At 37.7% G+C, this 72,089-nt stretch overlaps 5 protein-coding genes across 5 annotated transcripts; 2 read left to right on the top strand and 3 right to left on the bottom strand.

Moving 5' to 3' along the window:
- On the bottom strand, positions 7,469-10,269 carry LOC109720068. The gene is made up of 3 exons (XM_020246947.1): positions 9,642-10,269; positions 7,848-8,626; positions 7,469-7,740 (listed from the first exon to the last, which is right to left on the bottom strand). The coding sequence occupies exons 2-3, from the start codon at positions 8,221-8,223 to the stop codon at positions 7,706-7,708; spliced, it is 411 nt and encodes a 136-aa protein (XP_020102536.1). The 5' UTR covers positions 8,224-8,626; positions 9,642-10,269; the 3' UTR covers positions 7,469-7,705.
- LOC109719894 (probable histone acetyltransferase HAC-like 3) lies at positions 19,872-27,159 on the bottom strand. The gene is made up of 11 exons (XM_020246732.1): positions 26,980-27,159; positions 26,655-26,855; positions 25,992-26,134; positions 25,321-25,609; positions 23,931-24,070; positions 23,327-23,405; positions 23,030-23,245; positions 22,586-22,693; positions 21,979-22,080; positions 20,464-20,675; positions 19,872-20,350 (listed from the first exon to the last, which is right to left on the bottom strand). The coding sequence occupies exons 1-11, from the start codon at positions 27,142-27,144 to the stop codon at positions 20,284-20,286; spliced, it is 1,722 nt and encodes a 573-aa protein (XP_020102321.1). The 5' UTR covers positions 27,145-27,159; the 3' UTR covers positions 19,872-20,283.
- On the top strand, positions 37,156-38,667 carry LOC109720124 (putative disease resistance protein At3g14460). Its single transcript, XM_020247006.1, has 2 exons — positions 37,156-37,286; positions 37,392-38,667. Exons 1-2 carry the CDS (start codon positions 37,156-37,158, stop codon positions 38,665-38,667), a joined length of 1,407 nt encoding a protein of 468 aa, XP_020102595.1.
- Positions 38,725-39,996, top strand: LOC109720123 (putative disease resistance protein RGA4). Its single transcript, XM_020247005.1, has one exon. The coding sequence runs from the start codon at positions 38,725-38,727 to the stop codon at positions 39,994-39,996; it is 1,272 nt and encodes a 423-aa protein (XP_020102594.1).
- On the bottom strand, positions 56,073-57,630 carry LOC109720778 (remorin-like). Its single transcript, XM_020248091.1, has 2 exons — positions 56,760-57,630; positions 56,073-56,580 (listed from the first exon to the last, which is right to left on the bottom strand). The coding sequence occupies exons 1-2, from the start codon at positions 57,342-57,344 to the stop codon at positions 56,389-56,391; spliced, it is 777 nt and encodes a 258-aa protein (XP_020103680.1). The 5' UTR covers positions 57,345-57,630; the 3' UTR covers positions 56,073-56,388.

Raw genomic sequence — 72,089 nt, 5'->3', positions numbered from 1 at the left:
GGATCAGGAAGAGCTATACAATACACGGGTCAGTGGAAATACAGTAGGAACAATAATAAACAAAAGATGTATAAGGTAATGAGCAGATATACTAAATACAGTAGCACTAAACTGAAAAAAGTAAGAACTAGACTGAATAACGCGCTACCGCTACTGTAACTCTAGCCGAAGCATACATGATACCTACATATAGCAGCAAGACAACTATAAGTAAGAACTATAAGTATGCATGCAATGACTGCTGCTATAGACATAGCGTCAACCGGTCAAGAAGTCCAAAAGTACCCAATCTGAAACCAATGCTCTCTTGGTCAGTACCGCAACCTCAAGCCAATGCCCTGGAGGTCCGCACCGCAACACCTGACAGTACCATGCGCTCTAATATGCATATAACCCCTCTAGAGCTCACGGGTGTCACGATTCAACCACTTTTCCCAGATCACTCCTTTTAGAAAAAGGCCGCAGGCTTGCCTCGGCCTGGGCTCGGGCTGGGGCGGCTGCTGCTGGCTGGAGCGGCTACGGCGGTGCTCCGGGCGGCTCGGGGCGACGGTGGCTGCGTGCCTGCGGTCGAGGGAGGGTGGAGGCGGCCGAGGGAGGAGGTTTTGAGTCCTCCCCCTGCTCGGGTCAAAGACGCTGGAGAAGGAAGGTGGGAACAAGAGAGGGAGAAGGAAAGAAAAGGCTGGGGTGGTGGTGCCTGGCCGGAGATAAGTCGGCGGCGGCCGGGAGTCGTGCGGCTAGGTCAGAGGGAGGCAAGAACGTGGCTGGGGTGCGGTTAGGGTTAACTAGGATGATCTAGGGCTCGGATCTCAAGAAAAACCCTAGAAAACAATATAAGTACGGCGCAAAATTGCAAGAAAGTCCACCTAGACTTACTATTTCAAGCTAAATCCATCCCAGCCTGAGTAAAATGCGTGAATACCCCTCCACGTGCGATCTCACACAAAACGGTACATAAAATATCGCGACTTTCGCAAAAATACCAATTTGCCCTCACCGACCTCTCCTCGATCAACGTGCGATCTCCGCAGATCCGTCCGTCGGATTTGCGAACGGATTGCACCAGTACGATCAGCACCTCGGAGACAACAAAGCTACGATTTCGTTTCACCTCAAACGGTCGCGGATTTGCGACGAAATCCACTCTCTGTCCAAAAGGCCAAATATCACGCACAATTACATATAAAACACGTTTTATTGGATTTTCTCGAAATCCGTGCATCAAACTCAAAATCCGTCAGCGCCATTAGTCCCAGAACAGCTGAACCGGTCGAAATGAGCTATTGGAGTCCTATGCTCGGAGTCCGATACGCGCCGAAAGCCAACTCTACTCTGTGGCTTCTCCGGAAAACCGGAGTTACTATTCACTTTAAGTGAAAACTAATAATTGCGTAACTTCTCCGTTTTAGCTCAGTTTCTCCCGAAACTTGACGAGTGCTTATGTAATTAAATTACACACATAAACATCATCAACCGAGAGTTTAGTTGCACAGTCAAAAATCTCAGTCCTTACAAATAGATAGAAAAAATATGTCCTTCAATGTTTCTCTTTGCAATGTTCATGTCATGAACAGTAGAAAGAGTACTATATAAAAGGGTGTGAATAGAACATTGGATACCCCAACATTCTACTCCAATAATTAATTCCATTTAATTCATGCTTTAATGTGAAATAAAGGAGGAATAAATTAAATTTAATCCATCCAATTAGTTAACATAATAAAAGACAATAAATGAGAATAATTATAAAACTAAATGAGATTTGGAGATTTTGGATTTTACACCAACAAGAACTAACACTCGTCTGATGATCCCAAACTCCACACGATTGTTAGACTCCAGACGAGTGTGTATCACATCTATTAAGCCATTTTTATATCCAAAAGGAAGTCGTAAACTTGACTCCGTTGAACCAAAAGAACGAATATCATTGGATTGATTGCTGTACCAAAACTTGCCCTCTTTACTGCCTGTTTGACAAAACTTTACCCTATAGTTGCTACAATTTACTTTTAAACAACTATTAATTGAAGAAAAAAATAACCTGCCATAGCTGAAATTTTGGAGAGATTAAGAAATCGTCTTCTTTCAGCCAGAGACGGCAATCTCTTCACCTCTGAAAGATCAAAATTTTCCTTGCTGACCAACCCAGAATCATCACCGCCAAACAAAGATGAGGCATGAAGAGTTTCTGAAGCAGAGGAGAATTGATTTAAGAATATCTCATTAAGCCACTACAAATCTTTATGATCCTTCAGAAAAGTTGCTAGCTCATCCTGGAACTCCTCTCCAAGCCTCAACAGCTTAGCATACTGTTGGTTCTTAATTAGCTGCTGAAAGACACAGTAGCTGAATCCTCCATGAGGCCCTACATGCTGCATTATAACATTATATCTTTTTATCACATCTTTAGCAACAAAATATTCTAACTATTTATTATATCTTTTTATCACATCTTTTGAACTTTATTGAGGAAATTACTTACTAATTTAAAAAATAGAGGTTTCTGAGCCGTGCCATCGGCACAGGGTCTGAATCGTGCTGATATCTTGTTGACACGGTACGGCACGGTGGATACGGCTCGTACCGATGGGCACTTAAAACTTTGATTGAAATACATAAAATATTATTTGAATAAGCCACATTTAGCTACCAAATAGCAATTCTTGAAAGGAGAAAAGACATTGAGTGCCAAACTGCCAATGCTGGATCATGAGATTCGAACTCTAGTTTTTTTTGGTCTGTGCATCTAAATATCCTATCAATGAGCAAAATCTTACAAAATACTAATTCAGAATAAAAGGAATGCTCTCATACCATAAGGTTTCTGAGGAGTTCTGTATCACCAAGGTCATAACATATACGCCACAAAGTTTGATTTGCACTTGAAGAGGAGAGTAGAAACTATTTTTCTCACATTCTCTATAGTGGACCTTTGGATTGTTCCGATAGGTGATGGGCCACTCCGGAGTGGGAAGGTGCATTGGGACCCTCGATTACTCAATAAGTTGAGTTGAGTTGTGAGTGGAATTTGAAGTGAGTTAGTTTTGAGGACGAAACTCCTTTTAAGGAGGGGAGAATGTAAGGTAATCAAATGTATTAAAGTTGAATAGATGTAATAAATTAGTATCTCTCTTTTATTCACTTGTTTATTACTTGTGATGCTTGCTCTTTAGTTAATTAGCACTGGTTGTGCTCTCGCCATTGTTTGATTGTGTATGTAATCGAGTTGTTTTCCTGGGCACTTGTATACACAATCTCGTTGTTTAGCTGTGGGCGGACAGGGGAGGTGCTGTCCGTTCGGCGTCTGTCCGACGCGCCCGAACCGGCCAAAGTGGTAGCGGTTTCGGGGCGTGACAATTTTAGTATGTAAATTAATGTTGAATTTGAGCCATCTTTTTCCACGTTGCCTTCTAAATTTTTTTTTGAATGTTATTTTATACTCTCTAGATTTATTCTACTATACATAGTTTAGTTTTTTGAGTAGTTATGGTTTCTACAGGAAATAGAGAAAATACTGATCTGAGGTAGATTTTTTGGCCCATGGTTTTCTTAATACTTTCAGTGTTTAGATTTTACTAGTACTGTAGAAATTGAAAGACAGTGATATATTGGTTGTCTGCCTATTCACATGGTAAAATTAATTATTTTATGAGTTACTATTAGACTCTTAATTGCCTACCTCTACATAAAATTAATGCTAAAGCATAGCCCTATCTAAGTCTACAAATTTGGCCATTTTATATGCACATAACCTGTTGAAGCTTCAATATCATAATATGCAGCTAACACTGAAGTATTTTCTTTATTTGAGAGAGGCAGTGTAGGAGTGGAATTAATTTTTAATGAAAAATGTATTTACTGTTTGTTTATATTCTATTTGGAGTCACTGATTTTGGATTTCTTGCTTTATGGATGTTAAAACTAGATTAGATACTGGAACACTGATAATTTCTGCATAGTGAGCAGTCGCATATCAACATATTTACCTGCTAGATGGTTTCTAATTTTCGGATTTTTTACTTCTTGATTTTGCTTCTTTACTTCTTGATTTTACTTCTTTAATTCTTGATTTTGTTGCTAGCAGATCAGATTAAACTTGAAGCCTTAGCTTCTCGCTCTTCTATTTGTCGCTTCAAATTATGTTAATTAATACTTTGTATACCTTATTTGCTACAGCTAATCTGATCATTGTGCTCTTTCTGATGATTATTTTGAAACTAAGCTATTTTCTGGCCATTCCTTTTGAGAAGCCTGCAAGTTTAGTGCTTTGTCCACCGAGTAGCATTTGGAGTTGCTTTTAATCTCCATCAGCATGTAATTTTATTCTTTTATTTCATAAAGAATTTCATTTGAAATAATATCTTTAGTTCTGCTACACTCATCCCACCAAATTCTTGCAAAATTTTGATAGTCTTCATGATTTCCACCAGCATGAAAATGGAACATTAGTTGTATTTTATTTTTACTAAGAAGTGCCGTAGGAAAGATGATTCATATAGGTTATAATGATTGAAACTTATATAACTGATGTTTTGACCAAATTTTTAGTTTGCATCCCTTTTGAGGATCCTGTTGGCTAAGTTTTCAGTCTGCATATTCTTTTGAGGATTCTTTGGATTTTGTTTCTTTATTCATTTGTTATGGTCTATTATAGTATTTTCATTGAGCATAATAGAACCATCTTGAAGATTTTGTTTTGATGCTCAAATTTTTTTTCCTGCTTTGTACTGAATCAAGAGTTTTGTTTCTCTTTTTCTTTGTTGAACACTCTTATCTTCTAAGATTATTTCTGGCAAAAAAAAATTCATGTAAAAAACAACTGTGCAACAATCATGTAAATTTACATTGGTTCTAGCATTTCCTAAATTGACAATACGGACTTATTTGAGTGCCATTTCACAACAGAACTCACAGGTAAACAAAGCATTATATGGCCTATTCCGATGCAGGAATGATTTATCCGTCCATGCGTCCACCAACTTGCTCAAGGAATTGTTGGTTCACTTGGCTGTTGAGAGGCACAAACAGATGTCTATAATTGAGCAACAAGAAACAAGTAATCCCATATCTAAACTGGACCTGGAATGCACTATCCTAGAAAGTCATTTTATTAGAACTATGTAATGGACCACAATCAAACTCTCTACAATAAAATCACCAATGAAAACCCAACATTCATACAGCTTCTTTAATTCTTGATTTTGTTTCTAGCAGATCAGACAAAACTTGAAGCCTTAGTTTCCCACTTCTCTATCTGCCACTCCAAACTATGTTAATTGGTGCTTTGTGTACTTTATTTGGTACAGCTAATCTGATCATTGTGCTCTTTATGATGACTATCTTGAGAGTAAGCTATTTTCTAACCATTCCTTTTGAGGAGTCTGCAAATTGAGTTCTTTGTCCACCAAATAGCATTTGAAGTTGCTTTCAATCTCCATCAGCATGTAATTTTGCCTCATAAAGAATTTCATTTGAAATAATAGTTTGAGTTCTGCTACATTCATTCTGCAAAATTCTTGCAAATTTTTTATAGTCTTCATGATTTTCGTCAGTATGAAAATGGAACATTAGTTGTATTTTATTCCTACTAAGAAGTGCTCTATGAAAGATGATTCATATAGGTTATAATAATTGAAACTTATATAACTGATGTTTTGAGCAAATTTTTAGTTTGCATCCCTTTTGAAGATCCTGTTGACTAATTTTCCAGCCTGCATATTCTTTTCAGGATTATTTGGATTTTGTTTTTTTATTCATTTATCACGGTCTATTGTAGTATTTTCATTGAGCATAGTAGAACCATCTTGAATATTTTGTTTTGATGCTCAAAATTTATTTTATGCTTTGTACTGCGAAGAGAATCCTTTTTAGATACAGGAGAAAAAGTCTCCGTGTAATCAATTCCTTCCTTTTGAGTGAATCCTTTGGCGACGAGTCTGACTTTATATCTCTCTATGTTGCCTAATGAGTCTTTCTTAATTTTGAAGACCCACTTACAACCAATGGCCTTCTTACCATTGGGCAACTCAACCAAATCCCAAACTGCGTTAGATGCCATAGAACTCATCTCTTCCTTCATGGCATTGAACCATAAATTGGAATTGTCGCAATTCATTGCTTGCAAAAACGTTTCAGGATCATTCTCAGCTCCAATATTATAATCAGATTCTTGCAGGTACACAATGTAGTCACTAGGAATTGCTGACTTCTTCATTCTAGCAGATCTCCTTAATGTTGTATCAACATTCTCTTGAGGAGCGTGTTGTTCAACTAGTTGCTCATCAGTTTCTGGTAAGTGGTGAACAGTTGGATCTACTAGATCAATATCAGCAGGTTGTGGAGCTTCAATGATTGGTTGTTCAATAGCCATTTGAACTGGAGGGGCGTTATGAATAACAATCAATCTGGTACTTGAAGTGGAAGGTCGAGCATCTGAATGATCTTTCTCAAGAACAGGGTCTCGAAATCGATCGCTCCCACTAATCAAGTCATTTTCAAGAAACTTCGCATTTCTCGATTCCACAACCTAGTGGTATGAGATGGACAATAAAATCTATATCCCTTGGACTTTTCGGTATATCCAACGAAATACCCACTTATAGTCCTTGGGTCTAACTTCTTTTCCTGTGGATTATAGATTCTCACTTCATACGGGCATTCCCAAACGTGTACATGTCGCAAACTCGGTTTCCAACCTTTGAATAACTCAAAAGGAGTCTTTGGGACAGCCTTGGTCGGAACTCGGTTCAATATGTATACTGCCGTCTTAAGAGCTTCATTCCACAAGGACTTAGGAAGTTTTGAGTTGCTAAGCATACTACGCACCATATCCAACAAAGTTCGATTTCTTCTTTCTGCCACACCATTTTGGTCCGGAGAACCAGGAATAGTGTATTAGGCAACTATCCCATGCTCTTGAAGAAATTTCGCAAACAGACCAGGTGCTTGTCCATCTTCAATGTATCTACCATAGTATTCCCTACCTCTATCTGATCTCACAATTTTAATTTGCTTACCGCATTGTTTCTCTACTTCGGCCTTAAACACTTTAAAGGCATCCAATGCTTCGTGCTTATTATAAAGCAAGTAGAGATAGATCAAACGTGAGTAATCGTCTATAAAGGTGATGAAATATTTCTGACAATATGAGTCCATATCTGGACAACAAATATCTGTATGTATGATTTCCAATATTTCCGTACTCCTCTTGGCACCTTACTTTGACTTGTTGGTCTGCTTTCCCTTTATGCAGTCCACGCAAGTATCACAATCAGTAAAATCTAATGCACTGAGTACTCCATCATTTACCAATCGCTTAATTCTATCTATGGAGATATGTCCCAATCTCCGATGCCACAAAGCAGAGGAATCTTCTTTCACAACACATCGTTTTATACCAGCGTTATCATGAACATGTATCGCATTATAAAAGGCATTGTCTTGCAAATTAATTCGAAAAAGACCATCAGACAAGATACCATTCCCAACAATTTTAGATTTATACGATAAACTGAAAGTCGAATCTGAAAAGTGAAAGGAATAACCAAACGATACAAGTCTTGAAACTGAAATCAAGTTTCTAGAGAAACTAGGTACATAGAAGGTTCTTTCCAAATTTAAAACAAAGCCACTATATAGGACTAAACTGCATGTCCCGATAGCTTCTACATGCGAACGCATCTTGTTTCCTGAATAGATGCAGTGTTCACTTCCCACCGGCTTCCTGTGGCTTTGAAAGCCCTGCAAGGAATTCGAAATATGGATTATAGATCCAGAATCAATCCACCAAGTGTTGTGACTCACATCAGTCATATTAGATTCATAACAAACACAAGAGATTGGATTACCTTTCTTCTCAAGCCAGGCTTTATATCTGACGCAATCCTTCTTTATATGCCCCCTCTTTCTACAGAAGAAGCATTTGGATTCCTTCTTAATGTCAGCTTGGGGAGGTATTTTACCCTTTCCCTTACGCTTGCCTTGCCCTTTTTGCCTTCCTTGTGTTGCCAAATGAGCACTCTCTCCCACTTCCATAAGCGGTCTTTCTTCCTCTTGAACACACATCGTCATGAGTTCATTAATTGACCACTTCTCCTTATGTGTGTTATAAGAGATCTTAAAAGGTGTATACTGCTGAGGAAGTGAGTTCAGAATGTAATATACAAGGAAGGATTCAGGTATCTCAACCTCAAGGTTCTTGAGCTGAGCCACAATATCCCTCATTTCATAATGTGCTCACGCACACCTCTAACACTGGTAAGCCTCAACGATGAAAACTTCATGATTAGGGTCATGGCATGGGCCTTTTCCGAAGACGCAAATTGCGCATCAATAGCCACCAGCAAATCCTTAGCATTATTATGCTGAGCAACTGAACCACGAATACTAGCAGAAAGTTTACTCCTTATGAACATTACACTAAGGCTGTTAGACCGCTCCCATTGTTCATAAAGAGAAACTTCAGCTGGAGTGCTAGTTTCAGTAACAGCAGGTGGTTCATCTTTTCGAATAGCATAATCAATGTCCATACACCCCAATTGAAGAAGAATTAACTCCTTCCAAGCTTTATAGTTGTCACCGTTCAACTCAGGAACATTAATATCAGAGATATTCACAGGTGGTAAAACTGCATAATAAACAAAACAAATAAGCATGCTTACGTCACAATATTTGAGGCAAATTCACTTGATACATGTTTTACCCATGCAAAACATGTCATACAATATGAATCAAATAACATCAAAAACTACCTGTGGGCTAAGTTTCTAATTTATAATAGATTCATAAAAACTGTATGATGAAACTATCATATGATATTCCTTTCTCCTAATCCCTGTGGGGAAATTAAGAAAAATAATATGATATTTCAACCTAATTAATCATATTAATATAATGAAAATTCCTGTGGGATAAAATTCATTCTATTAATACAATTAATTATAAGCAAATGTCAATTATTATATGTGATCTAGAGGCTCTTAATATATAATTTAATCAATTAGAGTTGCTGTGGCTAAACTCTAATTAATAATAAAAAATATATAGATCACGAGACATGTAATGTCATGCAAAATATACTTAATATTGCATATAAGGGCAAATGTGTAAATTTACGTGGGTATGGACTAAACTGTAAATTAATTGAATGGGTAAAACCGTAAATAAATTAAATTTGGGGCAGAAGGGTAAAACCAAGAGGGCAGGGGCATAACAGTAATTTTGGTGCAGCATAAAAGAGAATGAAAATAAATAAATAAATAAAATCCTAATCCGCAAATTCTTTCCGAAATTCATCTCCGCCGAACAACCAAAACCAAGATACCTTTAGGGTTTTGTTCCCCATCGTTAGACGACCCTATGGTTCCGAAACTGTGCTGCGATTTGCCGGAATTCGACCGGAATCGGTCAAAAATTCTCGCGGCCAAAAAACCCCAAAAAAAACGGTGTAGCCAAAAATTCCCACGAAATTCACCCAAAACACAATAATTCAACGCAAATCATACGTTAAACATCAAGGCAGAGATTATCGGCTCTAATACCAAATGTTAAAACAATTATTCGAAGAAACTGACGATCCCTAAACTTTAAACACGAAATGTAATTCGTGCGATATCGGGAAACGTGATAGTAAACGAACATACCTTAAGCCATTGATGAAGACGATGATTTTGTATACGTCTGTTGAACGTCCGACGAAAACGGAATCTTTCTAGCCAATTATCCCTCCGAAGCAATGGTGTGTGTTCTGTGTTTTTTTTTTTTTTTTTTTTAGGGGGGCTTGGCTTAGATAACCCATTCAAACTGACGTCTGCCCCTTATAGATAACTGTCTCCCATCAAGACGGTTATTGGGCGAGATGGTTATCACGTAAAATTAATGTGCGTAATACAACGTTGATATAATTTAAATGTTGGTATTTTATTAATGTGGGATCATATTCAATTATTTATAACAGTTGTGCCATTCTTTAACAAATTTTTGAATTTTGTTTATTAAATAGTAATACGTTTTTGTAAATTGATTTGTTTATTGAGTTTAGAGTCTGAAGTTTTGGGTTTCGGAGTGGCGGTGATTAATTTGGTTTGCCAAAAAAAAAAAAGACTTTACTTCTGATTGACGAAAAAAAAAAAAAACCTTTTCTTATAAATGTGATTGCAATAAGTAGTATTTAGTTCATTACTATGTGAGTGTTATAAATTAATGTGAACGAGTGAAGACCCGCACTTCGCAGCGGGAAATATACGAAAAAAAATTAAAATAAATAATTAAATATTTAAATTTTAAAATATTTTATTATTTAAAATTTAAATTTAAATTTAGAATATAAAATGTTGAAGCTTAAAATTTAAATTTTAATATATCAAATTGAAATTTCAATATTTAGAATTTAATATTTGGATTTTTAAAATTTAATTTATAATTATATATATATAATTCTCTCTCTCCCTCTCTTTCTCTCTATATATATATATATATATTATTTATAAATATATATTTATTATATATATATTTTTATAATTCTCTCTCTCTCTCTATATATATATATATATTTATATAATATTCAAATTTTAATTGTTGTATTTAAATTTAAAGTTTAAATTTAAATTTTTATTTTTTTGTATGTGAATCACAATACTAAAAAAAATTTTGGAAAGGGAAAAAAAAAAGAAGAAGAGAAAGAGAGAATATATATTCTATCTCTCTCTCTAAATATATGTATATTATTATTATATTATTATTATTATTATTATTATTTTATATATTATATATATATATATATATATATATATATATATATATATATATATATATATATATATATACTTTATAATTGGGGGATTTCGTCGAACACCATGCGGGCGGCGACGGAAGGCTGCATCGCGCGTAGAGGGAGATAAGGTGTTGCAAAGGGGGGGGACCCAGGGCGGGAACGCACAGTCGCGCCGGTGGATCCTCCGATACATGAGTGGATGTGGCGTCGTCGAAGGGGAGCTGTCCCGCGAGGACCACGAAGAGGATGACTCCGCACGACCACCGCTTCGGCGCGCGCCCGTCGTACCCGTAGCATAGAAGTGAAATCCAGAAATTTACCACATGCTTGAAAAAGCCTAGAAGTGTACGATTCACTTCATTTTACAATTTGATACTCAGATAAATAATCCAGTGGGACTAACACAAATAAGGGGGAATAAAAACTCATTTTCAAGTTAACTTCTTTCGCTGCACACTAATAAATTCTACAAACACAGTCCAAATCTCACATAATTTATCTTGGAAAAGCAACTCCGTTTTCACAAAATGAGCACTGATTACTATCTTGCATCCAAAGAGCATCTCAAAAGAAATAAAAAAAAAAATGAAGCTGAGAGAGAGGATGAAATGCCGTAGAAAAAATATATGTTCGTACAATTAAAACAAACTAATCCTATGGGCCCTTCCAATAAATAAATGAAATTAAAGCTCCTATGGCATCTAACACACCCAAGAGAAAGTCTCAGAGCCATTAATAAACAGTACCGCATAGGCCGGGGCCCCGCACGCCGTACGTAGGCGCCCGTCGGGGCCGCGCTGCTCCGCGAGGGCGGCGAGCCCGAAGTCGGAGAGCTTGAGCGCGCCGTCGCGGCCGAGGATTAGTTTAAAAAATTATTAATAATTATTAATAATTATAATTATATATTATTAATATAAAATTAATATATAATTATTAATAATTATATATTATATAACATTATTGATAAATTTAATTAATTAATTAAATTTATAGAGTTTAGAAATTAAAAATTTTAAACTTTAAAATTTAAAAATTGGAAAAAATATTGTATGCTAACAGTTTTAAATATAAAAATATAAAATTCAGAAATTAAAATTTTAAAATCTCTCTCTCCTCTCTCCCTTTCTCTCCCAGTCTCCCTCTCTGTCTTTCTCCACCTGGCTCTCTCTCTCTGCTCTCTCTTTCTCTCTCTCTTTCTCTCTCCCAGCGTCTCTCTTTCTCTCTCTCTTCCCCTCTCTCCCTCAGCCCCTCTCCCCAACGCGCCCCCCCCAACCCGGTGCTCGCGCCGTGCCCGCGCCCCGCATGCCCGCGCCGCGCCCCGCCCGGCTCGCCCGCACCGCCAGCTCCCCGCACCCCCGAGCCGCGCCCTGCCCCGCGCGCAAGCACCTCCCTGCGCCCCGCGCCCCGCGCCCGTGCCAGCCCCCTCGAGCCCGTCCTGCCTGCCACCCCGCGCCGGCGCCGGCGCCCCGCGCCGCGCCCGCAGGGAGGCCCTCGGTCCGCGCCCGCGTTAGCGTCGGCGCGGCCCCGCGCCCTCGCCCGCTCCTCCGCCTCCCGCTGCCGCCTGCCCGCGCCCGCGCCCCTGCCTCCCGCTGCCACGCGCCCGCGCTTCCTCCCCCGCCGCCGCCCGCCCGCCCGCACTGGGGAGAGGGGCAGAGAGAGAGAGAGAGAGAGAGGGGGGGGAGGAAAAGAGGGGAAGAGAGGGGGGGAGAGAGAGGGAGAGAGCAGAGGAGAAAGGGGGGTCGTGGTGGGAGAGGGAGAGAGCAGAGGGTGAGGGAGAGGTAAAGAGGTGGCGGGAGAGAGAGAGACTCTCTCTCCCGCGCGCGCGGGCCCCTTGGTCCCCCCTGTGTCCCCTCTCTCTCTCTCTCTCTCTCTCTCTCTCTATCTCTCTCTCTCCCGTGCGCCCCCGCGCGCGGGGGGCACGGGTCGGGTACCCTGGGCCCGCCGTGTCCCCCCTCTCTCTCTACGCGCGGGCCCTTGGGGCCCCCGTGTCCCCCCTCTCTCTGTACCTCTCTCTCTCTCTATCTGCTCTCTCTATCTCTCTCTCCCTCTCTCTCTGTCTGCTCTCTCTCTCCCTCTCTCTCTGTCTGCTCTCTCTCCCTCTCTCTCTCTCTCTCTCTGTCTGCTCTCTCTCTCCCTCTCTCTCTCTGTCTGCTCTCTCTCCCTCTCTCTCTCTCTGTCTGCTCTCTCTCTTCTCTCTCTCTCTTTCTCTCTTCCTCGCGAGCGCAGAAGCCCCCGCGAAACGCGGGGAGGGCGCCGTACATTATCAACTTTCATTATTTGTATTGATTGATGATGATGCTCTATCTATTGCGGCTCAGACGGTCTTATCGTTTACGCTAATTGAACGGAAAGATTTGGTTAGTTTGCTAGGATTTGAATATTGCCAAAACTTAGTTTTTTGTTTCTCTTGCATGTTTCTTGGAATCTATTAAAATTCATAATCTGTCTTAAAATTCTTAACACAGTTTTTTTTTTTTTTTTTTTTTTTTTTTTTTTTTTTTTTTTTTTTTTTTTTTTTTTTTTTTTTTTTTTTTTTTTTTTTTTTTTTTTTTTTTTTTTTTTTTTTTTTTTTTTTTTTTTTTTTTTTTTTTTTTTTTTTTTTTTTTTTTTTTTTTTTTTTTTTTTTTTTTTTTTTTTTTTTTTTTTTTTTTTTTTTTTTTTTTTTTTTTTTTTTTTTTTTTTTTTTTTTTTTTTTTTTTTTTTTTTTTTTTTTTTTTTTTTTTTTTTTTTTTTTTTTTTTTTTTTTTTTTTTTTTTTTTTTTTTTTTTTTTTTTTTTTTTTTTTTTTTTTTTTTTTTTTTTTTTTTTTTGATTTCCCTTGAAGTTTTCTCAGAACATGAATTCCCAACCGGTTTCAAGCCCCCCCTTATTTTGGGGAAGGTGGGGCCCACATACAATTTTTAAAAATAAATTGCAATTGGTTCCTAAACTTTTCACTATTTTAGTTTGGTACTTCATTTTTTTTTACAATCAAATTTTTAAATTTCTTGATTTAACTTTATTTATTATTATTATTATTATTATATAAAGATGAATTGTGAATTCTAAAAAAGACCTTCCCTTATTTTGGGAGTTGTTGGCATACAGTATAATTTTTAAAAATTAATTGCATATTGGTCCCAAGCCTTTCATTGTTTTTTTTTGTCCTTATTTTTTTTTTTGTAATCAAAGTTTTAAATCTCTTGATTTCATCGCAATAAAATGACACGGTTAAAGGTTTTAGATTTAACGATGTATCATGCCATCGCCTATTTAGTTTTTTTTTGCATGTTAATTTTAGTATCTGAACCTTTATTTTTCACTTTAGTCGCCAAATAATAAAATCAAAATTTTAAATTTAAATTCAAAATTATCTAAAAATTTATAAGTAGGAAGAGATCTATACTTATAAAAAACATAGTACTCAACTATATATATATATATATATATATATATTATATATATATATATATATATATATATATATATATATATATATATATATAATAATTTACTGTAGTAATACTTTCCCGCCGCATCATGCGGGCCTTAACTAGTATATATATTATTCTTAACGTCGACACGTGGGAGCTTGGGCGCGAGCGGGAGCGGGAGCGTGCGCGGCCGCGGCGGGACGGCACTGCGCGGCGCGGGGCGAGGGTGCGGCGCGGGGCGCCGGGCGTGGCTCGGGTTGCGCGAGGGCGTGGGCTCAGCGCGGATGCGGACCGCGAAGAGCGCGGCGCGGGCGGGGGGCACGTGCCGGCTGCGCGGAGCCGAAAAAAAATTGCGGCTTATATTGGTGGTTTTCACGGGGTCCACGAGGCCACTTCGGCCTCGTGGACCACAAAGAGGAGGTCCACGGTGGACTTCCCTTTCATTCATATATATATATATATATATATATATATATATATATATTATATATAGAGAAGAGAGAGAGAGAGAGAGGAGAGAGAAGATGAGGAGGAGGGAGGAGTAGCGTGAGGGGTGTGGCGAGAGGAGAGGAGGGGGCGGAGCGCGAGGACCGGGGCAGCGGGGGGTGACCGGAGGTGGTAGAGGGTTTTCTTGTTGTTTTGTGGGACGGCCCGCGGGGGCCGGGTGCGTCAGGGGGGAGAGTGAGACCGGGGGCGTTAATATTCTTGATCTTAAATTTAAAAGTCCTATGCTCAAATTTTAAAGTTTATTCAATTTCCACCGTCCATTTTGATATAATTTATTTACTAAGTAAAGGATGTCAAAAAAAGCCTAAAATTTTATTTCTAAAAACTTCATACACCCTAAATCATATTTAACGGTGTGGATCGTTAATTTGAACACACTAAGATCGAAAACAAGACTATAGTACCGGAGCTCCAATATTATAGATAGTATTTTAGCCTAATTCTATATATATATATAATTTTATTTATAAATATATATTTATTTATTATAAGTAGTATTTTATTTTTATATAGATATATTATTATATAATAATTTATTATATAATTTACTATTTATTTTTATAAAATGTAAAATATATAAATAAATGTTAAATAATTTAGACTATTGGTATTAGATATAAATGTTAATTTTATAATATTGAGCATTCAGATATAAATTGTATATTAAAAAATAAAAAAAAGATTGATACAGCTTAAGTTAATTTTATATTTGACGAAAGTTAATTTACGAGAATCACAAGTAATGATTTCCCTTCTCATTCACTAACTACTGGGAGACTACGATACCTACTAAAAATTATTTTACTAACTAATGGGGGACTACCATGCCAACTAAAATTTTTTAATGTACTTATTGCACCATATATTATTTCTCAATCCCTTAGACATACGGTTGTATTTAGAATAATTAGTATGGGATAATTTCATTCGTACCCCTGAAAATATTAGAAATATTATAGATAACCTTACAAAATTAGTAATATCAAATCAAACAAAAAAGAATAAAATGAGAAAATATTTAATAAAGTTGAAGAACTGTAACATCCCTGGTGTTCTGCAGTCGTGAGATTTCAGCATCTGAGACTTGTCGACATATCTGGAGAGTGTTGGGATAAGTCCGAATCGTTTTGGCGCGAAATGGATGCAAAACGGACTCAGCGCGACGCGAGAACAGAGTTTTGGCATTGAAATCTGCAAAGTGCAGGTTTTCAGAATTGAGTACCGGTACCACGCAGGGGAGTACCGGTACCCCAGTGTAATTTTCGAACTGCTGCTCTCGGGTTGCGATAATTGATGCTGAGTACCGGTACGGCATCGAGCTGGTACCAGTACTCCAGCTAGATGTTTGAGTAGATGAGGGGCCTTTTGGTCTTTTGTTGCCTTTATCCTTTCAATCTTATCCTTTAATCAGGATAGAGAGGCAGTGAGGGAGCTTAATTATTCTTCTTCTCTCTCTCTAGCTTTAGATATGTGCTTGGTGGAGGCCACGGTTGGAGCTCGGATTGACGTCGACGTTGCACCGGAGAGCCGTTCGAGCGTGCGTGCGTTGTGGTACCGTCGTTGGAGGCCAGGCGAGCGCGGGATTTCCTCTCCTTTCGACTTCTCGCAGTTGTTGGACGAGCATTTTAAGGTGGGTTGAAGTTTACTGAAATCGTCGGAATATCTTCTAAGTTTTAGTATTTGTCGACATATATCATCCGTCTATTTTTCTTGCTAGCACTCGAATTCATGAATTAATGTTTATATCTGAATTTGAAGTTAAGCTAGTAGTTTAATTTTACATGTTGGACTTTGGAATTGACTTAGGAGAAAACATTTAGAACCTACACTATCATTTCTGAAAATTACCAGATTTAGCTTTAGGAACTGTGGTTCTATTGTATCGTCGCTGTTAGTATGCGATGGATACTCAGATTAGTGTAGGATGAGTTTACGCTCGTGCTGGGATGCCGAGCTTATTTTACAGTAGTGTGTAAACTGTTTCAGACTGTCGGGTGTCGTCGTGGTTGACGATGGACCCAGATTTCTATATTTGCATCAGATTGTGCTAAGGGCACGTTAGTTTTGGTTGTAGACCAGTTAGACTCATTTGCTTTGATTATAGCCTGTGAGAGCCTGATTGAGCTCAGCAGAGATACGCTTGCATACTCGGTTTGGTAGCGTCCACAAGTGCCACTCCGGAGTCGGGCTTAGTGCTTTTGCGTTGTTGTCGTAGTGTTCTGGTTGGACTTGCTCTCTACCAACAACCCAGCGTGATGGTAGTTGGTGTAGCTTCGGCAGGCGGAACGGGTGTGTTCACAGTCCCTAGTGAGATTGGGTCAGAGATTGCATCATATTTATATCTACAGATAGCTAGTGTTGGTTACCGATAGTATAGTGGCATATAACTGTAGAGTTTGTACCAGCTTCCTTTACTATCTTCCTGCATACTTTCTGTAGACTTAGTGGGTGAGCCGTTGAGGTCGATAGCGGTACCACTGATGATTACTTCATTTTGCAGTAGTTCTCACACCCAGTTGTTAACCCCATTTTGAAGAGCCTTCTTCTGCGGCTGCTGTTGTTCCTGATTCTGATCGTGGGAAGTGAGTTACGAGCTAGATCCCTTCCAGACGAGTTGCAGGACTAAAGGAGTACCTTTCACAAGTAGTTTTGGGGTATTTATGTACATATGGTTGTTGTCTCGGTACTCGTTGAAGCGAGTGATGTTATAGACTTTTTGTATGTACGTGAACCCCTCGAGATTATATATATATAGAGAGAGAGAGAGAGAGCAAGGCTGCTGTGCTCTCAGGAGCACGGAGGCCTTCGTGCTCCTGAGAGCACAGCAGTCCTGCTTTATATATAGGGTTAAATGCATACAGGTCCCTGCAAACATAGTGAATTGCGAAAATACCCCTGCAAAACGGAAACTCCATAAGTTATCCCTGCAAAAGTCTAAAGTTATGCAGGTATGTCCCTGCCGTTAAGGACTGTTAGAAAATTTTCGTTAACCACGGTTAAAGTACTTAACCATGGTTAATTATAAAGTAAATTTACGATCCTACCCTTCTTCTTCTTCCTCATCTTCTTCTTCCCTCTTCTTCGTCGCCGGCGAGGGCGGCAGCGACGGCGGCGACGGCGAACCCTTTCTCTTTCTTTTCCTCCTTCTTCCTCTCCCTCTTCCCTTTTCTCCATTCTTCTTCCTCTCCCTCTTCCTCTTCCCTCTCCTTCATCGCCGGCGAGGGAGAAGATGCGACGGCGACGGCGAACCCTCTCCCTCTTCTTCTTCCTCTCCCTCTTTCTTTTCCTCTTCCTCTTCCTCTTCCTCTTCCCTCTTCTTCGTCGCCGGCGAGGGAGGAGATGCGGCGGCGGCGCGCGGCGACGAACCCTTTCCCTCTTCATCTTTCTCTTCCCTCTTCCTCTCCCTCTTCCTCTTCCCTTTTTTTCTTCCTCTTATTCTTTCTCTTCCCTCTTCTTTGTCGCCGGCGAGCTCGACCCGCGCCGTCGCCGCCATCCACTCCGGCGGCCCAAAGAGGAAGAGGAAGAGAAAGAGAGGGGGAAGATGCTTTTGGAGGGATATATTTGTGAGGGCAAAATGGTCATTGCACATGAAAACTGTTAAAAAATAAACAGTTCTCTAACAGATGTTAATCAGAGAGACATATCTGCATAACTTTAGACTTTTGCAGGGATAACTTATAGAGTTTCCGTTTTGCAGGGATATTTCCGCAATTGACTATGTTTGCAGGGACCTGTATGCATTTAACCCTTATATATATATATATATAGAGAGAGAGAGAGAGAGAGAGAGAGAGAGAGAGAGTGGGCTGGTATGCTTATGGAAGCACGGAGCCCTCCGTGCTTCCAAGTTGTTTTCGATGTTCGGACTTTCGAATCGACGATCGGCTCCGTTAGAGTTGATCTAGAGTATTTGAAGTACCTAGAAAATAAATTTTGTGATTTTTCGATATCATTTGCCTAGTGATCGAAGGGGTTCAAAATCAATAATTTTAATGGCCATGGTGAGCCGGTTGCAAGTTTAACGGTGTAGAAATATCCAAATCACGTGAAATTTTGATAGAAAATTCTTTATACCATATAAAACAAGATCAATAACTTTGATCTAAAATTTTAATGTCATATCATCATATTTTGTAAGATTTTTATTTCCAGCCGTTGATTTTGAGCCACTTCGATCACTAGGCAAATGATATCGAAAATCGCAAAATTTATTTTCTAGATACTTCAAATACTCTAGATCAAGTCTAACGGAGCGATCGTCGATTCAAAGTCCGAACATCGAAAAACAATGTGAGAAGCACAGAGGCCCTCCGTGCTTCCATAAGGATTCCTAGCCGCATTATATAAATATATATATATATATATATATATATATATATATATATATATATATATATTTTCAGTTTAGCAACTCATTACCTTGTGGTTGTAGTTTGATTTATTTACAGGTACAGCTATCGCTTCGTATACAGAAAAAATTTCTATGTATACGACGGATCTGTTGGCATGACCGAAAAAATGTGTAATTCGAAACGTGACAAGAACTATTTCAAAATATCTTATTATTGAGAAAACTCCTTATATTTTTTATATTAGGAAAGATAGCTACATTTATTTAAAATTATTTCGTAATTTGTGCATAATATTTTCATAATTATTCTGAAATTAATTTTTATAACTAATTTTCAAAATTAAATTTTAAAATAACTACCCGCAGCATCGTGCGGGACCCTTAACTAGTTTATTTTCTATAAGTCAAAAATGTCATTAAATCATATGAAAATGCGTCATAGTAAGGTTAAACATTATTTGATGGTGAAGTGATAATCCTATTTGCTTAGGTGGACTAAAACAATACAAAATGAGAAGGGAAGGTGAAGAAAGAATTAATTTAGCAAGAAAATTTAAAGGAAATTCTTAGCTATGAACCCAAGCAGCAAACGAATAACAAGTCATTTTTGTGCACTGAACTGCTTTTCACCCTCAAGCAATTACTATATAAAAATGGTATATATAATATAAAATAATAAAAATTATCCATAAATACAACCATATTAGGTTATAAATGAATACACAACTTCAAATGAACGCTAAATTAGAGTGATCTCATATTTGATTATAAATACACACACTTTAAAAGGAATCCAATGCCTAGACATGCACACAAGCACAACAATTCACTGCACCAAAACTGCAGAAAGAATTAATGATGGTTTTATTGACAAGAAAAATTATTTACACTACTAGATGTTTATTGGTCATACAAAAAGAATGCAATAAATGAACTGTACACCCTATCGGAGATTTCATGTACAGTTATTCTTGTATATATATTTTGTTTACCAAACTCCCTAAATTAGCCTTAGCATCTCATCCCTAAACTCGTCTCCTTCCTTCTTTGCCACAACCCTCACAAGCTCTATTCCCCCTTCTCTTTGGGGTTAGTGGGGGGCTTAATCTTTTCTCATAAGCCAACGAAATGTAATGGTTTGTAGAAACACTACCTAAAGAATGACACTCTAAATGACTAAGTTAGAGTAATATTAATTGTTCCGGAAAACTGTTAGAATACTGCAAAACTGTCTTTGAGTCCCTAAAACCTAGAAAACCTCACTGCTCTGCTCTGAGTTGTTTGGTTCCTCAGGCGATCCTTAACATCCCTACAGCACATAAAATCATCAATCAGTAGTTATATCTGTGTCTGTGAGAGAAAGAGAGAGAGAGTACGTACTGGCACACAGGCAAGAGAGAGAGAGAGAGAGAGAGTACATACTGGCAACGAGGCACACAGCAGTCAGACTCCACACAAGAAAAGGCATGGCGTAGAATAAGAGACCACATCTTCCCACACGGATCACACCCTCCATTAAAATGAACACTGCAACGGCTTCCATGATGGAAGAGTCTTTTCACTTTGTTGCACAACAACAGCGTGCAATGAGGAGCTTTGCATTGTGATGCATGCACCAGAGCATCAAGCGCATCCTAAATCAGTTACAGCACATGTATAGTTAGAAAGGGAAATGTTTCCTTCCATGATACTTAGGGATTCTCTTCTTGTGAAGCACAAGCCAGGCATTTGGCAAAATAAATAAAAATCTATAGCAACTTCAGAACTGCGGGAAGCTATTAGCTTCTAGTCCCTAAAAGCATTAGCTCCAATCTGACATTATTGGTTTATGCTGCAGCAAGAAGCTTTTAAGTAGGATCAAAAGCCAGAGGAGAGCAAACTTTTGAAGCAAAAAACTACCAGGTCGCTGATAAGATTGGATAGTGGTGTTCAATTCTAAAATATGTAAAGCATCAAATTGGAGGTAAATAGGCAGTTGTAGATCACATCCTTTATCATCAACAAACTGGTGAATATATTTTAATCAAGCTGTTTGGTACCAATGTTGTTAGTAATGAGATATCCAAACAAAAAGCTTTACTGTGAAAAACCATTGGACTTCCTATCAGTCTACAAATGATCCCTTTAATGTATGGAACAGAAATCATATAAAGAGGTCCTGTAGCTGATTAGCGACGTTAAGGACAACCTTAAATACTTTGCTAAAAAAGAAAATCGCAGCATAAATGGCCTAAAAGAATTCAGTTTACCACAAATATATATGTATATATATATATATATATATATATATATATATGTATATATACATATATATGTATATATATAGAGAGAGAGAGAGAGCTAGGCTCCTATGCTTTCAAAAGTACGGAAGCCTCCGTACTTGTAAGTTGTTTTCAATAATGAGACATCCGATTCGGCAATCAGTTCCATTAGACATGATCTACGTTATTAGAACTACCTAGAAACCAAATTTCATAATTTTTTGACTTCGTTTGTCTAGTAAACGAGTAGCCTCAAAATGAACGGCTGAAAGTAAAAATCTCATAAAAAACAGTGATAAAGGACTCGAATTTCAAATCGAAAGTATTGGAATTGCTATTGAAGTTAAGTAGAATTTTCTATTAAATTATCATCTAATTTGGATACTTCTACACCGTTGAACTTAAAAACGTGCTACGTCGGCCGTTAAAATAGTCATTTTTGAAACCTTTTGATTGCTTGGTAAATGATGTCAAAAAACTATAAAATTTGGTTTCTAAATAGTTCCAATAAGGTAGATTATACTTAACGGAGCCGATCGTCGAATCGGATTTCCTATCATCAAAAACAACTTACAAGCACGGAGGTCTCCGTACTTTCGAAAGCATAGGAGACTTACTCTATATATATATATATATATATATAATAATATAAAGAAATAAAAATTGTGGAAAGTACCTCCATAGTTTGTTTTCTTGGATTCTCTTTGTTAGCCAGCACAGAATTATCAGGCAGGGTAGCATTACAGGCAATATCATTATCATGATGTGTAGTTCCTTCCTGTTAATAGTGAGAAACACAAATCAGTTAATAGTGAGAAACACAAATCACAATAAAGAAAAAAGAAAATAGATAAACAAATTTAGCATGGGATTATATTTAACTAAACTAAGATGTTTACATATATAACCCTGCAAAATTATTTTTTCATGCTTGTCACCACCATCTGACTCTTCATGTACGCCCTTTAGAAACTTAGCTTCCTACATTTTTGCTGGCCCTCTTTAAAAAACTAATTCCAATACAAAAACCTGTCTATTTGCCGGCCCTCTTTAAAAATGCCCTCTTTGCTGGCCCTTGTATTCCAATACAAAAACTAATTCCAGCAAATACCATTGTATTTGCTGGCCATCGTTAAAAAATTAATTCCAATAAAAAACCATCTTCTCCCCATTAAATGGACGACTCCCTAACCTGAGGATATTTTTGTACAAAACTGCACTCTCATGGAGTATGTCAAATTTTACAGGCATCTACATGCAATACATAATTTGTATTAATATACCTCTATAGTTTGCTTGTGTTGATTCTCTTTATTAGGCAGCATAGGATTATCCGCTTTGGTGGCATTATCAACCACTTCATGATCAATATGAGCAGCTCCTTCCTGCAGCTAGTGAGAAAGGAAAATCGCAATCCAGAAATGAAAGAAGGTAACTAAAAGATCAATAAATACAGCTTTAAGTGGTCCCTAACACAAAAATAAGAAATATTTGCATATGTATTGCCTGCAAAACTTTTTTCTACAGAAATGCCCCTTTTTAAAAAAACTTTCCAGCGCAAAAACCAGAAACTGGATGCTCTCTTACAGGTATTTTTGCAACACACCGCACTTTGGAGGGGCGTATATAAATTTTCTGAGTTTCACAGACGTTCACAGACGTATCTACGTAAATAGATGATTTGCAGGTATATTATGCTAAAGACTCAAACAAAATTAATGTAACACCTGCACAGATTGTTCTCCCAGGTTCCCCGCATTACCGACTATTGAATTACTCAGATGATAAAGGAGCATTATTGTTGAATGTTTTGCCCTACGAAGCGTATCGAACTGGTATTGCTTGTTTTGGCAAAGATTCAGAAACACAGTTCTTGTGTCAAAAAATTCACTTCGTAATGCTTCATCTCCATCATCGGTATCTGGAAGAGCATTTTGCTGAACCTGAAAATAATAATAATAGTAAGATAAAGAAAATTTACACTAGAAGACAAACATATAGAAGCACGAAGCTCTGACACTCACTAATCGGAAGGAGTGCTTTTCTTTCAAAATACTAGGGTGTTTGTCATTGTGTTCCCGCTGCTGTTCCATAGTATAACACCTGCAATACAAAGACCACAATTAACTACCAAAAAAATAATAATCAATGATAACTTCCCTGATACATAGTCATCCTCAATGGCCTGTTTTGCATGGCAGGAGTTTCAACAATTTCACAAACACATCCTGGTAAAATCTTCTAATTTACACATGTACCCCAGTAAATCTGAAGGAGTTTCATACATAAGAGCCATTCTATTAATAGGGTGAAGTTGTTTTAATATAGAAAAAGATTTCCGAATTAGGTGCTTCTCTGTAAGTACAAAGGTATCCTCAGATTAAGATTCTGAGGGGCATGTATGAAAGTTCAGAATTGGAACGGTGTATATGTAAGCAGATAATTTTAGAGGCCTACATAGGTAGATATCTCTACACAAATGGTCAAGAATGCAAAGCCATAAAAAATATGAATCGGAGCCTATTGATTGAGTAAATCTACTCAGACATATGGTATACAAAAAAAAAAAAAATCAAATCAAATCAAATCAAATCAAAACAAAAACATAGGAGATTAAGAGTAGCTTACTGGTTGCAAAGCATAAACATTTTACATGTTGTGCACTTCCATTTTTCTGCAGACATGAGAGGAAGATGGCAGTGCTTGCAAGTATACTGCAAATAAATCATAATGAATTCTTCCTTCTTTGGGCAGATTTTTTCACCAAGCTGTTGAATCAAAAGAATTTAAAGATGAAGAATTAGTCATAACTGACATCATTGAGGCAATAAGTTTCAGAGGATAACTGAGCATACTGTGGACAGAATAGAGACAAAAACAATTGATAACATTGCATTCTCAACTAATAAAATTTAAATTACAATTGACAGTCTTTTCTTTTTTTTTAACTCCTTCTCTCTATACTGTAGATAGCGTGCACGTAATCACAATCAAGGCCTTAACTCTTTAATGCTCTAGTAAAAAGAGGTTTCGTTCTATTGCCGAGATAAAATATGCCAAAGCCTTTGTATACTCTCCACTGCTTGAGTGAATAATATAGACAGGCGGCCACAGCGTGAAAAAATTTATTTATAGGAGATAGATAGGAGAAAAAAAAAATAGATAAAAGCTGATAATTTTTTAAGAAAGTATAGGTTCTAAAGTGATATACAGAAAGATGATGCAGAAAATATTTATACAAAAGAAATGACTACACAATATAAATACACACCGAAATACTTAAATTCGGATATGTCTTACTTTCTGAAAGACCTTCAGCCATGCAAGCCAATACTCAACATAACACATCCAAACAGGATTGTTAACTAATATTAAGGAATTTCAAGGACAATCACAAATTCACCTCCCCCTTAAAAAGAACTAACAATTTTTTACATAATATTTTCACGTGTAACTATACTATAGTTCCTATTTATCCAAAAAACCTCATCTCACCTATTTATATGCAAAGGATTTTACAAATCTTCTCTGATTCAAATTATAGGATTATATTCAAATATTAGAATTTTCTTTTGAGCAAATTAGATTTGACAAATCTTCTCTCATCAATTAATCTAATAATAATATAAGATTAAATCTAGATATTCAAACTTATTTCATAGTCGAATATCAAACAATAAAAATTGTTCTTTTCATCTTTACTGTCAAGTTTCTTCGAAGATTTAACTTAATTGCATTGCATTCAAATATCTATTATAATTCCAAAAAAAAAAAAAACTAATAATTTCTACTATCATTTCCACTGCCGCATTTTAAGTAGTTGGGGAGTGCATTATACAGTTTTGCTTCTAATATAAATAAAATTACTAGATGATAATAGATCTATTATTAGCTTATTACCTGCAAAAGAAAAGAATTAATGATTTCTACTATTATTTTTACTTCTGCATTTAAGTAGTTAAGGTGTGCATTATATAGCTTTTCATCTAATAACAACAGAGGACGATAATAGACCAACCTTGTGCATAAGTGACATATCCTTCGGATCTCTTTCTACAGAGCTACGTTTGTAAGCCCTAAGCATCCTATCATTAGCAGCCTTTGCCCCTTTCTTCTGAGAAGTGCTCCCAGAGTCATCCTTAAGGAGCACTTCTGCTTCAACTGGCCAATAATCACCCTCGCAATACGGTAAATTCGCAGCAGTAACTGTGTTATGCTCACCAGTGGATAAGAAGAAACGATCATGTAAGTTAGTGTGCTCGACAATAACATCATCAATGGTAGCCTTGCTGATCAGTTTATGGTACCTGCAAAAAAATTAATTTGAACTCAGCTAGGCCAATAAAGAAGGTATGAAATTCGGTATTTGTTCTCTCAATGGGTTTATTGACTATATACCACCCACAAATCTGTCTAGTTATTCTAATAAACCTGCAAAGTTGGTATCTGCATTCATGCCCTTGAAAACAGTACTTATTTTTGCATTCATGCCTGCAAGGGGTTGCATAAGCAGTGCTGTTCTGGAGATACCCGAAAGAGGCACACGTGCAAAAAGAAAGATTTACAGTGGTATGAACCCAAACACTAACTTTACTTTGGTCTTGCACATTTTCACTAATTTGCAGGGGGTATATATATATGCAAAAGATTGGTGGTTGGTGGTTCAATAAATCACTCAAAAATACATACCAATCACGAAGTTTTTCTGCCCTTGGCATCTTCTGGGTAGTCGGATGACAGTACAGAATGTAATCATCGCGCTTCACTGATGGGCAAACCCATATAGAGCAACTCACAAAACCTCGCTTCTTGCAGTAGTCCAAGTACCCAATCTAGATATTTATAGGCATAAATTGAGACCAATCAATTATCTCTCTATGAAAAAAAAAGAAAAAGACAACTGGAATGGGCTAACTACAAATTAAGTCCGTCAAGTTTGATCCACATTTCACCCTCAAAAGTAAGAATTTACAGCAATTTGATCTGAGAAATTGACTCCATTAAGCCTCTCTTTCAATTTGACCTTAACGTTTGACCTCAGTTATATATCATCCTCGGAGTTTTATTCCATGGAAAGAAAAGTCTAATGATAGTATTAACAAAGGAAAGTCTAATGATAGTATTAACATAGCACTTTTTTCCAGACACGAAATGAATGGCACTTTTTTCCAGACATAGAATGAATGAACGAATGTTGCACATAACAAACTTCAGGGATTAAAGTGTGACTGTTGGAAATCAGTACGATATTGAGTGAAACTTCAGGGATCAAATTTGTTATTAATTGAATGTAATAAATAAAAAAGAAAAATGGCAAGACCAATAGGAAGATATAAAAAGGACTATCTTTACCAATATTTCATGATACACAAAGGTCCGAAGAGCCTCTCCGCTCGCAGCTTTTATTCCAGGCGTGAAGTATTTAACAGAATCTATGTACGAAAGATAGACATGTCTTTGATTTGGAAAAGGACATTTTGAACCATACTCTTGGACATACATTGCAAAAAGGCAAACATCAACACCATCAATCTTCTGAAACAACAAAATGGCCTGAACAGAAAAGAATAGTTTAGTATTAAGTATAAGAATAGTTTAGTATTAAGTATGGAAGACTAAAATGGAAAGGCAAAAATAAACGACTGCATAAAATTATGTTAAAACGAGAAAACTACACCTTTGACTTGTAAGGGAATTCTTTTGGATATTTTTCCTTAAAGATGTCGTGAAAAAGTGGCCTCACTTCCAATTTCCTCTCGACTGATGAAACAACTCGCACTGTTAGACCTTCTGCCCCTGGTACCTGAAATTTAAGCAAAGGAAAAGATTCAATCAAGACCATTAAGCTAATGTAATGGAAGTACAACACGGTGTTTGTATAATGTATAGAGGTTACAAGTTTGTATAAAAGTTACTAGTTTGTGAGTTTATATACAGTTCAAGAACAAATCCAAAAATTGTTCAAAATTGGAAAAGAACACCTTTCCACATGTAGGGTTGAGACTGCATAAACTTAATCCTTTGTTGCTGTAGTGGTAGGATCCCCCGGAAAAAGTTACTCTTTACGAGTGTGGAATTTTTGTGATTGGTTGACTACAAATTTAAACCCTGAAATTTTAACCCGGCTCCATCTTCAGCTCAAAAGTTTCAATGTAACAATTTCCCTAAAGTCTAGCATCGATTTCAATTTCGTCCATAGGAGTTTCAATTTCAACCCTGAAGTTTGACCTTGATTCAATGTACATCAAGTTTCACCACATTTACAATTTGTGCTCAAGAGTTCCAACACCAACCACTCCTTAGCACTGAGCAAGGATTTAAGTGTCGTGGCACGGGGGTCGTGCCGGAACTTTCCAACATGGTACGGTACGATGAGTGCCGGCCACAAAAAATTCATGTGTGCCGACACATAATAGCATGGAATATTTATTTTTTGTAGCAACAGAATATTCTAACTGTTTATTATATATTTTTATCAAATCTTTTGAACTTTGAGAAAATTACTTACTAATTTAAAGAATAAAGATTTTTGAGCTGCGCCATCAGCACGAGGGTTGTATCATGCCGATATCTTGTTGGCACGATACGGCACGGTAGATACAGCCGGTGACAATGGGCATTTGTATCCTTGGCACAGAGCATGCCAGTGTGCCAATGGTACGCATGACACGCCGGCATGTTGCGGCACACGAATTCTTTTATACACCAGCACAGTCGGCACACTCTGCACAACACGTGCCCATCAAAGAAAAGCTTAATGATGGTCCTCGTGTGCCTTGTTTTGAAACAGTAGACTAACTCGTTTGTTATTGTTGCCACCTTTTTATATTTTTTAAGGGTTATTTGCATACACGTCCCTACAAACATAGTGAATTGCATAAATATTCCTGCAAAACGGAAACTCCATAAGTTGTCCCTGCAAAAGTCTTAAGTTATGCAGATATGTCCCTGCCGTTAAGGACTGTTAGAAAATTTTCGTTAACCACGATTAAAATACTTAACCATGGTTAATTATAACGTGAATTTACGGTTCTACCCTTCTTTTTCTTCCCTCTTCTTCGTCGCCGGCGAGGGCGGCCGCGGACCCGGCAAACCCTCTCCCTCTTCCTCTTCCTCTTCTCTCTTCCCCTTTTTTTCTTCCTCTCCCTCTTCTTTTTCCTTCTTCTTCGTCGCCGGCGAGGGAGAAGATTTGGCGGCGGCTGCGAGCCCTCCCTCTTCCTCTTCCTCTCCCTCTTCGCCCTCCTTCTTCCTCTTCCTCTTCCTCTATCTCTTCCCTCTTCTTCGTCGCCGGCAAAGGAGGAGATGCAGCGGCGGCGCGCAGCGGCGGCGCGCAGCGGCGGCGCGCAGCGGCGAACCCTTTCCCTCTTCATCTTTCTCTTCCCTCTCCCTCTCCCTCTCCCTCTTCCTCTTCCTCTTCCATTTTCTTCTTCCGCTCATTCTTTCTCTTCCCTCTTCTTCGTCGTCGGCAAACCCGACCCCGCGCCGCCGCCGTCGTCCGCTCCGGCGGCCCAAAGAGGAAGAGAAAGAGAAGGGGAAGAACAGTATTTTGGAGGGATATATTTGTGAGGGCAAAATGGTCATTTCACAAGAAAACTGTTAGAAAATAAACAGTTTTCTAACGGATGTTAACCAGAGGGACATATCTGCATAAATTAGGACTTTTGCAGGGACAACTTATGAAGTTTCCGTTTTGCAGGAATATTTTCGCAATTCACTATGTTTGCAGGGACGTGTATGCAAATAACCCTTTTTTAAAACACTAAATCTATATAATTTGATATGTTGAAAGAATGACTTTTTTTGTTGCTATAGTTGGTTAGGTTAGAATCGGTGTTTTAAATAGCAGCCGCTATGCCTGCAATAGCGGCAGCTATAGCAGATTTTATGTGCTACCGCTACGCTATGATATGTAAAGCAGTATATAGCGGATTGGGTTCATAGCGGCCGCTTTAGCAACACGGCTGCTACAAAGCGATCGGAAAGCATACGCTATGAGCCCAAACCATTAAAAAGTGCAAACGGGTTAAAAGAATGATACATTGTTAATGGATTATAGATTTTCAAGTTTTATATCTTTTTGGTTTGCTAAATATTTTAAAGTTAATCTTAAATTCTTAATGGATAATGACATTAAATATATATAGGCTTGCAATACTAAAAAAAGTATGATTAGCTGTCTTTTCTTCAAAATTATATATATATATATGAAACATAAACATATTAAATTTGCTTTTATGAAACCTGCGATTAGGGATGTCAATGGGTATGGATGCCCGAAATTTTATCCGAACCCGAACCCGAATGAAACGGATATATCCGATGGATATGGATATGGATATGGATTTGGATATGGATATAAAAAATAAAAACCCGACGGATATGGATTCGGATATGGATTTTGATTGTACCCGACCCGAACCCGAACCCGACCCAAACCCGACCCGAACCCGAATTTATTTTGTATTATATATATAAAAATTTGATATTATATTTGAATTTGTATTTTAAAAATTTAGATTTAATATAATATATTTTTAAATATTGAAAAAAGAAATAATTGTTTCGGGGTTCAAATTTTCGGGTTCGGGTTCGGGTTCGGATTTCGGATTTTTGGTCGGGTTCGGGTTTGGATATGGATTTTTAAAATCCGTCGGGTTCGGGTTCGGGTTCGAGTTCGGGATTCGGGTTTGGAGTCGGGTTCGGGTTCGGGTTTTTAAAAATCCGCCCCGAACCCGACCCGTTGACATCTCTAGCTACTGTAATCTTATGAGTATAGAGTTCTTCATACTCATAAGTTATTTTTGATGATGAAGCTTCCAAATTGACGATTCACTTAGTTAAATATGATCTAAAGTATTTGAAACTTCTAAAAAATAAATTTCGTAATTTTTCAAAATCATAATAAAATTTATCAAGCGAGCATAAAATAAACGGTCAAAATTGAACAACGTCCTAAAAATAGATGATCGGATACTTCAATTTAAGATCGGAGTTATTGATCCTTATACAGATAGTGAATAGAATTTTCTATCAACAATTCAAGTCATTCCAATTTTTTTATACCGTTAAACTAGCAAGTATTCTATACCGGCGGTTAAAAATTGTCAACTTGTGTGACATTTTGATCATAAGGTAAATGATATTGAAAAATTATGAAAATTGATTTTTAGATGTTTTAAATGTTCTATATAATGCTTAACGACATGAATCGTCGATTTGAAAACTCTATCATAAAAAAGGACTTATGAATACAAAGACGATCGTACTCATAAAAATATAGTAGCCAGACTATATATATATATATATATATATATATATATATATATCTTATCTTGAGGTGGTTGTGTCGGCGGCCGACGACATGATACCAAGAGTCTAGAACGAGTACACTTGTGTGCTTCCGCCCGATTTTGGGGTTGAGTCGTCATGTGTCATAATTTCGACGAGATAATTGGTTAAGATGACTGACCAAGTATTCGCGTTTTAGGGACTAATGTCTCCAAGACGCTACACATGTAGATCTACTCCGGCACCGACTCCGGAGGTGCCCGAGCAGGCTGAACTGAGTGTGATGGATCGGTTGCAGGCGCAAGTGGCCGCGTTGACCAATGTGGTGCAGTGCCAGGAGACCCGATTCGAGCGGTTTCAGGAGCTCTTGGAGCGGCAGGCTGCGGCGGCGGCCGCAACGGTGACGGACGGACGTGATGTGCCCGCACCCTCGACTCGCGTACCTGAGCCAGCTCAGGGTGAGGGTATAGCGGCGGTTATATATCCGGCTACTATACTCTTATGAGTATAGAGCCTCTTGTACTCATAAATTTTTTGTCGTTAGATCTACCCTTCAATCATTTTCACCCGTTAGAATATACTATTCAACCAACCATCTACTCAACCCTAGGGGCCCCACTATCAACCTAACCGTAACCGCTCTCATCCTAACCGCATATTTTTTCATCCAAAAGCTAAAAACTTATGAATACAAAGGGCTCTATACTCATATGAGTATAGTAGCCCCAGCATATATATATATATATATATATAGAGTCCAGCTACTATATTATTATGAGTATAGAGTTTTTTATACTCATAAGTTTTTTGCCGTTTGATCTATCATTTAATCATTTTCACCCATTAGATTATACTATTCAACCAACCAACTACTTAATCCTAGGAGGCCCACTATCAATCTAACCGTAACCACTCTCATCCTAACCGCACATTTTTTCATCTGAACGGCCAAAAAGTTATGAGAACAAAGAGCTCTATACTCATATGAGTACAGTAGCCTCAGCCTATATATATATATATATATATATATATATATATATATATATATATATATAGAGAGAGAGAGAGAGAGAGAGAGAGAGAGAGAGAGAGAGAGAGAGAGAGTGGAGTTAGAATACTGTTAGAAGCACCAAGCCTTTGGTGCTTCTAAGTTTTTAGCCCTTAGATCTACTCCTTGATTACTAATAGCCATTGGATCAAACACTATTCCACCTACCACCACCTACCGTCACCTACCACCATCATCCCAATCCTATATCTCTCCATTCAAAGGTTAAAAACTCAAAAGCACCACTATCATGGTGCTTTTAGGAGTATTCTAGCTCAACTATATATATATATATATATATATATATATATATATATAGAGGTGAGCTAGAATGCTATCGATAGCAAACCGGTACTTTTGCCACCCATTTGTTTTCGATGATAGAGCCTCCAAATTGACGATCGGCACCGTTGAGCATGATCTATACCACTTGAAATATTTGGAAATTAAATTTCAAATCTTTTCGATATCATTTGCCTAATGATCAAAGGGTTTCAAAATTTGTAATTTTAATGGTCGATATAAGACGTTTTCTCATTTAACGGCGTAAAGATATCCAAATCATTTGAATTTTTGTTAGAAAATTTTTTAAACTATTTAAAACAAGATCTATACTCTTGATCTTGATTACAAGACTCCTATTATCATTTTTTTAAGAATATTTATTTTCAGCTGTTCATTTTTATGTCCACTCGATGGATAAGAAAATAATATCGAAAATGAATGAAATTTGATTTCTAAATACTTCAAATGGTATAGATCATGTTCAACGGTGCCGATCGTCGATTTGGAGGCTTCATCATCGAAAACAAATGGGTGACAAACGTGCCGATTTGCTATCGATAACATTCTAGCTCAACTCTCTCTCTCTCTCTCTCTCTCTCTCTCTCTCTCTCTCTCTCTCTCTCTCTATATATATATATATATATATATATATATATAGAGTCCGGCTATGGTGCTTGTGAAAGCACTAAGCACATGGTGCTTGTGAATTTTTTACCGTTAGATCTACGATTTTGATCTTTTGCATCCGTTAGATTATACTATTCAACCAACTACCTACTTAACCCAAGGGGGCCCACATTATCCTCACCGCACATCTATTAATCCAAGGGCTAAAAACTTACAAGCACCAATAACTTGATACTTTTAAAAGCATAGGAGCTCAATTATATATATATATATATATATATATATATATAGAGTTGAGCTAGAATACTATCGATAGCAAATGAGCTCCGTTGCCACCCATTTGTTTTCGATGATGGGGCTTCCAAATCGACGATCGGCACTGTTGAATATGATCTATACCACTTGAAGTGTTTACAAGTCAAATTTCATACATTTCCGATATTATTCTCTTATCCATCGAGTGGACATGAAAATGAACGGCTGAAAATGAATATTCTTTAAAAAATCATGATAGGATCTTGTAATCAAGATCAAGAGTATAGATCTTGTTTTAAATAGTTTAAAGAATTTTCTAACAAAAATTCAATTGATTTGTATACATATTTTTATGCCGTTAAACGAGAACACACCTCATATCGACAATTAAAATTATAAATTTTGAAACCCTTTGATCATTAGGCAATTGATGTCGAAAAAATTTGAAATTTAATTTCTAAACACTTCAAGTGGTATAGATTATGTTCAACGGTGCCGATCGTCGATTTGGAGGCTCTATCATCGAAAACAAATGGGTGGCAACGGAACCCGTTTGTTATCGATAGTATTCTAGCTCAACTATATATATATATATATATATATATATATATATATATATATATATATATATAGGGTCCATCTACTATCCTATTAATAGGATTGAGGACATTGTCCTATCAAGTCGATTTGAATGATCGGAACTTCAAATTGATAATCGGTACTGTTGAAATTGATTTGCACAATTAGAAATGTTTAGAAATGTTGAAATTGATCTACACAATTAGGCTGATGTGGTCCCTTTAGGATTGAGTGGGTAGTTAGTTGAATAGTATAATCGAATGGATGAAAATGATAAACGGGATAAATCTAACGGTAGAAAACTTGATAGCACTAAATATTTCGTGCTATCGATAGTATCCTGCCGGACTCTACACACACGGTTTACCACCATTATTATTAAAATTATTTTGGGTCACTAACACTTAGCAGTAGACACCGACCAGCAAGTGGTAAGTTTAGATTGACTTTGTGGTGACCGTACAATCATCATTCCTCGGATTGTATGATTATGACGGTACAGCCAATCATTCATTCCTCTCCTCTAATTAATTTCTTACTCTATATTTTTATATTTTAATTTTTTATTCCTCGGATTGTCTTACTCATCTAAAAACCATTATATTTTCGCTGGTTTTATCATTTTTTTTCTTTTTAATAGTAAAGTAGATGAGATATGAGATTTATGTATAACTATGTACAGTAATATTCTTTGGTACGATAAAGAAATGCAATTAAAGATCTCTTAATATAGTATAGTACTAGTCCACTTGACCAGAAAATTTTTTGAATGCAACGGGTATATATTGGTGATGTGGCGTAAAAATCAATCAAATATCTCTTTTTAGAGCTATATGTCCTATCATGATTATAAAAAAATATTTTTATTGTAGTTTGATTTGAAAAAAAAAATAATTAATTTGTTATTAATAACGTGGTGCAAATGTGATGGTGTAGAATTTCTGCTCGACCAGATCGAAAAGGTTGTTGCTTGTCTCGAGCCACAAATGCGAATTCCCCACACATCTAATACACTTCATCCAACTTTTTCAATTGCTCAGCTGGCTTTTAGAATGCTTCCAGATACCATGACACCATGGGTCAGACATCTTCTAAGTAAGCAAAGGTCCAAGCAGACCTAGGGGTGGTAGGTAGGGGTGTAAAACGGGCCGGGCGGCACGTGGGCCGCCCGGCCCGGCACGGCTGCGGGCCAGGCCTTAGCACCCGGGCCGGGCCGGGCCCGGCAGGCACTTCGGGCCCTGCTGGGCCTCACATTTGGAGCCCGACGGCCCGGCACGGCACGGCCCCAAACGTGCCTGGGCCGCGCCGGGCCGAGGAGAGACCCGTGGCCCGGCACGGCACGGCCCGCCGGGCCAGCCGGGCCAGCACGGCACGGAATCGCCTTGGGCCTGGGGTTTGCTCTCCTCGGGTGGAGGGCTTAGCCCTCCTCCCAAGGAGAGCTCCTCCCTTGGGAGGAGTGATTTTGGTCCAATGGACCAAAGCAATTTTGGTCCATTGGACCAAAAACCCTTCTCAACTTTTTTTTTTCAAAAAAAAAATAAAAAATATATTAAATAAATTTAAAATATTTATTTTTTGTAATTATTTTTATAAATTTTAAATTTTTTAGTCAAAATATCAGTTTATATAAATATAATTTATTGTTTATATTTTTTAAATTATATGTACATTTTTAAAAAAATAAAAAAAGGAGCCGGCTCGGAGCACGGCCCGGCCCGGCACGGCCCGTGCCTTCCGGGCGCAGGGGCCGTGCTGGGCCGGATGGTTGGGAGTTCAGGCCCGGCCCGGCTCGGCCCGGATTTAGCCACGGGCCGGGCCGCGCCACTCTCCAGCCCGGTTCGGCCCGGAAAATGTGGGCCGGCACGGCCCACATTACACCCCTAGTGGTAGGTCTAACTTTTAAAATGTACTTTGAGGTTGAAAAGTAATTTTCCCCCGAATGTTCGCAATGGGTTTTTTTATAAAATAATTCTCTACAAATTTATAATTAGCAAAATGATTCTGTAAAAATTTTATTTGTAAAATAAACCATCCTTTTCCCACGTGGGCGCAATGTCAGTATTCCTCACAAAGACGGTGAATCGTTCACCGTCTTTGTATATTTCTTATGAAGACGGTGAATGATTCACCGCTTTCTAAAGGCGATAAACCACTTACTGCATTTAGGGCAAATCCCTTGCACTTTTCCTTTCCTATGCCCTCGAGAAGACGGGGACACAGAAAAGACGGAATTGTTAGGATGAAGTTGGAAAAGAGGTCTTATAAGGGGAAGCGGGTGGGGTTTTGCACTGAAGGTGGTGAATCATTCACCGCCTTAACCACAGAATCACAAAGACGTCTTTGTGAGGAAAATCAGATGTGGCGCCCACATGGCGAAAGGAGGGTTAGTTTTACAAATTTTTTTTGGCAGAGTAATTTTGCCAAGTATAAAATTTTATAAGGTTATTTTATAAAAAAGCCCTTTCACAATTTTATTTTTCAAATCCGATTTTGCTTTTCAGAATTAGAAATTTTTTTTAAAAGCCTAAAATCAAGAGCAGAAAAAAGCTACTTCTTTAAATTTGATTCTGATTTTGTACTCAAATTTCAAATTTTTATTTTAATTTTAAATTCAATGCTTAAATCTAAATTTAATTTTAAATTTTAATATTTTAAATTTCATAATTATTTTAAATTTTAAAATTTCATTTTAAAATTTAAAAAGCTTAATTCTAATTCAATTTTAAATTTAGTTAATTTAAAATAAAATATAATAAAAATATTAATTAATGCTAACTATCCGTTTGAATTGACCGCGAAAGAAATAGCGAATAATGTTTTTGTATACACCGCGATATGACCGTACAAATCAATCATTCTTCGTCCGCATATTAATTCATTCGTTCTTTTACTCTAGCTAATTTCTTACTTTCTATTTTTATATATTTTTAATTTTTCTATTCCTATTGCAACAACAGCAATGCCAGTAGTCGAATCGATCGGAGTAGCAGCGGAGGTATGGGTGGCGTCTCCCCTCGTGGCGAAGCTGCTCAACGAAGGCTTCGACAGCCTAGGCATCGACGCGGAGAAAAGGCTGGAAGAGATGGAGCAAAACATCCTCCCGGTGCTGAAATCGGTGATCGAGAAAGCGGAAGGCAGCCGGCACCATAGGAAGGTGGAGGGCTGGCTGCAGAGGCTGAAAGACGCTTACGACGACGCGGAGGACGCGCTGGACCTCCTCCACTACGACCGCCTCAGACGGCAGGTGGCGACAGCAAGCAGTAGTAGTACTAGGAGGCGAAGTAATCCGGTGCCAAAAGTTGTTCGGGACATGCTGTCGCCTCAAAAGATCAAGCTGAAGCGAAGGCTGAACGAGCTGGAAATGATCGCCAGCGAAGCCGAGAAACTCCGCGCTTTGTTACGCGCATGGCCCGATCAGACAGCGGCAGCAGCGGCGCCTGACAGCAGGCCGGCCATCTCAGTGCCTCCGCTGAGAGTGTTCGGCCGCGACGAAGATCGTGAAGAAATCATCCAGCTCCTGAAAATGGAGCCTGCAGCAGAGGTGATGGAGAAATTGGAAGACAGCGCGCAATGGAGCGAGGTGGAGAGCGGTCTGCAGAGCACGGAGGACGTGCTGACCTCCTCAACTACCGGCGGCTCGAACGCAAGGCGGCAGAGGCGGAGGCGGCGGTAGCGAGGAGCAGAAAGAGGCAAATTAATCGGGTATGTTCTCCTTTCAACGTACCAAAACTTGTGAAATGGGTTGTACCAGTCTTGAAAGCTGGTCGCGATATGCTGTCGCCTCGAGAGATCAAGCTGAAGCGCAGGCTGAACAAGCTTGAATACAAAGCCAGCGATGCCGAGAAGCCGGGCGATTTGTTAGGCGCCCAGCCTGATCAGACGGCAGCAGTGCCCGATAGCAGGTAGACCATCTCGCTGCCTCGGCAACAGGTGTTTGGCCGCGACGAAGATCGTCACAAAATCATCCATCGTTTGAAAACAGAACCTCCTGCAGCAGCAATTCGCAGGCCTGGATCATCGTCGGGAGTGCCTATAATTGCCATAGTCGGCCGCCCGGGGGTCGGGAAGACTACTCTCGCGCAGTATGTTTACGAGCAGCTGAGGAGTGAATTAGGTGATGGACAGCATTTTCATCCCATCATGTGGGTCTACGCGTCTCGCAACTTCGACGCAGCCGGAATTATGAAAGACATCGTACAACAAGCTTCTATCGCAGGTGAGCCTCAAGAAGATCTCGGTAACCTCAACTCGCTTGAAGCGCTGCAACTGAAAATAAACAAAAAGCTAAATGCGAAGATGTTCCTCCTTGTGATAGATGATGTTTGGTGCCACGGAGAAGACCACGAGAAGAATTGGGATACACTATTCAGATGTTTAAGCAAGTGTTGTTGTTTGCCGGGGAGCAAGATTTTAGTTACGTCTCAAACCGACGATGCGCCGAGAAAGATTGCTGCTGCTATTGGTGCTACCGTAGAACACATTGTCCCGTTGGAAGATATGGAAGAGAATTACTTTTCGGATCTTTTCATTCACTACGCATTGCCCAGCAGGGAAATGCATGCGTGCCTAAGAGACGATCTAGAAAAGAAATGCAAGATAATTGCTGGGAAGTTGAACAAGGACCCTACAGCGGCCGAGATGGTCGGCAAGACGATTGCTATGAAGATTGCCGACCTCCCCCATTCGCAAGGTAATTTGCATACATACTTGAGAAAGATTGCGGACAAGGACTGGTCCGGCGGCAAAACCAAAGCACTGATGTGGAGTTATCGGCATTTGCCTGCACATCTTCAGCGTTGCTTCTCATACTGCAGCCTGTATCCTAAGGGCCACACGTTCGAAGCTTTACAACTGGTCCATCTCTGGATGGCGCAAGGTTTTATCAAGCCGGATGATCAGAATAAGCGGATGGAGGATGCAGGCAATAAGTACCTAAATGAGTTGGTGTCCAGATTCTACATTCAGCGTCATAACAGAGTCAGCTACTCCTCTGGGGCATATAAGTTTGTCAGCTACTACACGTTGCATGAATTGTTGTATGATCTAGCAGAAAAGGTCACTCGCAATTATTGTGTTAGAATAGAAGGTAATCGTCGAACCGAGATCCCGTCAACTATTCGTCATCTGTGCATACCGGCTGACAAACTGAACGAGAATAAGGAGAGGATTTGCAAACTAAGGAAACTCCGCACCCTAATCGTCATGGGAGGAGAAAGCGTCACCTCAAAAGAACAAGTTGCGACCGACATCTCCAACAGCTTTAAAAAATTCAGCTTAAAATAATTGCGTGTGCTGGTTTTGGAGTTAAATCTAGAAAATTTGGCAAAGTTTATAAGTGGAATGAAGCACCTTCGCGTCCTAGAAATATCGAGTACTAGCGTGTTCGTGTTGCCGGAGTCGGTGTGTACTCTGTATCAGTTACAGGTGCTGCGAATAAAAAGCGCTAGCTCGCTTCCTAAACGTCTTAATAACTTGGTTAGCTTGAGGTATCTAGAGGCAAATTCTGATTTAATTTCGGGGATACCTGACATTGGCAAGTTAACTTCCTTGCAAGGCCTAAAACATTTTCAGGTGAAAAAGGAAAAAGGATATGAGCTAGAGCAACTACAGAACTTGAATGAACTTCGAGGACGCTTGTGCATTGATAATCTCGAGAATGTTGAGAGCAGGGATAGCGCCATTGCAGCCAATTTAAAAGAAAAGGAGCATCTTGATATGCTCCAGTTGGTATGGCGCGATGGTGAGGACAATGTAAATTCTGATTTGGATGTCGAAATTCTCGAGGGCCTCCAATTGCCTCCCTATCTTACCAGCCTGAGTTTAGATGGGTATCGAGGACGGTCGTGCCCGTCTTGGCCCGAATGTCAAACATCCGATATTCAGGAATTTGCACTGACGTGGTGTGGAATGCTAGAAGCGCTCCCACTGATGATGGACCAGATTTACCGATCATGCATATCACTTGAGCTCTCGCATCTTCCTAAACTTAAAGCATTACATGCCCTTCCACCACAGCTTACAATACTCATAATAGAAAATACACTGTCTCTCATCTTTGTAACAAAAGAAGACTTGCATATGAGCCCAGCCGACAAGAGATCCATAATAGAGGTCATGAGGAAAAGGATGCCGAAATGGTTTCCCCACCAATATCAAGAGTCCTTAGTCAACAATGAGAAAGAAATGATGAATTTCATAGCCGCAACGAATGACTCCAACAATGAAGCTTGCTCTGCAAAGCATAATAAGAGTGCGCCTGCTGCCGACGTGGATATTACTGCTGTCTGGGGGAGATGGTTGGAGGTGCATGAGCGAAAGATGGAATTGATTTACAGCAGACAAAATGAGGCCAAATTGCTTCTGCCCTCTACCCTTACCGAGCTCTGGCTTAAGGGATGCAACATTACTAACCGCGCATTGTCGGCAAGCCTACAAACTCTTACCTCCCTCACCCGCCTGTCGCTAGAAGAGATCAGAACAGTAACCCGTCTGCCATCTGCAGATGTCCTTGGCAAGTTAACATCACTCCAAGCTATAATTCTACGAGAGTGCTGGGCCATCACTTCGCTGGGTGGTATGGGATCCCTCCCTTGTCTCACAGATCNGTTCTAACGGGTCCTATTAGTCAATAGAGAAATAATTCTCAAATAGGTTACTCACTCTACGTAGGAATTAACATTTAGTTTTATGAGCACAACCTAAAGGAAAGATATGTCTCAATTAAAAGTTTTGGAAGTCACGACGTTATCTCAATAAAGTAATCAATAGAACTGAACCTAAAGTGTTTAACCTTTTAAAGGTGTCTAACACCAATAAGAATCAAGATCGTTACATCCAGAGAAGTTTTATCAATACTAATAACCTTTGATCAAACACAAATTCGTAACAAAGGCCCCTATGGTAGCTAAATAAATGAATAAAAGAATATGGAAACTTTTTATCAATTTTACGTACCTCTGCTAATATGCCCTTTCCTGAAACCTACGACGAACGGCAATAAGAAGAAATTACCCCAGAGGTGTTAACTCAAGCCTCAACCGCGGAGGAAAAGTTAGATCAAGTTCTTAGTGACGATTAAACCGTGGACTTAGTTAAGTACCGAGGAGATAAAGATTGAAGAGATGTCGCGAACCATTACTGGAAGAAAAGTATCACTCAACTTAACTTATCTCTTCAAACACTTTAAACTGAGGAGACGTAATAAAATCGTTGTTAATATACCAGAGAACGTCCTATAGCTGGATTACCTGTCGTATCTCACCAACGATTGAAGAGAAGAACAAGCTTGCCATCTCAATACCTAAGTTAACCGTCGTAAAACCCTTGTTTAAAGCGAGTAGTTCGAAGACTAAGTAGTATAAACACAAGATGAGGGACATTGTGAAACAATCGTTCTCGACAGGTCTTGTTGCCTCGTTCAAGTTTATATAATACACATGCACTATTACCTAGCTCCAGAGAGTTACTAGTTTGATCTTACTAGAAACTCGTCATGTTATATATACCATGATCAATAAGAAACGTACCACACAATTAAAATTACCCTCCAAGACGAACAGAGTCAACGTAAGACAAGCCTAAAGAATACGTACATCGATGGCTGTTCTAGATTCGTTTTCACTAAAAGTTTCAAATACACTTAGGCTAGATATAATATACAAAACTTCGAAAATTATCAAGAAAATACTAGAACTACGAAAGAAAAAAATAGAAATATTAACATAGTGTGTACATGAACCGTCTATTATGTGTAAACTCGAGCCCGAGACTTCGTACACAAGGAACCTACACGTTAAGTAGAGATAGTCGTGAACCAAGAACGTCCTTTAGATTAAAATACCTATTTAAGTTAACGCTTAGGGGACCCAATGACCTGGCACGACCTTACCGAAGACAAAACCCGAATCCCCGTAACTTCGTCGGTGCTTCGTAAGTGCTTAAAGGTCTTAGTTAATCCCTCCGTGTACTAAACAATGTTCCCGTTAGAAAAGTCCTATGGGTTAAATCATTGTTAGTAGTGGTACATAACGTTTTTCTTCTATTGAAACCCGTCGTTTTCCACAACTGACTCTTTTTATGACATCCGGGAAGTGTCACCTAGTTATTTAATTAACTAAAACGAGTCCACTTGTTATTACAACGTCTTTGAGTACTTTTCAGAGGATGGAGCTCATTGTTTAACCCGAACCTCTTTAACTAATTAAAAGATAAAGAAATACTTGTACATAGCTCGACGAGTGAAGCACTTTCCCTTACACTACATGTGGAAACAGGTTTAAAATTTCTCTTCGAATTAGTGTAAAACTTAACATTACAATTTCCGACGCTTTTTTCAACAATACCCGGGTCCCATGATTAGCTAGTAATATCCTTCACGGCGAGTTAACTTACGGTCAACACACCAGGTCAGACCTCTTTTAATCGTCTTCAAAGACTGGTCGACGGTGGACGTTTTGCAACATCCTGACTTTCGACATCACGGAAAGAGAGGTCAGTTTTACTTTGAAAATTTCTTGTTGCCGGACGGGACTTAAGATTACCAAGAAGAAGGGTTCCAAGTAGCTCTTGTAAAGTTCCCTGTCACTACAGATGCTTACACTCGAGACTCTAAGTTCTACACAGATACTTAGTCTTTAAAAACCTGAGAAGATGAAGATTTCGACTGCTGACCTTACGCTTGGAACACTCCGACCTTCTCTGATTTCACGTTGCTCTCGTTCTTTTCTGTTTCTACTTCTTACTCCAGCTACTACAACGTCGACTTTATGTTCTTTTACGTCTTTAAGTCTTGTTCCTGTCACTGAAGCAGCAGTCCTACGTTCTTCTGGGTGTATAATTCCTGCTCCTGCCATTATAGCACGAGTTCGATGTTCTTTTTTGTTTTTTAGTCTTACTTTAACCTCAGTCTCAACACCAGCTCTACGTTCTTTTAAGTGCTTAAGTCTTACTCCCGTCACTAAAACACGGGCTATGTCTTACGTTCGGACTAAGGAATGTTCAACAGTGAGGTCACCAATGACTTAGTTTAAACCCTTTAAGCTCTTAATTTCACCAAAGTGAACAGCTATGTAAGTGACGTCTCTTTTAGTCCCTTGTGGAATTCTCAGAGGTTGTTACGTCACCAGTCCATTTAGTTGTTATGATACTCCGACCTAAGTGTAAAAGAACATGACATAAAAAGACACACTCTTCAGTCAGTTCCCAAACGACGTAATCTTTTCCTCCTATTTTTAGAAGATGACATATCATTCACTTAAAAGTGGAGGTTTAAATATCCAAATTAAAACTACTGGTTTTACCTAAAATAATATCGACTAACAAACGTACGAAACTACTTATTCTTAAGGAAAGTTAGAGATAGATTGAAACTTACAAAACTACCACCTCGGTTCCGTATTTTATAGTATTGGTACAAGAACTCCCTTACCATTACTTTAATATAGTTGTATTGGGCAATCCATTAAATTTTAGAAAAATAGCCTAGTTCCTCTAGACCATATTTCATCCAAAAGTCTTAACGAAAGGACATCCTAAAAAAAATGTAAATGTGTTGGTCTGTAAGATTAACACAATTAAACTTTCAGAGAACCATAAGACAACACGATCGATACTTTTGATTAATTAAAACCTCTTATAACTTTGTCGGAGATTTGAAGAGAGAGTTTGTGAAAACAGGAACTTGAAAGACTATGACGTTAAGGTAATAACCGGTGAATTTGAAAAGCGAAATTGTGCAACCACGAACTTGAAGGAGTGTAACGATAAGGCAAGGCCGGTAGTTTTTTAGACTGAAGAGTACTAAAGGAACATTCATTGGAAAATTGGAACAAAGTCCATGATTTTGACCTTCAAGGAAATGGACTTTTCGCCTACAAGTTCCTACCTTGGGGTAATATACTTTTTAAAGTCCTTTATTCTACAAATTCATCTTCAAATCCCGGATTCAACATTATAGACCTATCGGATCATTACGTTAAATAGGATGATTATGATACCTTAACCATAATTAGACAATGAGAAAAAGTCCCAGTACGTTTTAGACCTGTTAGGGTTGTCGTCCTAGCTAACTCTTGTACGTGAAAAACACCCTACCTTGTCGAACAAAAACTTTGGGGAGGTTCTAAAACACGTAATACAAGGTTCGTTTAGTTGGGATCTCCTGAGATGATACTTTTGTGCCGTTTTCCTCTAATAGGTGAAAGAAAGACATCGTTTACGAAGTTTCAAGGACCATTTCAATATTTCTGATAATTACCTCTACAAGGCTTCCAATTGAATCTACTCTCTTCCACAATACGACTTTGTCTATGATTTTTACTTGGTCATTCACGTATAGGAGACAATACTGTTCGCTAAAATGAATATATAAGAACGTCTTAATAAACAAACGTGTACATGAGAAATTTTTAGACTTAAAAGTCTACATGGGGACAACTGTCACACTAAACTCTCTCCCTTGATATGTTAAACAAAAAGAAAAAAAAGAAAAAAAAAGAAAAAAAAAAAATTGCTTTCTTCCGCTTTGTCCTAGAGACTAATATGCACAGCTAAGACTAACATGCACAAAAAAGCACAGTTAAGACTAATATGCACAACAAAGAATGCTTTCTATTATTGAAGTAAGAAGACGTGAAGGACTAACACACAACGTTGATCGGGATACATATGCCAAAAAGAAGCAAAAAAAAAAAAAAAGGTACACCAGGAGCAATCGCACGTGATTGAAGGATGATCAGGGAATAACTATTTCGGCATTAGAATTTCTTACATATGCAGTCTCCTATACTTTCAAGAAACGCCTCTCTTTAGAATCCAAAACCAAAACCAACGCCCCTAGGTACTGGATAACTCCCTTCTACCTGAGGCTGCTCGTGAAGGAGCTCCGCGGCCTCGGCGGAGCTGGGGGTCGGCGGGGAGGGAGGACCGCCGGACGTCCGCGACGCGGGGAGAGCCCGAGGGGAGAGGCGCGGCCCTCCTTGCAACTCGGGTCGCCAAGGAAGAACAGAGACGGAGAGAGGGATTGAGAGAAGATTGAGAGAGTGGGAGAGAGAGGAATCCGGCGGCCGGAGGTGGAGGTGGAGGTGCCTGTGACGGAGTCGGGGAGAGGAGATTAGGTTTTATTAGGGTTTTTGGGAGAGAAGAAAGCCGTTAGGTTGCGCTTGGTTCGATTATAAATAAGAACGGTTTAGACTAATTTTATATTTAAATAAAAATTAGATTATTTTGAAAAATAAAATAAATATAGACGAGTGAAGGCCGGCGCTTCGCAGCGAAAAATTTACGAAGAAAAATCAAAATAAATAATTAAATATTTAAATTTTAAAATATTTTATTATTTAAAATTTAAATTTAAATTTAGAATATAAAATGTTGAAGTTTAAATTTTAAATTTAAATTTTTATTTTTTTGTATGTGAATCACAATACTAAAAAAAATTGGGAAAGGAAAAAAAAAAAAGAAGAGAAAGAGAGAATATATATTCTATCTCTCTATATATATATATGTATTTGAATAGAAAATTTTAATTGTTGTATTTAAATTTAAAGTTTAAATTTAAATTTTTATTTTTTTGTATGTGAATCACAATACTAAAAAAAAAAATTGGGAAAGGAAAAAAAAAAGAGAGAGAGAGAATATATATTCTATATCTCTCTCTCTATATATGTATATTATTCTATATATATATAAATTTAAATAGAAAATTTTAATTGGGGGATTTTGTCGAACACCTTGCGGGCGGCGACGGGAAGGCGGCATCACGCGTAGAGGGAGATGAGGTGGTTGCAGAAGGGGGGAGACCCAAGGCGGGAACGCGTAGTCGCGCCGGTGGATCCTCCGGTACATGAGCGGGATGTTGGCGTCGTCGAAGAGGAGCCGTCCCGCTAGGAGCACGAAGGGGATGACCCCGCACGACCACGCTTCGGCGCGCGCCCCGTCGTACCCGTAGCATTAGAAGTGAAACCCAGAAATTTACCACATGCTTGAAAAAGCCTAGATACGATTCACTTCATTTTACAATTTGATACTCAGATAAATAATTCAGGGGACTAACACAAATAAGGGAGAATAAAAACTCATTTTCTAGTTAACTTCTTTCGTTGCACACTAATAAATTCTATCAACACAGTCCAAATCTTACATAATTTACCTTGGAAAAGCAACTCAGTTTTCACAAAATGAGCACTGATTACTATCTTGCATCCAAAGAGCATCGCAAAAGAAATATATATAAAAAAAAATGAAGCTGAGAGAGAGGATGAAATGCCGTAGAAAAAATATATGTTCGTACAATTAAAACAAACTAATCCTATGGGCCCTTCCAATAAATAAATGAAATTAAAGCTTCTATGGCATCTAATCAACTCAAAAGAAAGTCTCCGAGCCATTAATAAAGAGTACCGCGTAGGCCGGGGTCCCGCACGCCGTGTGTAGGCGCCCGTCGCGACCGCGCTGCGAGCGCGGCGAGCCCGAAGTCGGAGAGCTTGAGCGCGCCGTCGCGGGCGAGGAGCAGGTTCTGCGGCTTGACGTCGCGGTGCGCCACGCCGCGCTCGTGGCAGTAGCGCAGCGCGGCGACGATATGCAGCAGGTCTAAATTATTTAATATTTATTTATATATTTTATTTTTTAATATATCTATATAAAAATTAAATAGTATATAATAGATAAATATATATATATATATATATATATATATATTTATAAATAAAATTATTTTTATATATATATAATACTATATATAATACATAAATATATATTTATAAATAAATTATATATATATATTATATAAATAAAATTATATATATAATATAGAGAGAAGAGAGAAAGAGAATAGGGGAGGGTCCACCGTGGACCTCCCTCTCGTGTGGTCCACGGGGCCACTTTGGCCCTGTGGACCCCGTGCAACCCACCACCACACGCTGCCGCGCCGCCCTCGCACCTTGCCCGCGCGTACACGCGGCGCCCGCGCCCCGCGCAGTCGCCGCTCTCGGCCCTCCTCGCGACCCGCGGCCGCGCTCCCGTGCCGCCCCTCGGTCCGCCCCTCGCCGGCGCCCGCCCTCGCCCGCGCTGGAGCCCACCCCCGCGCCTTGCGCCCGGCGCGTCCCCCGCGCCGTGCCCGCGGCGCCGTGCCCCCCGCTCACTCGACCTCGCCTCCTCACGACACGTGACCAGGTAGATCTTGGAGCGCGTCGCCATCCTCCAGCAGTCGCAACACGTTCGGGTCGTGAGAGCCCTCGCATCCCCGACTCGCGCGCACGCGCGTCCCCGCGCCTCGCGCTCCTTCCGCTCCCGCTACCGCCGCCCGCGCCCGGCCTCCGCTCGCGCTGGCCCCTCCGCCGCCTCTCTCCGCTGCTTCCCTCCGCGCTGGGGAGAGGGGAGGAGAGAGAAGAGCGGGGGAGGAAAAGAGGGAAGAGAGGGGGGGAGAGAGATGAAGAGAGCAGAGGAGAGAGGGGGGAGGTGGTGGGAGAGCGGAGAGAGCAGGGGGGGGGAGAGGTAAAGACGGTGGCGGGAGGAAGAGAGATCTCTCTCCCGCCGGTGCGCGGGCCCCTTGGTCCCCCCCCCGTTCCCCCCCCCCCCCGTGTCCCCCCTCTCTCTCTCTCTCTCTCTCTCTCTCTCTCCCGCGTGCCCCTGCGCGCGGGGGGCGCGGGTTGGGTACCCCGGCCCCTCCATGTCCCCCCCTCTCTCTCTACGCGCGGGCTCTTGAGGCCCCCGTGTCCCCCCCTCTCTCTCTCTACCTCTCTCTCTCACTGTCTGCTCTCTCTCTATCTCTCTCTCTCTCTCTGTCTGCTCTCTGTCCCTCTCTCTCCCTCTCTCTGTCTGCTCTCTCTCTCTCCCTCTCTCTCTGCTCTCTCTCTCTCTTTCTCTCTTTCTAGCGAGCGCGGAGAAAGCGCCACGTCAGCCACAGTAGAACTGGGCTTTTAATATATGTATTGATAGTATTTATTTATTTATATAGTTAGATTGGAATAAGGAAGAATAAGAGTGTCACGCCCCGGATATCACGTTCCCCGGGCACGCCGACAAATTCGCCGTATATAAAGAAATTTTTCCTATATACGAAGCGAAGCTGTAAATGTACCTGTAATAATACAACACTACAACCAGTAGTATAGAGCTGCTAGGAAAAAAGAACATGAGAATATAATAAAAATGGATCAGTACATACACAGTATCCTGGTACAAAAACACTCGCTCCAACGAGGTATAACATCAATATGTAATGAACCAAAAACTACAACTACCTGTAGCTGGTACTCCACTAGCTCTGGCTCGTTTGGTAGGGCTCTAACTCGCGATGCTCTTGCCACGATCAGGATCAGTAGCAGCCGACGACGATGGCTCTGCAAAACGAAAAGGAACAACTGGGCGTGAGAACTACGGTAAAAATAAGTAGTTCTCAGTGGGTGCCGTCCTCAACAACGTCGGTTCACCCACTAAGTCTACAGAAGGGAGCAAGAATAGTAGGAAATGCTGGAAGAAAATCTACAGCTACAAGCCACTACACTATCATGTTCTACTCTAACCAACTGTAGTAAATGGCAATTCTGACCCAATCCAACTGGTACTGTAAGACTACTCGTCCCTGGGACTGTGAATACACCCGTCCCGCCCGATTGCGACTATACAGCTACCTCCACACTAAGCGGTCTGTGGAGCGCAAGTCCAACCTGCACGAACGACACTAACGCGAAAGCACAACGCCAGTCTCCAGAGTGGCACTCGTGGGAGCTACCTAACTGAGTATGCAGCGTATCTCTGTCGAGCTCAATCAGGCTCTCACAAGCCAAAGTCAAGTAACAGGGTCCAACTAGTCTAACAACCAACAGGTCACGTGCCCTCGGCACAATCTGACGCCCAAAACGGCGATAGGGGTCCACCGTCAACCCCGACGGCCCCCAACAGTCCGGAACAGTCTGAACACTACTGTAAAAATACACTCGGCATCCCAGCACGAGCGTAACTGAAATCTAAACTACCTAGGGTATCCACCACACTGATACTGCAGCGATACGAAATAACAACGGCTCTTAGAGTTAAATCAGGTAGTTTAAGCATATGATAGGTCATAATCGTTGTTTTCTCCTAAGTCAAATTCTAATCCAACATGTGCTAGTAGATACATGCAACGAGGAAGCTCCAATTCAGATTTTACATTGAATATGCCAAATTTTATGAACTGAGCAAAATCTATCAACACAACAATACATGTTGACCAACTATATACTTAGAAGACAAACCGATGATTAACCTACCTCGATAGCTAATCCCAATCCGGCACGACGTCGAGAACAGCGAAATCGCACCCTCGCCCGGCCTCCTCGCGATACTATGATGACGAAGACACGCTCGAACGGCACCGCGGCGCGACGTCGGCGGAACTCGCACTCCACCTGAGCTCTTCCTTGCTCGGCCGATGCTAGAGAGAGAGGGGAGAAGAAGCAGGTAGAATACTCTCTCTCAGCCTCTCTACACATGTAAATAGTGAAGGGGTAGAGTGGTGACACGTACGAGGCACGGAATTACCAAAAAACCCCTTACCTACTCAGGTGTACCGGTACACGGACAAATGTACCGGTACAAATGGCAACCCAAGAGCAGCTGCGCAAAATCTGTCGAAGTGTACCGGTACACCCCTGATGTTGTACCAGTACAGAAAGTGAACCGGTACGCCTTGATGGTTGTACCGGTACAACAAGCAGAAAATCTGCAATTTGCAGATTTTCAAAGCTAAGTCCTGCTCTCGCGTCCCCGCTGAGTCTGTTTTGCGTCTATTTCACGCCAACACGACTCGGACTTGTCCCCAACACTCTTCAGAACTGTCGACAAGCCTCAACAGCTGTACACCAGGGATACCACAAAGAGTTATAATTTTAAATTAAAAATATTTTATCTAATTAATTAATATTAAAAATTAACTAAAAATAATTTAATAAGTTAATTAATTTATTAACTATGAATAATTAAAAATATTTTAATAAATTAATAAATTTATTAACTATAAATATTGTATAAGATAATAAAAATATATTAATTAACTAATTAAATATAAAAATAATTTAAGTTTTTAATTAGTTAGTAAATTATTTTAGTTAGATAATTAGTAAAAAAATTAATTAGATTAGTCAAAATGTTAATGGTCGGTCCATATAAATATTAGTTTATGGATAAACACATTAAATTATTAATTTTTAATTAGCTAATTAATTATAAATAAATAATTCATTAATTACTTTATTATTTAAATAATAGATAATAATTTAAATATAATTTTATTTTTCTTCCGGAGCTTTCGCATAATTGGAGGCTTTCACGGCGTTCTGTTTATTTCTCTGTGACAACTTTTCTTCACAGGTTTAATTAAAAACTTTGGATAGTAATTGAATATATTGTTTTGTTCTTATCAGTAGTAGTAGTAGTCTCTTGACTGATTGCTAAATATAAAAAAATTTAAAAAATATGGATTTACATATGTTGATTTTGTTTTATTATAGAAATTTATTTTTTGGAGGGTTTTAGTTGTAATAAATACAAGCCCATCAAACACATGTAGTAAACACGCATTCCTTTGTGATGGAAAATGCTCTAAAATTTGCTTATTTAATAGAGTGAAATATATAGTTATTTATTTTATAAATAACTATATTTTGTAGAAGTGATTTTTGTTATAGGTTGTAGCGCATTTGGCTGAGTTTAGACAAAAAGTTATTTTTTTTAAATAATTTTATAAAACTGTTTGGCAAAAAAAAAAAAAAAATTTGATGTTTAGATATAATAATACTTTTACTAAATTTCATTTTAAAATAATTTAAAGTTTGAATTTAAATTTAAAATTCTAAAAAATTTAAAATTTGATATTTTAATTTAAAAATAAATTTGAAAATTAAAAATCTAAAATTTACAATTTGAATTTTTAAAGCTAAATTTAAATTTTTAATTTCAAATTTAAAATGTTAAAAAAAAATTTAAATTTAAATTTTAAATTTTGAAATTTGAATTTTAAAATTTGAAAAATAAAATATAAAATATAAAATTTTGAAATTTTAAATTTAAAATTTGAATATCTAAAATTTAAAAAGAAAAAATTAAAAATTTACAATTAAAAATTAGAATTTTAAAAATTTGAAATTTCAAAAATTAAAACATATCATTTTAAATTTTATTTTTTAAAGATTTTTAATTAAATGTTAAATTCTAAAATTTCAAAATTTAAATTTAGTCTTAAATTTAAATTTGAAATTTGAAATTTTAAATTTTAAATTTTAAATTTTAAATTTAAGATTTAAATTTAAATTTTGAAATTTTAGAATTTAATATCTAAATTTTATATTTTAAAATTTAAAAATAAATTTAAAAACTAAATTTAAAATTATATTTAAATTTAAACTTTGAATTGAAAATGAAAATAAAAATTTGAAGTTTAAGTCCAATATTAGAATAAGATTTCAAAAAGCAGATTTTAGCTGTTTCTGATTTTGGGCTTCGAAAATCTGATTATCGAAAATCAGAATCAAATTTTGAAAACGAGGTTGTCAAATGCTCTATTGAGCCGAAAATCACTTTTGAGTATAAAATCACTTTTTAATAGTTAGGCCAAACAGCCCCAAAAATAAAGAAACTTAGCAAGCGTCCAGAATACTAACAACGGAGCAGAACAAATACACAAATTTTCTTATCACAGTAAAGCTTATACAAAAATAAACATTACGAACAAGAAAGAAATGATGCCATAATTTACCACTTAGTATGAATTATGTTTGTAAGTGTTGGTAGCCGAACATCCTTATCTTTGACCTAGTCAAAGATCCACCTTGGGGAGTGTGTAGGGATAAAAAGGGCTTCGGATAGTGACTCTCGAAGTTTGCGCCCTTCGACTGGATCAAGCGATTCAGCTGACGAGGGATCGGATCAGCCGAGTTCGAAAACTCTATTAAAGATTCGGTTCGGCTGGAATGAGCTGAATATACGGACCGTACGAAATCTGAGGTCGGCTGTCACGCCCCGAGCCCGCCTCTTTGGTCGGATTCGGGAACACCAACAGACCGCCGAACGGACAGGGTTTTCTCTGTACCGCGGACAGAGTCTCCCCTGTACATCCAAGGTGCTACAATCCATACAATGCGCGAGGTTCCAACCAGGAACAGTATTCAATAAAGATTGCATAAGGAAGGTATGAAAACATAAATATTATGCTTTTACAAGCATTCAACTCACATACATTTTACATATTACATTTTTAATTCTCAATTAGCTTCCAAATACAATCCAAGTTACTACAATTTATTACAACATTGTTCTTTTCTTTTCTATACCCCTATCTAAGTCGACTCGGGGTACTACTATCTCTGGTCTCGGTGGTAGGGCGCTATCTACGGAGCTACGCCCTTACCTCGCGCCGCCGCGCCGCTTACGTGTGAACCTGTAACCCCCAAAAACAACACGGGGGTGAGAACTATTATCCATAGTTCCTAGTAGGTACAGCCACCCAAGGAAAAGCTCGACCCATCAGGTTCAAAGGAGGCACTGCAAACATGTTAGTCGAACAAATATCCACAGATATATATAATTTATACAACTAATATTTATCATGTTCATGACCTACAATATGCAATATGCAAATCATGCAACTCATACAAATAGATTAATTAATTCTATTCTTTGTTCTTAGCCATTCTTTACTCTTAGCCATTCTTTATCGCTAATCATTCTTTACATTATTAGTTATTCTTTAGCATTTGCTGTTTTTTATTATTTGCTATTCCTTAACATTAGCCGTTCTTTGTTCTTTATTCTTTATTCTTAGTCACACTATGCTCATTGGCCATTCTTTCCTGAGGTTACTTTTATATGTAATTAACTACCGCTACATGCATCAACGACAAACCACTTCACTTTGACATGGAAGTGACCTAATCACTTCGGTGAAGCACAACCCACCTCGCAATGCTATCCGATTGATTGTAGTCACTTGCAATCGGGCTCCCACGGCACACGTTGTCCGGTTCGCCTCGACCCAAGCTTAACGAACCAAATTCCGCAAATCTCTCAATCGGACGCCATAACCTCGTCGTAATCCAAAACGAAGTTATCCTCCGTGTCGAATTATCCTTCAATTAAGGTTTTACAAGGTTAATTTAGTTCAAAACCTCTTAGAGACAAGAGCCCCAATTTCTAAGCCTAGGGTTCAAGTTCTATAAGAATACTCCAAATTTGATGATTAAACTTTAACCAATCTAATTTAGAATCATCTAGAGGTCCTAAATATCTCATTTACAAGAGATTTAATCCAAACCCTAGCTTGAATCACAAAACTCACTATGGCCACCTTGGGAAAGAAGCTTGATCCACCATTGGATAGCTTGCTTCACCACCAAGCTTCTTCTCCAACTTAATCTCCTCCAACTTCTTCACTTTAATGGGAAAATTGCTAGAGAGAGAGAGCTAGGGGAGAGGGTTTAAGAGAAAGAGAAAGAAGCTCTTATGTATAGAAGGAAAAGAGAGCCCTCCACTCCTCTCACGTTTTGGGAGAGAACCAGGGAGAGAGAGAGATGGTGTGGGTTTCATACAGGCCCTCCCAACACACTCTACAATTTTTAATTTAGCAGTTCAGAATTTGATACTTTTCGCCGGAACCTTTTTAAATGTCTGTTTGCGATCAAATTTGAGAGTCAGGTTCGGTTTAAATTAACAAGAATAACGAAATCTTAACTTCTCAGTTTGAACCATTTTTTGTCACCGAAAGCTCTACCGACTAAAATCTCTAGTAAATAGCTGTCAGATTTTATTTTTCACTTTTCGGGTGTCGGAATGACATGAAACTTTAAATCTAGCTTCATAAAAATAATTCCGACATATTCTCAAATTTTCACAATTTTCTGACACTGAATTTTCTACTAAAAGATCAGCCCCGTTTCTTACAGAAAATTCTAAATCTTTTGTTTCCATTCCAATTTCAGCACAAATCATTTTCAACTTATATTTCACTTCTTTAAGTCCAATAAAAATAGTATCTTACACTATTTTTATTTATACTTACTTTTATATTAAAATCCAGTACATTACACTCTGTCCATGTGAACAGTGGATCTCCTGTATTTGTGGCAGGTCTGTCATCCCTTGGGTCATGGTTTTCAAAAAAAAAAAAGTATTGGACATTTTCGCTGTTTTATAAACTAAAAAGGATCTCGAGGCGTGACAAATTAAAGACCACCCGTCAAAGTTGCGTACGAACCTTAGATGCGCAAGAAGTCAACCGGACCTACGATGGATCCACCGAGTCAGAGACAAACTCAAAAGACTCACATGGATTTTTTTCGATGCTCAAAATGGCAAAAGAAATTTTATATTACAAACAAAAGAAAGACTAGTTTCAACAGGAATCAAAAACTATGGTGCATTGGAACTTCCCACTATCCCCATAAAATATTGGAGTTGCCTCATGTACCTTAACTGAACGTATAGAACCGCCAATACCAGAGTCATCTATCTCATAAAATTCAATTTTATTTCGAACCTCACATCTATAAGGAAAGCCCTCCTCGAGAAATTCAACATCGCATGATTCAATATAATACTTTCTTTTCCATATGGTAGGATGCAAACGGGACTCTTTGGGCATCTAGTGTTTGGTTAAATTTAAAAACTTGCTCTGCTAAAGGCATGTTTGTTTCAACGTAAGTAGACTTGGGGTGGAAGTGGACTTTGGGTTGAAGTGGAGTTGGGGTGAAAATTAATTCACTTCTGCTGTTTGTTTCTAACTGTGGAAGTGTAGTTCTGCGAATTCTGTTGTTTGTTTGGTAGGAAGTAAATGACGTAAAAAGTGTAGCTCTCCACCCCCGGTATACTTGCCTCCAAAGTGATATTATTGTCTATTTTATAACTTATAGTGAATAATAAATTATAATAAATAAAAATTAATATAATTATATATGTATATAATTATATATATGTATAATTATAAAATAAAATTTTAAAAAATTATATTATTTGTTTGCATATAAATTATAATAATGCAACAAATAAAATTCTAAAGTTAAAAAATTATTAACATTTAACAAATTTATTTTTCATCATTTTCTAAATATACAAATTAAACAAAAATATATTAAAACTTACCTAATCAAATTTGATCATATTTTAGACATACAATCAAAATAAAAAATTTAATTATTTTCACAATTGAATATATTTGGATGAAATGAAGAGGTAACCCTAACACATTAATCCATTCTTGCCTTTTTTTCACTTCACCGAAATTGACTTCGCCCCATGGGAGGGCGAAGTCAAGTTCCTTATTTTGGGTGAACTGAACTTTCGGGCGTAATAAACTTACGGTGAACCAAACAGCGGAAGTGGTTAGTTTTCACCGAAAATCACTTTCCCCGTCCCACTTCCACCCCACTTCCGTCGAAACAAACAGGCCCTAAGTACACCTTTGTCGTTGGATCCTCTCTATCAAATCAAGAAAACTCCAGGCACATCACCACAGAATTTTCTGTAAAAGGAACTAGTCCTCTTCCTTTAAGGGATTTGGAAGTAAAGGTCTATTTTTTGTTGGAACTCGAGACGGATGTATCTTCGGACAGTACGTGTGGTCACACATCCATCTTTACGTTCATAACGATGATTAAATTCTTAAGATCATTAACAAAATCGCTAATGAATGTTACTTCAATCTCTAATTTGTTGAATCAAACATCGACAATGAAAAATTATACCTTCATATTGTTTTTTTTTACGAATTCTCTGTTCATCTTTCTCAAGATATTTTATTTCTTGCTCAAGTCAAGACCATACAAGACTTTGATACCTAATAACATGGCTTTGCTCTATCAAAAGAAATAGTAAGTCACTTTGAGATAATTGGACCTGTCGAGAGTAGAAAAGTAGAGAGAAAAGGATGGCTAAGACAGAAAAAGAGAAAATTCTGATTATTAATCTTTTATTGTCAAGAATTACATTATTTTGAGCCCACATGCTCAAATCACGCGGTAATTTAACGTAATGATATTGCCATAAATAAACCTATTCCTAAATAAAGAAATATTTAAATTACATTTGAATATTGTATTTAAAGGAAAGCTAGCGGGGGTCGCACCGTAGTTTTGGATTAGGTCTTCCGGGAGCAAGCCTCATGTCATAATTAATTCAGCCCACCATTAGGACGGTCACCGTTTCTTTGGGTATTAAATGCAGTGTTCCCCAGGGTGCCTTTTGGACTAGCAGGCGCCCCCGAAATCCATTCTGTATTTCACCAACATTTGAACGGCAGCAATCAATTAGGTCGATGAAGAACAACGGGCTATTTACAAGCTTCGCACAAAAAATAATTATAATTGCTACAGAGGGCTCGTTTGCGGTGCGAGAGGCGCAAAAGCAAAACATCCTGGACTCTCTCCGTTATTAAATTCGCGGAGGCAGTAGCTGAGCAAAATTCTATGGGGTTATCATTCAGATTTATAAGAAGAATTTGATATTATCTTCTTCTTCTTTTTTTTGTCAATCCAAGCCATCAGATTAAACTATGCTTCATTCTCTATAAGAAAGTAAATATGAGTGTGCATTGAATAAAAATGATCAATGAACTGTATCTAATCTCCTTTGATACAGTCTTTTGCAAAGTGTCCCTTAATTTTTGTTTTTTTTGTTTTTTCTTAACTAATTAATATCAGTGGTCATTTACTAAAGACAAATAAAAAAAAAAAGCACTAAAATACTAATCTCTCATAATTTCTTCAAACATACACGCCTTTACAACACAGAGCCTTCAACAGAGAGCCTTCAGAAACCTTAAAAACTGTTCCCTGTTTCTGCGACTTTTCCTTCTTCTTAATTTAATAATAATTACAACACCTCCCCTGCTAAGTTGATCCACCGCATAGTAATTCCAACAACAACGATGATACAATTGGAATTTAAAAAGCTCTCCGCGTGATGAGAAATTAAAAGCAGAGACAATTGATTCAAGCAAGCAAATTAATTAAATATAAACCAATAATAATTAATTACTTAGTAAAAGGAGCGCTTTGATGGCGCTCTACGCACGGCCCTCATGAAATTGGCGAGCTCCAGAACCCTCGCCGCCTTGGTCCCCCTCTTCGCCTCCGCCGATGCCCTCTTCTCTTCGGCCTTGCGCCGCGCCCGCACCACGTCGTTCTGCGCCTTCTCGATCGCCCTCGCCCTCTGTTCCTCCGACTTCCTCTGCAATCCCCAATTGAAAAAAGAAAAATTAGAAATTAATCTCATAAACACATTCCCACGATAATAATAGATAGATAGATAGATAGATAGACAGATAGCGTACGGAAAATTCAAGATCGAAATTAGACAGGACACGTCTTATATAATAAAGAAAGGCAGGGTACGGTACGGTACGGTACCTCTATTTTCTTTAGCCAGGCCGTGGCCTTCTCGACATGGTGGCTCTCCCAGCCGTTGATCTCGACCTCTTCGCGTTTGAACCTGTTGTTGAGTTTGGCGACCTCGGCGGTCTGCCAGGCCGATATCTTGGACTCGACCTCCTCCTTCTTGACCTGCGCCACGGAGACCTCCTCCAGCGCGGCCACCGCCTCGGGAGGCGGGGACGGGATGGGGTTGGTGTCGGGGACGATGGCGAGCGGGTTCGTCTCCTCGAGGCGGTCCTCCTCGCCGATCCTGGCGAGGGTGGTGTCGTTGTCGACGTTGCTGGCGGCGTCACCCAGCTGCAAGGCGGAGCCCGCGACGAGCATCGCGCTGAACTCCCTGCTCATCGTCGTCAGCTGCTCGCTCAGGGCGGCGTCGCTCCCCACCGAGAGCGCCGCCGGCGACCGGTGGTGGCTCGAGTACTCCCCGCGCCTCCCGCCCGATGATCGGACCGACGGTGGTGGTCGCGGAGTCAGCGGGTGGATGTCGCGGAATTCCGCTTCTTCGTGCGGCGGATCATGCTCCTCTCCGGTGCCGTCAGGCCGTTGTTGATCATTCAACATGTCAAGCGGGAGGGATCAAGAAGCGCGCCCTGTTGCTAAGGCTGCAGGACCAAGTGGTGGGTGATCCAAGTAACCATTTGTTATTATGTATGTGTTTTCTTAGATAGACAGGGCTTTTTAATTAATGCTACGAAAGCAACTGGAGAGAGAGAGAGAGAGAGCGCGCGCGCGAGCGGAGGGAAATGGAATGAGCATGGCACTGGCCGCCATCTTAAATAGCTAGCGAGACGAGTACAGTGGAAACTGAGAGAAACTTTGCGCGCACTAGATCGAGAGTGGGATATTTTTATTTTTTATTTTTATTATTTTTTTTCCGTTTACCTTGACCTTTTCTTAATTGGGAATATGGGTTGGGTTTCTCCTATGAATTAAGTGGTCTGAGTCACATATCCATATACATACATACGATACATGTTGTCGTTTTACTGGATTTTTTGATGTTTAAAAAAATGTGCAATTAATTAAGTGGTCCAGAGTGATTAAGTCGGTTCAAGACGACTTATCAAGTCTTTGTCCTGAGCTTAATCACCCTGGTATGAACACGGCTTATCATGTCTTTGTCCTGAGCTTAGACCAACTCAAAAATAAAACAAAAGAAGCTTCACGGGACTTTCGTCCAAATAATACACAATTTTTTTTTTTTTTTTTTTCACATGTCCAACATTTTTTATATGTTAAGAAACTCTTCAAAACGGTTAAATATAAAAATATTTAAACATCGTTTTTTTTAACAGCTTAAGATTTTAGAATACAACGATTGTTTCACATAACATCAGAGCAGGAGATCCTGAGTTCGAGTAACGCCAGGCTCCTAGTATATTAATTTTCTCCCATTTAATTCAAACTCACGTCATGGGCCGACTTAAAAAAAAAAGTCTCGAGTCCAGACGTGAGGGGGTTCTCTAATAGCTTTAGCTTTTAGAGTACAACGATTGCTTTACATAGTATTACAATAGAAGATCCTTGCAAAAAGTTTTGAGTCCAGACGTGACGTGATGGAGAGTGTTAAATATAAAAATGTTTAAACACTGTTCTTTAACATCTTAAGTTTTTTAAGTACAACGGTTGTTTCACATGATATCATAGCAGGACTTGTTTCACATGATATCAGAGCAGAAGGTCCTGAGTTCGAGTCACGCCAAGCGCCTAATATGTTAATTTCCTCCTATTTAATTTAAGCCAACGTTATGGACCAATTAAAAAGTCTCGAGCACATATATGAAAAAAAGTGTTAAATATAAAAATATTTAAATAACATTTTCTAACCGTTTAAGTTTTTAAAATATAACGATTGTTTCACAAAAACAAACACTATAAATTCAACAAGCCAAGAGCTTGAATTATTTTTGTTTTCTGAAACACACAAGGATCGTAACCTCTTAACTTTTTGATAGTCCTCTGTCACGAATAACTACTAGCCATTCCGAGCAGTGATTATTACGTGAAGTATATTAATTTGTATAGTATATTAATTTAGTTATATAAGAAAACATTAAATTTTATTTATTAGTTGTTTTTATTGGATTTTATTGGATTTTTGTGATTTAAAACTTGTTAAGGCTCTTGGGAGCCCAATAATTATTAATGGGCCTTACTTGGGAACCCAACTAAAATTTTCATGTGTAAGATTTAGTCCCACATTGAAAATTAAAAGAGTTTGATGGTGTATAAATATTTTTTTATTCTCAAGCAAGTTGTTTGGAAGAAAATGAAAGTTATACTCTCGTTTAAATACACGCACGGTACGAGTACGAGCTAGGCGGGCGACGGCGCGCGCGGTCCTATACACCGGGTTTAAAAAAGTGTGCAATTACGTACCGTCTCTAGAGCAAGTGGCGAAAAGCTTGGTAATTGATACCCAAGGTCCAAAATTTGAATTCTAGTTGATTCACATTTCCAGCTAAATTTATTTCTAAATAAAATAAGCTTAATGTAAGTAAGTGAATTCTCGAAATCCGAGAATTAGACTTCGTCTAGAATCTAGACTAATTGTCGAGCTTTCCGGAGGTGGTTAAAATGCATGAAGTGCATTAAGGAGAGTTCGCGAGAGCAGCAGTGCAAAATTTGCACTGGAGCAAAATTGCTCTCGGGGACCGGTCCCCATCAGGCTGGGCTGGCGGGGATCCTTGATGCAACCGGTCCCTGGCAGGGGAGGACCGGTCCCCGAACGTTAACCCAGTGAGAAAAGCCGAAATTTGGCTAAGTCACGAAAATCCAATTCTCGGGAACCTGTCTCTCGGACAAAGACCGGTCTCCCGGGGACCGATCTCTCAGGCAGGGACCGGTTCTCGAATGGGAGGCTCTCGGGGACCAGTCTCCCCGTCCCTGGTCTCCCCGAGCTGGGACCGGTCCCTCGCTGCGAAAATGCCCAGTGAGGGCTGCTGCAGAGGATGGAAAGTTGAGGGGGCTAATTGCAAAGTGGCTTATATGAGAGGCTTGGGGACCACTCTTCTCTCCCATTCCTCTCATTTGTCTCTTTCCCTCTCATACTCTTTCCCTCTCTCTCTCTAGAAAGAAAAGAAGGAGAAGAAGAAGGAGAGGAAGAAGAGGAAGGAGAAGAAGAGAAAGAGGAAGGAGAAGACTAGGAAGAAGAAGAAGTCATCTTCTTCTCTCCCTCTCTCAAGCTTGGAGCTTGGTATTGAGGTAAACCTCAAACCCTTTAATGGTGGATTTTGGTGAACTAGGGTTTTGTTGCTTAGAAATGGTTTGAATGGAACCTATTGAAGCTAAGGTGATGGTTCGAGCTAGCATTTGAAGCTCGCACCACGGATTTCCTCACCGTTGCCAACCTAGAGCACGGATTTGGGATCTTTAGAAATCTAGGGTTTTGATCTCGTTTAATAGGTCGTTAATCTAATTGCTAAGTCTTCGAACGCGTAGGCGAATACGGTTCGTCGATCCGACGAGCGAGTGCGAAGATATCGCCGAAACGAGTACTTGAGGGTTCGCTTTGCCCCGAGGAGTTGAAGCGACGTACGAGGATCGCGACGTCGAGTTTCCTAGCTACGCGGCACTACCAAGAGGTGGGGGAGTGCCATCCCGAAGCAGTTGAACTGCTCCTTATGTCTGAGTTATTATGTTGATCAATTGCATATTGAATATGTGGCATATAGGGAACTAAGTTAATAATATCTATAATTGCATGCTAGCGTTAATGTGGCTTAGTTGATATAGCATTAGAACCTAGTGTGCTCGAGGTAGTATGATACAGTGTAACCCTATATGTGTTGAATGTAGCTATGAAAACCTAGTACAGTGTGGACTAGAGTATTGAGAACTTGTCAAAGAACGAGTGGTATCTAGTTAACAACAAACATGAACAAGTGGCATCTAGTTGACTTTGAACATGAGAACCCTAGTGTAGTCAAAACACTATGAGCTTGGGTATTGGAATGCTTGATTCTATGATGAGACCAACCTTAGTTGGTAGGACCTGTTCATGAGTTCAGATTAAGCTCACATAGCCTGTATGCGCTTGTAGGGGTCGCTCCCCACAGGCTGTGCACTCCGGAGTATTTGTCACTCGAGGGGCAGTCGCTATGCGCTGCCTGGACAGTCAGTGAATCTGTCCGCAGGCGGTCTCGGGGAATAGTTCAGCGAGGCTTTTCCCTATGAGACTTATAAACGTGAGATTGAGTTACAGGATTGATCAAATGATTGGGTAAAGTAATAAATAACCTTTATTGTTGAGCATAGTAGTATGGTAGCTACAAATTCCTTATGAATTACATGCATGCATGATATCAGATTGAGGCATGGTAGAGTACTCACATTCCTATTTAATGCTAGCTCTTAATTGTTATCGCTCTCAAGTTTATATACCTATCTATCTGCATATCTACTTATGCCTGCTTAGACCTTAGTGGGAAGATCGGCGGAGTCGGCTGCCAAACCCACTGGGAACTATTCGTAGTTCTCATCCCACTTTGTTGCAGGTCCGAGTTCGAGTGTCCCTGCGAGCGCGAGGATCGTGGCAAGGGCATAGCGCCCTAGTGGTATATGTACATAGCTAGCTTTACTTTCTTTTGCATTAGCTCTACCCTGCACTTATATTGAGAGTAGATGTTGTATAGGATGAGGTTTTGAGAGTGATTGTACATATGTTCTGGAAGAATATAAAAGATGAAATAATTGTATAAAGTTAAATGAGTTTAATAGTTAAATACACCTCTCTTTTATCACTCGTATGCTTTACTTGTATTGCTTGCTCTTGGTTGATAAACAGTACTGTTTGTGCTTCGTCGTCATTGTTAGATCATGTATGTAATTAAGTGTATTTTCTGGGAACTTGTATACATGATCTCGTCGTTTTAGTCTTGGGCGGATAGGGGAATTGCTGTCCGTTCAGCGCGCCCGAACCGGACCAAATCGGTAGCGGACTCGGGGCGGGGGCATGACACTTAATCACTCTGGTATGAACACGGCTTATCATGTCTTTGTCCGAGCTTAGACCAACTCAAAAACAAAACAAAAGAAGGTTCACGGGACTAAGACTTTCGTCCAAATAATACACAATTGATTTTTTTTGTTTTTTCACATGTCCAAAATTTTTTATATGCTAAGAAACTCTCCAAAACAAATACTATAAACTCAACATGCTAAGAGCTCGAATTATTTTTGTTTAATTTCTGAAACACACAAGGAACGTAACCTCCTATCTTTTGGATAGTCCTTTGTCCCGAATAACTAGTAGTCATTCCGAGCAGTGATTATTACCTGAAGTATATTAATTTATATAGTATATTAATTTAGTTATATAAGAAAACATAACATTCTATTTATTAGTTGTTTTAACATTGGTTCAGTAACTTAAGCTGCATTTAATTTGAGTATAAATAAGAACTACTTTTTTCAAAAATCATTACAAGTTCAGGTATACGCATGAATTAGACTAGTTTTGCGTTTATAATAAAATTAAGTTGTTTCTTAAAATAAGGTAAAGAGTGTTTGAGTAGTTAAATTGGAATATGAAGAATAAGAGTTAAATTTTAAATTAAAAATATTTTATCTAATTAATTAATATGAAAATATTAATTAAAAATAATTTAATAAATTAATAAATTTATTAACTACGAATATTGTGTAAGATAATAAATTTATATTAATTAATTAATTAAATATAAAAAAATTAATTTAACCTTTTAATTAGTTAGTAAATTATTTTAGTTAGATAACTAGTAAAAAAATAATTAGATTAATAAAAAATATTAATGATTGATTAATATAAATATTAGTTTAAAAATAAACATATTAAATTATTAATAATTAATTAGCTAATTAATTATAAGTAATAAATAAATTAATTATTTTATTATTTAAGCAATGGATAATGATTTAAATATATTAACTAGATTAATTAATAATTTAATATCATAATAAAAATTAAATTTAGATTTTAATTAATCTTATTTTCACTTGGAAATAGGGGTGGAACTGGGCCCGGGCCTATACAAGGCCCGGCCCGATGGGCCATGTTTGGGCCAGGCTTTGGACATTAAAAACTAGACTTTGAATTCCGGCCGGGCATTAAAATTTAGGCCCGAAAAATTTTTGGGCCTATTTGGGCATGTCCAAGTCCGGCCCGAGCCCGACCCAAAAGCTCAATATATTAATTATTAAAATAAAGTATTTAATTATATATATATATATATATATGAGAATATATTATATATTAACAAAATATTTAATTCCATATTAGTATATATTAAATAGTATTATTATATATAATTAATTAATTATACATATTTCTAAGTAAGTAAATATATGGTACATATTATTATATATAACTAATTAGTTATGCACATAACACTTACTAAATATATAGTATTTTAAAATTTTTTAAAAAATTTATTAGACGTTCTATATACATAACTTAAGGATAATTTTAAAATACTACAATACTTCTTTAAAAAATTATATATGTCCTAATTAATTAACTGTTCTACTTTTATATGAAAAGTTTCTATCTTATAATTTACTTTGATCGCTAGTATCGGAGTCTAAGTCTTAATTTTAGTTTATTAATTTTCTTTGTTTAGTCTTATTTTATTGATGGATAATTATTGGTAGATATTAATGGTATTATATTTGATGTTAGATTTTAATTTCTTTGTTGTGATCAAATCTCAGTAAAAATAGATATTTTATTTTAATTTTATACAAATAAAAGTATTTATTATTACATGATAAATATATAAAATGGGCCTTCACAAAGCCCGATAGGTATTGGGTATTGGACTTGGGCTTGGGCCGGGCCTTAATTTTCAAAAAAAATTGGGTAAAAGCCTGACCCGAAGCCCAACATATTTTTTTGGGCCGGGCTTCGGTATAGTATTACCCGACCCAAGCCCAGCCCAGTTCCACCCTTACTTGGCAACAAACTTATTCCAGAAACATGGTGGAACTGTTGGGAACCGGATGGATCGTCTGTCATGCGCTACCAACAAAGATGCACGAAAAATAGAGAAAACACCGAGCGAACGGTAAAAGAAAAAATAAATGCAGAAAAAAGAAACTAAGATTTACGTCGTTCGGCAATTGCCTACGTCCACGGGAAGAGCGAGAGAGATGTATTCTACTATATGAAAAATTAGAAGTACAAGCTTACACCTTATGTCTTCTCCGGATAAAAAATCAAGAGCCTTATAGTAAATCCCACATTTCTCTTGTTCCAACGAAAACTCCAAGTAAATACCGAAAAAGCTTTTCGTAAAACCGAGAAGACCAAATTAGAGAAGTATAGAAACTCTAACCAAATTTCTTTATGCCGTTGCTTCGAAGAATCTGAACCGCTCAGGTAATTGGTCGAGAACCGCCGCTCCGCCGCCGACCTCAATCCGTCGCATGCGAGCAACCTCCCTTCTCTTGCTACCGTACGGACGGGCACCTTAATTAATTAGCTAGGCACCGAATGCTAATTAATTTGGCCTCCACACCATGCACCCACGACGCCGTACATCCCTCTATTAGAGCCGGCCACCTTTAATTAATTAGCGTCTCTAATTAATTTTGGCCACCACACGGCTCTACACCGTACGTTCCAATGCATATTTATACATGGATGCATTAGTTCAATCCTACTCTAATTCGATATGATAATTGAATATAGAGTCTTATATGGAAACCAATCCTAGTCCACTTAGGATTCCAATATAAATTAGAATCCACCAAAATAAACCCTCATGAGATCCTTTTTATTTTTTCATAAACCCGATGTATGAACCAAACCAATAAAAAAGAAAGCATATCTTTAACATTCTCCACATTGACTTTTTTTTTATTTCATTATTCTCTCTCATCTTATCACTCCCTTTCCCTGAGGCATCTTGACATTAACAGTCATGCAGGTTAGCGAAGTCTAAAGAATGCCTAGACTTCTCCGCTGTTACCGGCTTACCGATCAGCTTGTACAGATTCCCCTCCTTCTCTCCCTTCATGACTACCATAGCACTCTTTTTCACCTTGACGACTCCACCTGAAATGCTAATAGAACAGCCAATAGAGTCAAGAGTACGAAGCGATATCAAATTCAATCTAAGAACCGGAATGTGTCTCACATTCGTCAACGTTCTCACCACACCATCAAACATCTTTATTTTTACTGTTCCGATACCGACCATCTTGCAGCTAGTGCGATTGCCCATCATAACACTACCGCTTTCACAAGATTTATAAGTATCAAATAAAGATCTGTCCGGAGTCATGTGACAAGAACAACCCGAATCCAATATCCAGTCATTGAGAGATTCTGAACCTGTAGAAACCGTCAAAACATCCTGACTAGTGTCGCTAGCTACGCTCGCCGTATCTGCAGAGGAATCTAGTTTTTGCAGCCAAACCTTCCTCTTCTCGCAGTTTCTTTTCACGTGGCCCTCTTTCTTGCAGAAGTAACACTTCATCTTTATTGATTTTGACTTGGAACGGGATCTTCCTTTACCTTCACCACGTTCGCTTAATCGTCCCCTTCCTCCACCTGTATCATTTACGACCAAACCTACACTGCTTTTTTCGGTGCTCGCCTGCAAGCTAATCTCTTTAGATAAAAGTATCGATGTAACATTTTCCATCTTTAGAGTTTGCTTTCCGTACAGTACGGTGGTCACCAAGTGATTGTAGGACGACGGAAGTGATGTAAGAAAAATCAACGCCTTATCATCCTCGTTAATCTTGACATTAATGCTGAGCAAATCTGCAATAATTTTATTAAAGGTGTTCAAGTGTTTCGTTATTGTCGTACCTTCCTTCATGCGTAGCCCATATAATTTTTGCTTTAGGTACAGCACGTTTGAGAGGCTTTTTGTGATGTACAGCTTCTCTAGTTTGTTCCACATGCCGACTGTAGTTTTTCGTCCATGACGTTATACATCACCTCATCTGTTAGACACAATATAATTGTATTCACCGCCCACAGATCAATATCCTCCCAATCTTCGTCGCTTATCGATGTCGGCTTTTTCGATTTTTCGAGCAACGCCTTATGAAGACCCTGTTGAACCAGAAAGGCTTTCACTCTTCTCTGCCAAAGACCGAAGTTTTCTTTACCGTCAAATTTCTCCACCTCAAACTTAGAAGACGAGACCTTCGACATCTCTGATGTAGCGCGAATCTTAATCTCTGATACCACTTGTTGGGAATCGGATGGATCGTCCGTCATGCGCTACCAACAAAGATGCACGAAAATAGAGAAAACATCAAACGAACGGTAAAAGAAAAAATAAATGCAGAAAAAAGAAACTAAGATTTACGTGGTTTGGCAATTGCCTACATCCACGGGAAGAGTGAGAAAGATGTATTCCACTATATGAAAAAATAGAAGTATAAGCTTATACCTTATGTCTTCTCCGGATAAAAAACCAAGAGCCTTATGGTGAATCCCACATTTCTCTTGTTCCAACGAAAACTCCAAGAAAATACCGAAAAAGTTTTTCGTAAAACCGAGAAGACCAAATTAGAGAAGTATAGAAACTCTAATCAAATTCCTTTATGCCGTTGTTTTGAAGAATGCGAACCGCTCAGACAATTAGTCGAGAACCGCCGCTCCGCCGCCAACCTCAATCCGTCGCATGCGAGCAACCTCCTTCTCTTGCTACCGTACGGACGGGCACCTTAATTAATTAGCTAGTTACCGAATGCTAATTAATTTGGCCTCTACACCATGCACCCGCGAAACCGTACATCTCTCCAGTAGAGCCGGCCACCTTTAATTAATTAGCGTCTCTAATTAATTTTGGCCACCACACAGCTCTACACTGTACGTTCCAATGCATATTTATACATGGATGTATTAGTTCAATCCTACTCTAATTCGATATGATAATTGAATATAGTCTCATATGAAAACCAATTCTAGTCCACTTAGGATTCCAATATAAATTAGAATCCATCAAAATAAATCCTCATGAGATCCTTTTTATTTTTCCATAAATCGGGTGTATAAATCAAACTAATAAAAAAAAAGGCATATCTTTAACAGGAACAACAATTATAGACTTATATCGAATTATACTAGCTTATTGTAGAGATCTGAAAATTACTGTTCTTGAGTATAAAATTTACGTTTAGAAATAAATCGGGAACAAAAGGTTATTTTTCCTCTGTTCTCGAACCAAATGCTGCCTAGGGAATCCTACTCGTTCACAACTTATTTCCTCATTCAACTTTTTTTTCACTAATTAGATTATTAAGTTACTAAATACTTTGCTTTAAAACATTTTGCTTTTGATCCTCTTCAATTAATTCCTTATGTAAGTCTATAATTTTATGCTGAACAGTATCCAAATTATTCTCACCGAAATGGCAACAGAAACTGTATGCAGTGTCCAGTACTGCTCGCTTCTTTGTCCTGGTGTGGAATTAACCATTCTTTTTAACAGTAGATATTTTGCCCTTTTCACCTACCAGTTTTATATTTGTAACACGAGTCAATTATATGGTATGGCCCCATACATAGTTGTTCATTTATGACATTTAATGTTGGGCTTAATTGAATTCATATCGAACAAAGTTCTAAAATATTTGTTCATATTATATTTTGTTAATGGGTAAACATGCAAAAGATATTAAATTTAAAGTTCTTTAAAATGACAAAACTTAAGCTTCAAAAACTTGAGTCAATAGAAATAATAATTCAAGAATAATCTTGACAACCTACAATCATCAAGAGAGCAAGTAGCATATCCATCTGTTGATGCCAAAATTGAAATTAACCACGTATGAGCAAATAAGGACACGTGGTATATCAGGAGTCGGCAATAAGGCGCATGAAGGTTTTAGGCAGGAACGTTTGAAAAGTGGGCATAACTTCCATGATAGAGCGTAACTTTCATGAGGAGTCGGCGTAACTTCCACGATTATGGTTACAACCACTCCCCCCACTACTTTCAACCGACCAATAATGTGGGCCGAGAAGACATCACTATAAATAGTAACTTCAAAGCCTGTAATAAATGTATTTTCCCCTGTGAACAAAAGACCACTTTTATTTTCTCTACATTTTATCGCTTTTATAGGAGTAGTCTAAATGTAATCTTTTTCTTTTCCACATTTACTGCTTTTCTAGGAGTAGTTCGCTAAGTAGAACCCTAGAGTTTGTCTGCCCCACGGGCATCACTCCGTTGTAGACTACATTTGCAGAGTCTGTCTGCCCCATGGGCATCACTCTGTTGCAAACTATATTTGCAGAATCTGTATGCCCTTTGGGCACACTTTGTTTAATTAATTAATATATATATATATATATATATATATTCGGCTCTTTCAGCCGACCAGTTATTGTGTATTTCATTTATTCGGCTCTTTCAGCCGATCAGTTACTGTGTACTTCTTCTAATCGGCTCTTCTGCCGACATTGATTCCTGCACAGTTCATACATTCAGCTCATCCAGCCGAACCGATTCTACGGTAAAGGTTTTCGAACTCGGCTGATCCGATCTCTCGTCAGCCGAATCGCTTGATCTGTCGAAGGGTGCAAACTTCGAGGGTCACTATCCGCAGCCGTTCCTCACCCCGACGCGCTTCCCGAGGAGGATCTTTGATCGGGTCTAGGGTCGGGAAATTCGGCTCCCAACACCATCCAATTAAGCGTCAGAGAGTTTTGATCTAAGCATCAGAGAGTTTTGATCTAGCTTGTAATCCATGTAAGTGGGTGTTTTGCTCAGGAGGTGTTTGGATTGATGAATCACCAGATTCAACGTAACTCAACTATAGTGGTGTTGAAATTTTCTTGAAGTATAGTTATTTGGGAAAATTTCAAAAACCCCCCCTGTGGTTTCGTGCATTCTCACTTTGCTACCCCGTGGTTTAAAACGTATCAATTTACCCCCCTGTGGTTTCATTTTTATCTTTTCGGAAGCTTTTTCGTTAATATTTCGTTAAATTATATACAAAAAACTTCAGATAATCATCTATATTTATCGAATAGTCACTTTAGTATCCTTTAATTTTAACTTTGTCACTGATTTAAAAAAATAATAATAATAAAATTGATAGCAAAAAGATAAAAACGAAACCATAGGGGGGCAAATTGATACGTTTTAAACCACAGGGTAGCAAAGTGAGAATGCACGAAACCACAGGGGGGGTTTTTGAAGTTTTCTCTAGTTATTTTTTCGTTGTTTATTTTGATGTGACTCATACATACTGAAAATTAAATTTAAATAATTTTTTTGTTTGTTTTGGTGTAACTTGATACTAGTGTAACTAGTTTTTTTAGTTCTATTGTTTGATTTGATGTAAGTAAATAAATCTAATTATCTTTTAAATATAGTAATAAACTTACCCCCACAAATCCAACATATTAAATTATTAAATTCTTCATTATTATTTAAAGGTAAGCCTAATCATTGTAAAGAGGTAATTCTAACTCATTGTAAAGTAACGTTTAGGTTTTAAATATTTAATTAATTTTTTAGAGAAGGTTGAGTATGGTGGAACTTGAGTTCAGCACTCTAAAGGAAGAAGTAGACAGTAGGTAAAATGAAGTTCTAATTAACATAACTTAGGTTACGTTCTTTTTTGGGCTTGTACCAAAACAAACGCTGAAAGTGATGGAACTTGAGTTTTACTCTTCCACTTACTCCAAACCAAACGGTCAAAACTTCTAAAAGGTGATTTTGGATCAAAAAATAATTCTTGGCTCAATAGAGCATTTGACAAACTCGTTTCCAAATCTGATTCTAATTTTTAAAATCAGTTTTTTTAATTTTCGAGGCCCAAAATCAAATATAGTTAAAACATGTTTTTTAATCTGATTCTGATTTTGAATTCAAACATTAAATTTTTATTTCAATTTTAGATTTAAATTTTTAAATTTAAATTCAAATTTTAATGTTACATTTTAAATTTATATTTGAATTTTAAATTTCAAAATTCTAAATTTTAAATTTATAAATTCAAAATATAAAATTAAAAATTTAGATATTAAATTTAAAATTTAAATTTAAAATCTAAATTTTAAATTTTATATCTTAAATTTTAAAATTTGATCTTTAAGATAAAATTTAAAATTTGAAATTTTAGAATAAAATTTAATTTAAATTTAAAATTTAAATTTAACTTTAAATTTAAATTTTAAATTTTTAGTTTTAAGTTTTTAATATTCAAACTTTAAATTTCAAATTTTCAGATGTTAAATTTCAATTTTCAAAATTTAAATTTAGATTTTATATTTGAAATTAAAAATTTAAATTTAGATTTATAAATTTAAATTTTAAAATTTAAATTTTAAATTTTAAATATATATTTTAAATTATAATGTTAAAATTCAAATTTTCGTGCAACTTAAATTTTAAAATTTCAATTGAAATTAAAATTTTAATTTTAATTTAAATTTGAAATGTTTAGAAATAAAATTTAGTAAAAATAAATTATTATATACCAAGATCCAAAAATTTTTGCTAAACAGCTTACAAAATCATTTCAGAGAAATATCTTTCCATCGAAACTCCATCAAACACTCTACAACTTTCAACCAAAATAAATTCTNTTGATGTAAGTAAATAAATCTAATTATCTTTTAAATATAGTAATAAACTTACCCCCACAAATCCAACATATTAAATTATTAAATTCTTCATTATTATTTAAAGGTAAGCCTAATCATTGTAAAGAGGTAATTCTAACTCATTGTAAAGTAACGTTTAGGTTTTAAATATTTAATTAATTTTTTAGAGAAGGTTGAGTATGGTGGAACTTGAGTTCAGCACTCTAAAGGAAGAAGTAGACAGTAGGTAAAATGAAGTTCTAATTAACATAACTTAGGTTACGTTCTTTTTTGGGCTTGTACCAAAACAAACGCTGAAAGTGATGGAACTTGAGTTTTACTCTTCCACTTACTCCAAACCAAACGGTCAAAACTTCTAAAAGGTGATTTTGGATCAAAAAATAATTCTTGGCTCAATAGAGCATTTGACAAACTCGTTTCCAAATCTGATTCTAATTTTTAAAATCAGTTTTTTTAATTTTCGAGGCCCAAAATCAAATATAGTTAAAACATGTTTTTTAATCTGATTCTGATTTTGAATTCAAACATTAAATTTTTATTTCAATTTTAGATTTAAATTTTTAAATTTAAATTCAAATTTTAATGTTACATTTTAAATTTATATTTGAATTTTAAATTTCAAAATTCTAAATTTTAAATTTATAAATTCAAAATATAAAATTAAAAATTTAGATATTAAATTTAAAATTTAAATTTAAAATCTAAATTTTAAATTTTATATCTTAAATTTTAAAATTTGATCTTTAAGATAAAATTTAAAATTTGAAATTTTAGAATAAAATTTAATTTAAATTTAAAATTTAAATTTAAAATCTAAATTTTAAATTTTATATCTTAAATTTTAAAATTTGATCTTTAAGATAAAATTTAAAATTTGAAATTTTAGAATAAAATTTAATTTAAATTTAAAATTTAAATTTAACTTTAAATTTAAATTTTAAATTTTTAGTTTTAAGTTTTTAATATTCAAACTTTAAATTTCAAATTTTCAGATGTTAAATTTCAATTTTCAAAATTTAAATTTAGATTTTATATTTGAAATTAAAAATTTAAATTTAGATTTATAAATTTAAATTTTAAAATTTAAATTTTAAATTTTAAATATATATTTTAAATTATAATGTTAAAATTCAAATTTTCGTGCAACTTAAATTTTAAAATTTCAATTGAAATTAAAATTTTAATTTTAATTTAAATTTGAAATGTTTAGAAATAAAATTTAGTAAAAATAAATTATTATATACCAAGATCCAAAAATTTTTGCTAAACAGCTTACAAAATCATTTCAGAGAAATATCTTTCCATCGAAACTCCATCAAACACTCTACAACTTTCAACCAAAATAAATTCTCCAAAACAAAATTAATTCTACGGAAATCACTTTTTGAGAATTTAGGCCAAACGGGGGGCCCTAAGTCACAGGCTGTCACACATTTACTCTACAAATTAATCCGAGGCAAAAGCTTGCGGACTTTGGCCTAATAGTTTATATTAACTCATTTGTTAAATTTCTAATTAATGTCATTCCATTTAAGATTATTTTTCATTAAAGATGTCCGTGGACTAGGTCGGGTCTGGATAATTAATATACTGTACCCATACCCTAAAAAGAAATGGTTACAGAAAAATATATATACCATACCTATTTAACTTCGGGTCGGGTCCGGATCTGGGTACTAAAGTTACTAATATACCCATCGGGTCTATTTGAGCGGGGCTGGATAGTGACTACCCGTATACTACCC

The sequence above is a fragment of the Ananas comosus genome, linkage group 14 (genome assembly GCF_001540865.1).
Source record: "Ananas comosus cultivar F153 linkage group 14, ASM154086v1, whole genome shotgun sequence".
Taxonomy (NCBI): domain Eukaryota; kingdom Viridiplantae; phylum Streptophyta; class Magnoliopsida; order Poales; family Bromeliaceae; genus Ananas; species Ananas comosus.
Note: the sequence above shows the minus strand (reverse complement) of the source record. Positions and strands in the feature narration are given on the sequence as shown.

Coding starts and splice junctions, on each gene's coding strand:
- LOC109720778 (XM_020248091.1), bottom strand. CDS start 57,344: ATGTTGAATGATCAACAACGGCCTGACGGCACCGGAGAGGAGCATGAT. Junction 56,581..56,759: donor CCTGGCTAAAGAAAATAGAG/GTACCGTACCGT, acceptor TGGGGATTGCAG/AGGAAGTCGGAGGAACAGAG.
- LOC109720068 (XM_020246947.1), bottom strand. CDS start 8,223: ATGAGGGATATTGTGGCTCAGCTCAAGAACCTTGAGGTTGAGATACCT. Junction 7,741..7,847: donor AGCCTGGCTTGAGAAGAAAG/GTAATCCAATCT, acceptor AATTCCTTGCAG/GGCTTTCAAAGCCACAGGAA.
- LOC109719894 (XM_020246732.1), bottom strand. CDS start 27,144: ATGGTCTTGATTGAATCTTTTCCTTTGCTTAAATTTCAGGTACCAGGG. Junction 25,610..25,991: donor GCAGAAAAACTTCGTGATTG/GTATGTATTTTT, acceptor ATTTTTTTGCAG/GTACCATAAACTGATCAGCA. Junction 22,081..22,585: donor AACACAAGCAAACTATAGAG/GTATATTAATAC, acceptor CACTATTAACAG/GAAGGAACTACACATCATGA.
- LOC109720124 (XM_020247006.1), top strand. CDS start 37,156: ATGCTGTCGCCTCGAGAGATCAAGCTGAAGCGCAGGCTGAACAAGCTT. Junction 37,287..37,391: donor GCAGCAGTGCCCGATAGCAG/GTAGACCATCTC, acceptor AGCAATTCGCAG/GCCTGGATCATCGTCGGGAG.